The sequence below is a fragment of the Cupressus sempervirens genome, chromosome 1 (genome assembly GCF_028749045.1).
Source record: "Cupressus sempervirens isolate cs-2001-9-10 chromosome 1, ASM2874904v1, whole genome shotgun sequence".
Taxonomy (NCBI): Eukaryota; Viridiplantae; Streptophyta; class Pinopsida; order Cupressales; family Cupressaceae; genus Cupressus; species Cupressus sempervirens.
Genome location: NC_143118.1, coordinates 144,275,397 through 144,347,485, shown reverse-complemented (window position 1 = coordinate 144,347,485; position 72,089 = coordinate 144,275,397). Strand labels below are relative to the sequence as shown.

At 31.4% G+C, this 72,089-nt stretch overlaps 1 protein-coding gene and 2 pseudogenes across 1 annotated transcript; all 3 read right to left on the bottom strand.

Moving 5' to 3' along the window:
- Positions 1-30,854: 30,854 nt before the first annotated feature.
- LOC149576597 (germin-like protein 1-1 pseudogene) lies at positions 30,855-31,772 on the bottom strand (annotated as a pseudogene).
- Positions 31,773-47,055: 15,283 nt separating this feature from the next.
- LOC149576596 (germin-like protein 1-1 pseudogene) lies at positions 47,056-48,139 on the bottom strand (annotated as a pseudogene).
- A 17,964-nt stretch (positions 48,140-66,103) lies between these two features.
- On the bottom strand, positions 66,104-66,754 carry LOC149576595 (germin-like protein 1-1). Its single transcript, XM_089817148.1, has one exon. The coding sequence runs from the start codon at positions 66,752-66,754 to the stop codon at positions 66,104-66,106; it is 651 nt and encodes a 216-aa protein (XP_089673274.1).
- Between the last annotated feature and the right edge of the window lie 5,335 nt (positions 66,755-72,089).

The window sequence follows — 72,089 nt, the reverse complement described above, 5'->3', positions numbered from 1 at the left end:
TTTGAAATGGCTTTAGCAGACTAATGGTGATTGAGATTGTTTATACCTCATTAGGTTGCTATGCATGGAGATACTTCCACATTCTGAGCATGACTTTTCCCATATCAATGTGCCTTGGAAGGACCTCTTGGTTAGCAACCTACTCCATGCCCTCAACTTCCACATGACTTTCATTAGCAACCAAGCACTCATACAACCATGCCATGTCAACGATGACCTCCCACAATTTTCTGATTAGCGGGTTCTTTGGAAGCTTTAGCAATTTTTTTGATGCTTTTTGTAGTGGTTTGGTGGCATTAAAGGTTGTTTTCTAGTATGGAATTTTTATTGGCATTTAGAGGTGCTATTTTGGCCTTATTTAGAATTTTTTTTTTCCCAAACTCATGCACATGTTATTTTTGGAACTTTAAATTTGGCCACCAAATTTTTTTTTCGACATTGATTCTTTGTTTTGGCACTTGTATTTGGTGACATGATTTTTTTTTCTAATAGGTGTCATTTTTATGGCATTTTTCTTCTTCGATGACCATTTGATCATCAAAATTATGGTCGTCACTTGTTGACGTCAGCATTGCATCAATGTTCATGTCATTCCTTCATGCTCTATTTGGATCAACCTTCACATTTTTGCTCATATCTTAGGCATACAGAATCTATTTTCCATAAACAAGATATTGTAGAAAATATAGTTTTAAGCCCGTCATAGTGGTACAAGTAATTTTCAATTTTGATGCATTTTTAAGGCTTTTTCTACTATCAAAGTTAGGTGGTTCTTTTTTGCACTCTAGAGGACATATCTTGTGCATCTTATCTCTGATTTGGGCAGTCTTTATATCATTGGAAAGGTCTTTCAGAGCTCTTTCCAATGATGCTGCTTATTTTTCTAGATTCTAGTCTAGGCACATTTAATTTAGTCATTTTCATTTTTGCATTATGGTGGATATCTTGGCTATTTCATGTTTGGAGATTGATTTTATTGCTTTAGATGATTCATCAAGGGTTCTACTATCTATTATATCAGACTTATGAGTCTCTTTGAGTCTATTTAGACATCATTTGTATGCATTCTTGCAAATGCACTAAGATAAAGTGTCATATTCCATCTATATTTTTGTTTTAGTTATTTTTTCTTTTTTTGCATTCTAGTTCAAGTAGTGTCATATGAGGACACTCATATAGATTATTGTATTTAAGTAGTGTCAACCCAAAAGGTACCACTGTGAACTCATAATGCCCATAGCGCGTTCAAAAAGCAGTCTTGTGAATATCATCCTCCTTGATGTGAAGCTGGTGGTATCTTGACTTAAGGTCAATCTTGGAGAATATTGTAGCTCCCTTGATCTGATCAAATAAGTCATCAATCCTAGGCAGAGGATACCTATTCTTAATCATCACCTTATTCAACTATCTATTGTCGATAAAAAGGCATAAAGAACCATCTTTCTTCTTCACAAAGAGCACTAGAGCTCCCCATGGTGATACGCTAGGTCAAATGCTCCCTTTGGCTAGAAGTTCATCAAGCTGAAGATGTAGCTTACCCAATTCCTGTGTAGTCATGCGATAAGGAGCTTTAGAGATAGGCTTCGCTCTAAGAATTAGATCAATGCTAAAATCAATGTCCCTCTTTGGAGGCATGCCTGGAACCTCACTTGGAAAGACATCTGCGTACTCCTGTAAAATCGGGTGATCTAAAGTCTTCCTCATAGGATCTTCCTCATCAAGATCATTTACCATAACAGCAATTATCTAACATCCCTTACAGAAACTACACTTCAATTGCATAGAAAAAATTATCCACAGAGATATAGGCCTTGGTATCCCAACTATCTTCACTTCATTCCCTTGGTCATCTTGGCACATAATAGTCTTCTTCTTGCAATCTATACTGGCTCTATGAGATCCAAGCCAGTCCATGCCTAAAACCACATCATAGGAACCAAGGGGTATGACTCAAAGATCCACTGTAGTATCAAAGCTTCCTAAGCTAAGCCCGCACTTATGAACTATAGAATCTGTGGAGACCTTAATGCCTGAGGCTAGTTCCACTTGCCAACCATGATCTTGCTTCACCGCATCTAGCTTACACTTAGAAACTATAGCTGGTGAAATAAATGAATTTGGAGCTATGAAATCAAACAATACTGAAAGAGATATACCTCTAATAGCACCTGCGGTCTCAATCACTGTTCCCTGATGATCTGCCTGACGGTGATCAACTGCTACAAAAACTCTATGGGCTCTACCTGCATCACCAACTGTAGGCTCTGAAACTATAGGTCTATGTCTTGAAAACTGAGGTGCTCATTGTGGACACTGGGTTGCATAATGTTCAGTCTGACCACATGAAAAATATTTTGTGTTTCTGCTAGATCCTCTACCCATAGGTGGTACATTTGATTGCTAACGACTCTTCTTGCTAACAAAAGATTGGCTACTCTGAGCTGGCTGATTGGGCTCATTTTGTTTATTGCATTGAGCATTGTGGTTGTTCTTGGAATTAGAACCTTTGCCACCACCTTGAGTCTGAGAATTTGATCCCTTCTGTTGCTGTGTCTGCTGACACTGTTGTTTATACTGTTTCCCCTTAGAGAAAGAAAACTTCTTGTTAACACCTAAATTGTAGTTGCCTTTAGATCCTGATGCTGCTGGCGCTCCTACAAAACCTCCTTGACCAAGGTTGACACTTTTCTCAACAAGGATTGCTCGATGTACCGCATCCTTGAGGGTTTTTGGCTCAAATACCTTGACACCCCCAGTTATATGATTATTCAAACCCCTAATAAAATGTTGTATCAACTGAGTTGAATTTTCACTGAACCCTGAAAAAGACATGAGCTCATAAAACTTACACTCATACTCGGTCATTGACATAGTGTACTGTTTGAGGTTATGAAATTCATCTGCCCTTTGTTGTTTCCATTCCTCTGGTAGGAATCGTTCACGGATACTTTCCAAGAATAGTTCCCATGTAACACTGCTCATATCGATTCCCAGCTTCTTCTCCTCAATTGTCCATCAAGTGGCCCCAATATTCTCTAAATTAGTGAATGCAAATCTTGCCTTAACATTGCTTTCAAAATATTGCATGGAAAAAATCCTGTCAAGAGAAATAAGCCACTACTTAGCCACATAACCAGAACCTTGCCCATTGAAAGGCCTGACCTTGGATCTTGAAAGATCCTTCATCTGAGTGGACACAATGGACCTCTGACGATCCTTCTGAGGACTCCTAGACCTAGGTCTATGCTCTTGTTCTGTCTGATGCACTTTGGGCTATTCTTGAATAGGAGGTAGATGTTCCAGAATAGTTTGCATCATTTTTCTCAAACCAACCTCTTCAAACTCAGCTTGGTCCTCTCTACGGCTCTCTTCCTGCTGCCTACTAGTGTGCTCTTCCTTGCTCCCTACATGAGCCGATCCCTCATGGGCAGACTCTTGGACATTGATAGCTCTGCCACGACCATGGCCTCTACCACAACCTCTAACAGAAGACCTAGTCCTAGATACCATCCTACAGTAGTACAAATTTCTATTACAATCAAAGGCACATGTTTGCAATAGACTAAGTTCAATTTCTATGTTTAGGTCTAAGTAAAATTTTTAATTTATTCCAAAATACCCAGAGCTCCCAATATAGAAACTCAGGCTCTAATACCAAATGTAATGCCCCGCCAAGGGATCCAAACAATTAACTTAGAATTTCACTAAGTTTGGTAGCATTTTTTTTTTAACATGAAAGTAAATACCATATATAACTCATGCACCATAACGGAAGCAATAGTAATGTCCATCTAAAAGTAAATATAACATACACAACTGATTACATTCTTTAAAGATCCCTTAACATTGAATTACATCTAAACAACTAACATTAATGAATCCATCTAGTACAACATCCACATGAAATGATAATGATAAGTCCAATGTTCATACATTACATTTCCAAATTCTCAATCATCCACTGTACATGTCACAGGGTATGAAAAAGCTCAAAAGAATATACATATGTGAAATAAGATACATCATCATGTTCTAATCCATGTTACATCATCATATATACATCCATCATAAAGATCAAACATAATAAACTAAGTGCACAGTTCCTCCCAACCATTAATAGCATCATTAGACCATCGTGGGACTTAGCCATCCCTTCGTGCGTAACATTCCAAATTACCGAAGAGATCATCGATATTAACATAGTAGGAATATCACTCCTAACATATACTATATCATATGTAGGAAGTAAACTAACATGCAAATATAAGCATAAGATAACATCATCTAACATATGCTAATCATCAATGAAAGGATACATATCCACCATCATGAAAGATGCATCAGCCACAATGTCTCAATGAATCTCAAATGATAAGAGTGGAAAATACACTACCACCTGACCGCATGGTACCTAAGTGGTCCACTCCCACCGTGCTGAGGAGATAATCTCAAGTCCCAAACAGGCTATCCAAAACACATAACATAAATCTCTGCAAGTCCAGGAATCCTAAAAGTATACTAACTCAAATGTTCCAAGCACAAAAACCAACATCTAATCCTAGAGGCACACAAAGACATGTAGGAACCTACTATGCAAGTGGGAAAGTGTCATCGCATTTACCATGTACAAGTTACCCTAGCAATTAGCTAAACTCCATGGGTCCATACTAATCTCATGCGGCCACTACTATCCTCTGATACTGACGAGGCATACTATGGAATGCAAGGTCGCAACCATGCATTCTCACTACTCCCATCCTAGCTTGTACAAGCACTCAAGGCATGGGTGAGAACCAAAACACTTATCTTTTTAGGTTCATTCAATTAGTATTAGGTGTGAATGTTAGCACTTATTAATCCAACTTACAATGAGTTACCCTGGCAGCCTCTTAGAGCCCTAGCCCCCATTGCAAGCCACTTCCCGACATTACATACATATATCCTACCCTAAGCTCATGGAATCATAAATCTCAAAATCACAATAGATAATCCATAATGAAATCATCAAATCTCCATGAGAAAATATCCATAGAAAATCATGAACACAACAGCTCTCTATTGGCAACTGAAGTTTCACTGATAATCAAAAGTATCCAATTGTTCTCAATAACCAAAATATATCTCAATCATACTGATTGAAGACTCCAAAATGGTTGAGTCAAAAAATGTCACAACATGACATCATCAAGAATAAATCCATATTTCAGTCCCATCATGGCGACTAAAAAATAACCAAGGATAACTGATCGATGACAAAAAATGGTTAAGTCAAGTGTCTCATACATAAGAATCTCAACTATAACAATCAGTAATTACAACCAATACATAGAGCATTCCATCACATAACCATGGTTGGATTTATAAAGATCAAGATTAAAACATCATCATGACATCACAATCACATAACCCCCAAGCCTCTGGTAGACGTGCTATATTGGTCAACACTAGTCAACCCAAAACCCAAATAGCATAAAGAATACCCAATGCAAACACATGTTTTGGTTTTGTTCAATTTACAATCTTGAATTTAAATGTAGAGGTCTCAGTTTATGTTTCCAAGTTTAGAGAATAAATGGAGGAACATTTTATACATGTATTATTTTAGATGAATAAGAGTTTCCCTTAAAATCCATCTTTCAATTATAATCTTTGTTTGAAAACATCCCCCACCAAATTATTAATTAAATTGCATATTCTTTCTTTAATAATTTAGAACAATTAATTAAATCTTATAATTAAATTATAATATTATAAAATAACTCATTGTTATAAAAGATGAACCTTTAATATATATATCTTTATCAAATAATAATAATTTAAATTTATTAATTAACATATTTACATACTTACATATATACATACATACATATATACATACATACATACATACATACATATATATATATATATATATTTATATATATATATACATATATATAAATATATATAATTGTTGCATTTTATATTAAAAAAATGAAATATAAAATCGAATTACAAAATTTCGATTGATGTCATATTAAAACTTTAATCTCATACTACTATTTAATAACAATCATCGCCAGCTATAAAAGTCGTGCAGCCACCATGCCTGCTGTCGCAGGCCTGGGACAGCAGTCGTGGTACCTGCGACCGCAGGTATGATGTCGTTGCCTGACGTACAGGGTACAGGTCATATACCCACCCAAAGACATGTTTAATATTGTTTTTCAATAGCATTTTTAAAACACTTTTCTCAAAGATAAATTGCGATGCAATTTTTAAAACATTCGCTCGCTGTGAAAAATATGTCATTCGACTTTTAATTTTATATATATACATACATACATACATACAAAGTTTAATCAAATATCACAGCATATCTAGACACATATATATATATAATTGTATTTATATATATATGCATCTATGTATGCAGATTTAAAAAAATATAAACATTTATATACACAAAATATAAATTCCAATTCTCAAAATTTTCCTATAATCTTTGATCTCAAACTTTTTCCATTAATTAATCTAATGGGTTTGACTATGAATTTAAACCCTAGCCCTATGTTCTTTTCAGATCTATGCATATAAAAATCTCAAATAATTTTAACTACCCATATTGAGAATGCATACAATTAAAAATAAGAAAATCCTCAGAAGACATATGGAAGACATGAAGAAGACAAGGAATGCAAGATGCGGAAATAGCATAAGTAAAATCATAAGAATCTACTCGGATTCTGATGCTAATTCGCTCTTCCTCATAAAACCCGCAGAGCAAGCTCCTCCCTTCTTCAGAGTTCTCGAGTCCTCCAATGCTCCAATTGCTCTCCAACGCTATGTCTAAGCTTCTAGGAATGCCTGAATATAAAGAGCTCTTAGGAAACATCTAGAATTCTTCTAGAAATAGCTAGAAGGTGTCACCAACTAAGCATGGCTCTTTTCCAACCTTCTAGATGAGCCATAGGGTTGTAGACACCATGTGCTTAATTGATGCACTAACCCACGTGTTGTTGACATATAAGAAATGAAAATGTGCGTTAATTCCCATGCAAGCTTATAACTCCAATTTACTTTTTATTTAATTTCTATTTAAATATTTATAACTTTCATTTTAATTTTTAATAACTTTTATTATTATTATTTATTTATTATTTTATTATTATTATTAATTTTAATTTTTAACTTTTTTTAATTTAATTCTTTTTCCTCAATTAATTCACATTTAATTAATTATAATCAAAATATCAAAGATCATGATATTTTATATTAATTTTCTCAAATAATTAATTTATTAATCAAATCTATTTATTAAGACTTAATTAATAGAAAATTCACCATAGACCTCCATGATAAAATATGAAAACTCATCATAGAGCAATTCACACAAAATCAGTCTAAAGGGTTAAAAATCACAAATTATGTCATCCGACACATTCGGTGGGTAAAATATCCAGATACTTGTCCTACCTTACTAGGACAATTGGTTTAAGGGTTTGGGATTTGGACTTGAGAATTTATCTCCCTTCTCTTATCATTGAGATAGTATAATAGGGTACCCTCATCCTGGAAAATTCAGGGAAGTCGATACCCGGTACCTGCAACCTGCAGAAAAATTATGCATGTACATACAATATATATAATGCTAAGCTAAACAGACAATGGCAGGAAGTGGTGCATCGTGTAGATCCCGACTAAGCAGGTGACTACGACTCCCTTCCTTAACCATATCAGAAATGCCATACAATAAGAAAATAGGCACACCATACACATGCAAGTATGGGGTAAGTATCCATAATAAAGCACATGAAATAATAAACCATCTGACTAATCATCAACAATAACTAAAATCAATGTAATGGTCATCATGCATACATGAAATGTAAAGTCTAAATGATCTCATCATATATCCACTGAATCCATAACATAATGTCTAATAGTCTCAAAACAATACCACTAATCCATCAACATAAAACTAGTCTATCATAGTCTAATAATTACAACAACAATGTCTAGAAAAGATGTGAATGAGGATAGGCACTACATCCACCCCCCCTTGGATTAGGCTTACTCCTGGAAGGCTACAAACAAGTAGGGATATAACTCCCGTAATCTAGCTGCATCCTCCCAAGTAGCTGAAGAATCATCAGTAGGGTCCCATTGGACCCTTACCTGCTCAATGGTTTGACCCCTGAGGGTCAACTCCCGCTGCTCCAAAATACGAACTGGCTCCAAAGCCAGCTGCCTGTCCTCTACCTGCAACGCATTCCAAACAAGAACATGTACAATATCAAGAATATATTGCCAAAGCACTAAAATGTTGAAAACATCATGAATACGAGCTAGGTTGGGCGGTAGAGCAAGGTGGTAAGCAATTGGGCCAATCCTCTCCAAAATCTCGAATGGTCCCACAAAGTGAGGTGCTAGCTTAGAACCCTTTCCATATCGATTGGACTCTTTCACAGACGCACTCTCAAGAAAAACTTATCACCCACAGCAAACTGCTTATCAATCCTATGAGCATCAGCATACTTCTTCTGTCTATCCTGTGCCATAGTCAAGTGCTCACGGATATGCACTACCTGTTGCTCCATATCATGAAGCATCTCAGGACCCAAAAGGATGCGATCCTCAAGGCTGTCCCAACTCAATAGTGTATGACAAGGATCTCCATATAATGCCTAAAACATTGCCATGCCAATAGAGCTATGATACCCGTTGTTGTAAGCAAACTCCACTAGGTAGAGATAGTCCTCCCAATGTGTCTACCTATCCATCACATACATCCATAACATATCCTCCAAAACTTGATTCACACAATCTAACCCAGAAACCAGAACTCTTATGCATGGATTGTGGAAATCTCATTGATCTGATTGATTCACCCTCTCTGTCTAACCATCAATCTCCGGATGATATGCCAAACTAAAGTTTAATTGCGCTCCAAGCTCATGCTGCAGCGATGTCCAGAATGCGGATGTGAATACAAGATCCCTGTCAGAAATAATCTTTCTAGGAATACCATGTAATCTCAAAATGTCACGCATGAAGACATTAGCTACAGAAGCTACTATGTAGGAAGACCTAATCGATGAGAAATGTGCCACCTTAGTCAACCGATCAATAGTGACCATGATAGCATCATGACGACAAATAGTCATAGGTAATCCTACAATGAAATCCATGGAGATGATATCCCACTTCCAAGAAGGAATGAGATTTGGTTGCAAAAGTCCAGTCGGGTGCTGATGTTATGCATTAACTCTCTGACAGTCAAGGCACCTAGCCACAAAATCAGCAATGTCTCGGTTCATCCCCGACCAAATGAATAAACATCTCAAATCAGCATGCATCTTCTTTACACCTGGATGTGTTGAGTAAGGTGTACGATGGGCTTCTGCTAGAATCAAGGTGCAAAGCTCATCCAATAATGGCACATAAATCCTCCCTAAATGTCTTAAAAGACCATTTGTTTCTCAAACGTAACCTACAAACCTACCTTCCAAAGGTCTTCCTGAATCAATCTCTCTGCACACTTCCAGATACCAAGAATCCATAGGAAGTGCCTGAAGAATCTGACTCCTCAAATCCACACTAAGAGTCATAGATAATACCACATGTCTCCAGCAACTCAAAGCATCCACCACCACATTCTCCTTCCCTTGAATGTACTTAACCTCAAAATCATACTCACATAGAAATTCCATCCATCGCCTCCAGCAAGCATTCAAATTAGGCTGAGTGAAAATGTACTGAAGACTACGATGATCGCTATGTAGCTCAAATCTGTTCCCCAACAAGAAATGTCTCCACCTTGTCAAAGCATGAACTACTGCTGCTAACTCAAGATCATGCATAGGATAATTTAACTCATGATCCTTGAGCTTACGTGATTCATAAGCAATCACTCGTCCATTCTGCATCAACACTGCCCCAATCCCTTTAAGAGAAGCATCTGTACACACCATGAAATCACCTTCTGGATTAGGTACGGCTAAAATTGGTGCACTGGTCAAAAGCTCCTTGAGCTTTTGGAAAGCTTACTCACATTTCTCTATCCATACGAACTTCTTTCCTTTCCTCTAAAGAGAAGTGATAGGATGTGCTATCCTAGAGAAGTTCTAGACAAATCTACGATAATAACTAGCTAAACCCATGAAACTATGCATCTCTGACACATTAGTCAGTGTCGGCCAATCTATTATTTCCTGAATCTTTGCAAGATCCACTAAAATACCATCACCTAAAATGACATGCCCTAAATACTGAATCTCCGATTTGAAGAATTCGCACTTAGCTACATTGGAATAAAGCTGATTATCTCTCAAACACTGCAATACCAACCACAGGTGTTCCTCATGCTCCTTTTGAGTCTTAGAATATATCAATATGTCATCAAGAAACACAAGTACAAACTTGTCTAGATAAGATCGGAACACACCATTCATCAAACTCATGAAAACCGATGCAGCATTAGTCAACCCAAAAGGTACCACTGTGAACTCATAATGCCCATAATGCATTCGAAAAGCGATCTTGTGAATATCAGCCTCCTTGATGCGAAACTGGTGGTATCCTGACTTAAGGTCAATCTTACAGAATACTGTAGCTCCCTTGATTTGATCAAATAAGTAATCAATCCTAGGTAAAGGATACCTATTCTTAATCGTCACCTTATTGAACTGTCTATAGTCAATACAAAGGCATAAAGAACCATCTGTCTTCTTCACAAAGAGCACTGGAGCTCCTCATGGTGATATGCTAGGTCGAATGCTCCCTTTGGCCAGAAGTTCCTCAAGCTAAAGACGTAGCTCACCCAATTCCTATGTATTCATGCGATAAGGAGCTTTAGAGATAGGCTCCGCTCCAGGAATCAGATCAATGCTAAAATCAATGTCCCTCTTTGGAGGCATGCCTAGAACTTCACTTGCAAAGACATCTGTGTACTCCTATAAAATTGGGTGATCTAAAGTCTTCCTCACAGGATCTTCCTCATCAAGATCATTTACCATAACAGCAAATATCTAACATCCTTTACGAAAACTCTACTTCAATTGCATAGCAGAAATCATCCACAGAGATATAGGCCTTGGTATCCCAACTATCTTCACTTCATTCCCTTGGTCATCTTGGCACATAATAGTATTCTTCCTGCAATCTATACTGGCTCTATGAGATCCAAGCCAGTCCATGCCTAAAACCACATCATAGGAACCAAGGGGTATGACTCAAATATCCACTATAGTATCAAAGCTTCCTAAGCTAAGCCCACACTTATGAACTACAAAATCTGTGGAGACCTTAATGCCTGAGGCTAGTTCCACTTGCCAACCACGATCTTGCTTCACCACATCTAGCTTACACTTAGAAACTATAGATGGTGAAATAAATGAATCTGTAGCTCCAAAATCAAACAATACTAAAAGAGATATACCTCTAATAGCACCTGTGGTCTCAACCACTGTTCCTTGATGATCTGCCTGACGGTGATCAATTGCTGCAAAAAATCTATGGGCTCTACCTGCATCACCAACTATAGGCTCTGAAACTATAGGTCTAGGTCCTAAAAATTGAGGTGCTCATTGTGGACACTAAGTTGCATAATGTCCAATCTGACCACATGAAAAACATTATGTATTTTTGCTAGATCCTCTACTCATAGGTGGTACATTTGATTGCTGACGACTCTTCCTGCTAACAAAAGACTAGCTACTTTGAGCTGGCTGATTGGGCTGATTTTGTTTATTGCATTGAGCATTGTGGCTGTTCTTGGAATTAGAACCTTTGCCACCACCTTGAGTCTGAGAATTTGATCCCTTCTGTTGCTGTGTCTACTGAGACTATTGTTGATATTGTTTCCCCTTAGGGAAAGAAAACTTCTTGTTACCACCTGAATTGTAGTTGCCTTTAGATCCTGATGCTACTAGCGCTCCTACAAAACCTCCTTAACCAAGGTTGACGCTTTTCTCAACAAGGATTGCTTGATGTACCGCATCCTTGAGGGTTTTTGGCTCAAATACCTTGACACCCACAATTATATGATTATTCAAACCCCTAATAAAATGTTGTGTCAACTGAGTTGAATTTTCACTGAACCCTGAAAAAGACATGAGCTCATAAAACTTATGCTCATACTTGGTCATTGACATAGTGTACTATCTGAGGTTATAAAATTCATCTGACCTTTTTCGTTTCCATTCCTTCGGTAGGAATCGTTCATGGAAAATTTCCAAGAATAGTTCCCACGTAACACTGCTCATATCGATTGCCAACTTCTTCTCCTCAATTGTCCACCAAGTGGCCCCAAAATTTTCTAAATTAGTGATCGCAAATCTTGCCTTAACATTGCTGTCGAAATCTTGCATGGCAAAAATCTTGTCAATGGAAATAAGCCACTACTCGGCCACATACCCAGAACCTTTCCCATTGAAAGGCCTGACCTTGGATCTTGAAAGATCCTTCATCTGAGTGCACACAATGGACCTTTGATGATCCTTCCAAGGACTCCTAGACCTGGGTCAATGCTCTTGTCCTGTCTGATGCACTTTGGGTTGTTCTTGAATAGGAGGTAGACGTTCTAGAATATTTTTCATCATCTGTCTCAAACCAACCTCTTTAGACTCAACTTGGTCCTCTCTATGGCTCTCTTCCTGCTGCCTACTAGTGTGCTCTTCCCTGCTCTCTACATGAGCCGATCCCTCATGGGCAGACTCATGGACACTGATAGCTTTGCCACGACCATGGCCTCTACCATGGTCTCTAACAAAAGACCTAGTCCTAGATACCATCCTACAGTAGTACAAAGTTCTATTACAATCAAAGGTACATGTTTGCAATAGACTAAGTTTAATTTCTATGTTTAGGTTTAAGTAAAATTTTCAGTTTGTTCCAAAATACCCAAAGCTCCCAATATAGAAACTTGGGCTTTGATATCAAATGTAATGCCCTGCCAAGGGATCGAAAGAATTAACTTAGAATTTCATGAAGTTTGGTAGCATTTTTTTTTAAAATGAAAGTAAATACCATATATAACTCATGCACCATAACGGAAGCAATAGCAATGTCCATCTAAAAGTAAACATAACATACACAACTGATTACATTCTTTAAATGTCCCTTAACGTTGAATTACATCTAAACAAGTAACATTAATGAATCCATCTAGTACAATATCCACATGAAATGATAATGATAAGTCCAATGCTTATGCATTACATTTCCAAATACTCAATCATCCACTGTACATGTCACAGGGTATGAAAAAGCTCAAAAGAATATACATATGTGAAATAAGATACATCATCCTATTCTAATCCATGTTACATCATCATATATACATCCATCATAAAGATCAAACATAATAAACTAAGTGCATGATTCCTCCCAACTGTTAATAGCATCATTAGACCATCGTGGGCCCTAGCCATCCCTCCATGCGTAACATTCCAAATTACCGAAGAGATCATCGGTATTAACATACTAGGAATGTCACTCCTAACATTTACTATATCATATGTAGGAAGTAAACTAACATGCAAATATAAGCATAAGATAACATCATCTAACATATGCTAATCATCAATGAAAGGATGCATATCCACCATCATGAAAGATGCATCAACCACGATGTCTCAATGAATCTCAAATGATAAGAGTGGAACATTCACTACCACCCGACCGCGTGGTACCTAAGTGGTCCACTGCCACCGTGCTGAGGAGATAATCTCAAGTCCCAAATAGGCTATCCAAAACACATAACATAGATCTCTGCAAGTCCATGAATCCTAAAAGTATACTAACTCAAAGGTTCCAAGCACAAAAACTGACATCTAATCCCAGAGGCACACAAAGACATGTAGGAACCTACTATGCAAGTGGGAAAGTGTCATCGCATTTATCACGTACAAGTTTCTCTAGCAGTTAGCTAAACTCCACGGGTCCATATTGATCTCATGCGGCCACTAGTATCCTCTTATACTGATGAGGCATACTATGGAATGCAAGGTCGCAACCATGCATTCTCACTACTCCCATCCTAGCTTGTACAAGTACTCAAGGTATGGGCGAGAACCAAAACACTTATCTTTTTAGGTTCATTTAGTTAGTATTAGGTGTGAGTGTTATCACTTATTAATCCAACTTACAATGAGTTACCCTGGCAGCCTCTTAGGGCCCCGGCCCCCATTGCAAGCCAATTCCTAACACTACATACATATATCCTACCCTAAGCCCATGGAATCATAAATCTCAAAATCACAAAAGATAATCCATAATGAAATTATCAAATATGCATAAAAGCATCAAATCTCCATGAGCAAATATCCATAGAAAATAATGAACACAACAGCTCTCTATTGGCAACTAAAGTTTCACTGATAATCAAAAGTATCCAATGGTTCTCAATAACCAAAATATATCTCAATCATACTAATTGAAGACTCCAAAATGGTTGAGTCAAAACATGCCACAACATGACATCATCAAGAATAAATCCATATTTCAGTTCCATCATGGTGACTAGAAAATAACCAAGGATAACTGATCGATGACCAAAAATGGTTAATTCAAGTGTCTCATACATAAGAATCTCAACTATAACAATCAGTAATTACAACCAATACATAGAGCATTCCATCACATAACCATGGTTGGGTTTATAAAGATCGAGATTAAAACATCATCATGACATCACAATCACATAACCCCCAAGCCTCTGGTAGGCATCCTATACTAGTCAACACTAGTCAACCCAAAACCCAAAACAATAGCATAAAGAATACCCAATGCAAACACATGTTTTGGGTTTGCTAAATTTACAATCTTGAATTTAAATGTAGAGGTCTCAATTTATGTTTCCAAGTTTAGAGAATAAATGGAGGAACATTTTATACATGTATTATTTTAGATGAATAAAAGTTTCCCTTAAAATCCATCTTTCAATTATAATCTTTGTTTGAAAACGTCCCCCACCAAATTATTAATTAAATTGCATATTCTTTCTTTAATAATTTAGAACAATTAATTAAATCTTATAATTAAATTATAATATTATAAAATAACTTATCATTATAAAAGATGAACCTTTAATATATATATCTTTATCAAATAGTAATAATTTAAATTTATTAATTAACATATTTACATACTTATATATATATATATATATATATATATATATATATATATATATATATATATATATATATATATATATATATATATATATAATTGTTGCATTTTATATAAAAAAAATGAAATATAAAATCGAATTACAAAATTTCAATTGATGTCATATTAAAACTTTAATCTCATACTACTGTTTAATAACAGTCACCGCCGGCTATAAAAGCTGTGCGGCCACAATGCCTGCCGTCGTTGGCCTGCGACAGCAGTAGCAGTACCTATGACCGTAGGTATGATGTCACTACCTGATGTATAGGGTACGGGTCATATACCCACCCAAAGACATGTTTAATATTGTTTTTCAATAGCATTTTTAAAACGCTTTTCTCAGAGATGAATCGCGATGCGATTTTTAAAACATTCGCTCGTTGCGAAATATATGTCATTCGACTTTTAATTAAATATATATAAGTATATATATGTGTGTGTATGTGTGTGTATATATATACATACATACAAAGTTTAATCAAATATCACAGCATATAGACACACACACACACACACACACACACACACACACATATATATATGTATATATATGTATATATACATACATATATATATACATATATGTATATATACATACATACATATATATATAGATATATATACATACATATATATATACATATATATACATATACATATATATATATATACATATATATATATATATAGATATATATATGTATATATATATGTATATGTATATGTATGTATATATGTATATATATATGTATATATATATGTATATGTATATATATGTATATATATATATGTGTGTGTGTATGCAAATTTAGAAAATATAAACATTTATATACACAAAATATAAATTTCAATTCTCAAAATTTTCCTATAATCTTTGATCTCAAACTTTTTTCATTAATTAATCTAATGGGTTTGACTATGAATCTAAACCCTAGCCCCGTGTTCTTTTCAAATCTATGCATATAAAATTCTCAAATAAATTTAACTACCCATATTGAGAATGCATACAATTAAAAATAGGAAAATCCTCAGAAGACATATGGAAGACACGAAGAAGACATGGAATGCAAGATTCGAAAATAGCATAAGTAAAATCATAAGAATCTACCCAGATTCTGATGCTAATTCGCTCTTCCTTAGAAAACCCGTAGAGCAAGCTCCTCCCTTCTTCAGAGTTCTCGAGTCCTCCAATGCCCCAATTGCTCTCCAACGCTATGTCTAAGCTTTTAGGAATGCCTAAATATAAAGAGCTCTCAAGAAACATTTAGAATGCTTCTAGAAACATCTAGAAGGTGTCACCAACTAAGCATGGGTCTTTTCCAACCTTCTAGATGAGCCATAAGGTTGTAGACACCATGTGCTTAATTGATGCACTAACCCCCGTGTTGTTGACATATAAGAAATGAAAAGGTGCGTTAATTCCCATGCAAGCTTATAACTCCAATTTACTTTTTATTTAATTTCTATTTAAATATTTATAACTTTCATTTTAATTTTTAATAACTTTTATTATTATTATTTATTTATTATTTTATTATTATTATTAATTTTAATTTCTAATTTTTTTTATTTAATTATTTTTCCTCAATTAATTCACATTTAATTAATTATAATCAAAATATCAAAGATCATGATATTTTATATTAATTTTCTCAAATAATTAATTTATTAATTAAATATATTTATTAAGACTTGATTAATAGAAAATTCACCATAGACCTCCAAGATAAAATATGAAAACTCATCATAGAGCAATTCACACAAAATCAGTCTAAAGGGTTAAAAATCACAAATTATGTCATCTGACACATTCGGTGGGTAAAATATCCAAATACTTGTCCTACCTTACTAGGATAATTGGTTTAAGTGTTTGGGATTTGGACTTGATAATTTATCTCCCTTCTCTTATCATTGAGATAGTATAATAGGGTACGCTCATCCTTGCAAATTCAGGGAAGTCGATACCCGGTACTTGCAATGTGCAAAAAAACCATGCATGTACATACAATATATATAATGCTAAGCTAAACAGACAATGGTAGGAAGTGGTGCATCATGTAGATCCTGACTAAGCAGGTGACTACGACTCCCTTCCTTAACCATATCAAAAATGCCATACAATAAGAAAACACGCACACCATACACATGCAAGTATGGGGTAAGTATCCATAATAAAGCACATGAAATAATAAACCATCTGACTAATCATCAACAATAACTGAAAGAAATGTAATGGTCATCATGCGTACATGAAATGTAAAGTCTAAATGATCTCATCATATATCCACTGAATCCATAACATAATGTCTAATAGTCTCAAAATAATACCACTAATCCATCAACATAAAACTAGTCTATCATAGTCTAATAATAACAACAACAATGTCTAGAAAAAATTTGAACAAGGATAGGCACTACACAACTATTTAGAGTTTAGAAATAATTGTTGTAACACATATATAGCTCCATAATTCCAAATTTTCCTGCAATTTAGTAAATATTAAGTTAACTCCTCCATCTTAAATTACTTGCAAATGGATGAAAGTCCAAATTTATAATACAGAAAGAGGAGATTTTATATTTCTCAATTGAATTATGCTGATTTTGTCTTTCATCTAGGTTTCATATCATAGTAAGAAACTACATATTAAGAAGTTAATACAATAATAGGCCATCCAACATGCATGCCCAAGAATTTCTAGTCAAGGGATTAGATAAATAAGTCAAAGACCTTTGAAGGAAACTAATTCAATAAAAAGGTAGCCTATAGACATGCCCAAAAATCCCTAGTAAATGGGATAGTAATAAATACATTTGCATTTTGGTTATTAGCAGACCCCATATGCAATGTCTATAGTGAATTTCAATGGTGCAGAAAAAAGAAACCCAAGCTTAGGTTGACCAGGATCAGTCTTACATGAAGACATTGGGGCATAATAGCTTGTTACAAGAGAAATTTAAAATTTGAAACTAAAATCCAATAATAAGGCAGAGAATAAAGTAGAGATTCACATTTTCTCATGGTACAAAAATCAAGGAAAATGCTTTCATTTTTGAAAGTGATATCAAGGAATGTACATGTCTAGAAACTCTACAAAAGGGAAAGGAGATTTGTGTCTATATTACAGGTTATGCACAGAATGATTATCCAAAGGAAGCCTTCAATATTTTTCACCAAATGCAAATAGAAGAAATCAGGCCTGATCTAATTACCATGATTATTGTTCTTAGGGTGTGTGCCAGTCTGAGAAGCCTAAAATAGAAAAAAATGGCACATAGCTATGTAATTAAATCATGATATGATTTGGATGTTGTTGTGGCTACTGTTGCTATTACCATGTATGTTAAAGGAAAAAACATGGAGGATGCAAGTTACAATGTTAAATTATGTGTTAAACAAAAATATGACCAACATGATGTTAGTCATTGATCACATAAATAGTAGAGCAATTTTTTCAATTTAAATTTTATGAATAATAGATTAGAAAAAAATTAAATTCCCAAATTGGTGTTTGACTCATATTTATGACCAGTGATTTTGAATAATTATTTCAAACTATCATATGTATACAATTACAAGATGAAGTTTCGAACAACTACTAATTATCAAATACAAAGATAAAAGACAAGAGCTCTCAACAATTATTTCAAATGTAAGATTACTATTTCTTGTTTTCTTTCTAACTACAATATATTAAAATTAAATGACTTTATAGAGAATCTGTATTAACTTTTTTAACTATTCACTCTTTAAACTACAACATATTTCAACAAAGTTAGCTTTTGCATTAATAATTTCAAATCTAAATTTACACTTGATTGAAAGATTTGCAAATGGTGAGAAATTCCAAAAAAGTCTTCAGTACAAAGAAAACAAGTGTCATGTAGTGGCCAGTATTTGCCTAATAGTTAATCATAATTCTCATATTTAATAAAATTTAATTAGATATTAAATAATTTAATAAAATTATTAAAATATATTTATAAATTAATAATATTAATTAAAATAGTTATTTATAAATTAATTTTAATTTTTAATATATTTTTAATTTATAAAAATCTCATATTTTATAGTAGATTTTATATTAAGCTTAAAATAAATTTTAATAATATCTTTATATAATTTTAAATATTTAAAATAATTATGTAAGATACTAAAGAATGTATGTATTTGAATAGTTATTATATGTAAAATTATCTTTGTAATTTATATAACCAAATAAAAAGTTCAAATTTTATAATTTTCATGATTTTTTATTTCTTAATTCTATTTAAAATTTTATTAATTTAAATATAAATAAAAGTATAGATTACTTTCTTTAAGTTAAATGATATCAAATATAATAAATATTTTTAAATTTTTAAATCTTAAACAATTTTGTTAAAAGAAATAAATTTATTCTAAATTCTTAACTTAAAAATGTGTACATTAATTAAACTTGATAAAAGAATAGCTAGACTAAAAAATATGGTTGCTAGACTTTAAAAAAAAAAATCATAAAGTTTAAATTAAAAAAATATTAACCATAATATATAATTGAACTAAGCACCACCTATAATAAAATTAGTAGTTGCATGCTTTTGTGCTTGTAACAATAAGCTAATAAATGTTTTTGGTAGTCAAATTATTCTTTAAATATAAATTCATCTGAATAAATTAAATTATAGTCATTTGAAATACATCAAATAATATGAAAAAAAAACTAAGATAAAGATAGGAGGAAAATAATAGGTATAGAGGCAAAAAAAATATTGAAAAAAATATCATTTTTAATAAAATTGGTAAACGATCAAAACCTTGTATTATAACATAATAAATTAAAATAATTACATGGTTTTGTTGTTCAAAAAGGCATTGGTATGAAAGAACAGAGTAAGAAAACCTCCAGTCTTGCCCAAGACCAAAGTCCTATATTATACAGTTTAAAAGGGGCATACCCAAGTTTACATAATCTCTTTTAATTTTACATAAATGAGTCATAATCGAAGCATTTCCTTGAGAAGATAAGAATAAAGGCGAGCCTTATCCATAGCATTGAATATTCTTCCTAGATTGAGGGATTTAACTGTAATCTACATTAAAAAATGGCTAGTTGCCAAATAAGGTTAGATGTCAACTTCCAAGATCATATAAATAACAAACTCTGGAACAAAAGTAGGGGCTTCCAATACATAATCCATCCTCTCAATTACTTTACAAGTTAATGATAATATTGATCACAAAAGGGTATTCCCCTTTTTAGTTAATGATATATAGACTAATTAATTAAGTTTAATTATATCTTATTACCAGATCTTGCAATCTCCTCTTAAGTTTCAAGACTATTTGATGATTAGGAGGTAATCTAGAATTTAACATCTTCTAGACATACATACCTAGTAGACATTAAATATTTTAAAGATATCATACTTATTTACTATTTATAAATGTATCCTTTTGATTATACATTCTAGAATCTACTACCTTAATTTTTAGATGAGTCTACCTATTCTATAATGATTCTTAACTATTCATGATAATAGGATATGATCAAAACCAAAGGGGGAAGGTTAATAAAAAAGTTTGTCTTCCTTAGCTTGCAACAAGTCATCGCCTAATGGTACTAACATCACTAGACGTGGAAGGCTAATAATATGATAGCTAAAAAATTTGTTCTCTGGTTTTTTTGTTAATTTAGATACTTTATGTTTGATGGTCATGCTTAATAGTATAAAAGTCTACCCTGAAATAGTGAAAACCTTCTAACACCTAATTTATTAGTTAGTGTTTTTTCTTTAACATTTAGATGAAGCTGTATTTTGATTCCTAGTTTAATCCCTTTTTAGATTCATAATTTAACATTACTTGCACACCATCCTTTGTTTCAATATATTGCCATTTGAAGAAACTTAAATACATCGGATATATTTTAGCAAATATCTTCTAAAATGTAAAAATCGAGAGCAAAGGAGTACCAACATGAGAAGCAAGATAAGTAAGGAAAACCAAAAGCTACCATATTAAAAAAGTAAAACTTAATACAAAGATTATGTTATATTTATATATATACAACTTGCTCCATATGAGGAACATAACTATGATTACGAATTCAAGCTTAGAAAACCTCATAGGAGATAATAGCAAAAGCCTAGACACAAAAACCTAATAAGTCATAGGCTTATAGGAGATCCAACAAAAAGAAAAAAGAAAGAAAAAGAAAAAATACCATGTTACTAAAAACAATTGCGATTAGAAAAAAACATAAAATCTTATAATAAAATATATTTAATTTTTTTTAAAAAAAACTGTATATATTTTATGGGTATATATAATGATATCTATTATTAATACACTTTTCCTTGAATAGAAATATGTAAATGTACTATCAATAAAATAAATTTGATTTAAAATTAATAAATTTCATTATAAAGAAAACTTACAAAAATATAATATTCATCAAATATTATCAAATTTCACATTATCTTTAATGAAAGTAAACTATTTTTTTTAACTTTATAATTTTTTAAACTTTAGACTATCTAAATATTTTTTTAATATCCAATTAAATCTATAAATTATGAAATAGTTTTGATAATATATTTCAAAAATTAATATTAAAGTATCATTATAGATATCAATAATATAAAAAAATTATTAATTTAATAAAATTAATTTGACCAAATTAAATTTATATTGTGATTGTTAGTTCTCATAGGCTATGAAACTATAGACATCCATGAGCATCTATCTAGTGATTAAACGATATTGTTTAAATCAATCAAACTTTATCAACGTTTTTAACAATATTATATTTTGTGGTTTAATAAAGTTAAATGCAAAAGAATTAATTTTAAAAATTTTTATTAATTCATAAAATTAATTTTTGTCCATTTGGATTGGTTTAAAAAGCAAGGCTTGGAACTAAAGTTTAAATATTATATTTGAATCAAAATAATATTATTGTGTGGATCAATGATATCTCTTGTATTACTCTTAAATTTTAAATATATTGTAGTTAACATTGAATATTTATAAACGTAAAGTAACATAATTACTTTTATAAATTATAGTATTATTGAAGTTTAAAATTGTACATAAAAAATTGATGAGAATATTAAATTATAAATTTGAATTTTGAATTTAACATTTTAAAAACATATATTAATATTTTTTATTTATTTTTAATCAAAAAGTGACATAGCACTTATATAATATATTTATTAATAAACTAGTTCAAGGGCTCATCAGAGAAAGAACTGGAAAGAAAACTCTCAATCATTGCCGAAGTATAGAAGTGTTAAAAGCTGATATGTCATACCAGGCATACCTACAACAAAATACAATTTCTCTGCACTAAGCAAGAGTTCCCAAAATATGGTATATATCAATACTTAACAATGACCAGTGTCCAATTATGCCAACGAACCTCTCCTTCTGAAAGATATAACTAAAAACAAGAGAGTATTGAACCTCCTATCTAATTGGAGCATTTGTGAACCAAAAAATGCCATCCAAATCAAATTCTGGGAGATGAACCATGAAGGCCAACTTTGTACTTTCCATTTTCAGCAAAAAGATGAATTCTCATGCACAAAGCATGTGCAAACTAATAGCCATGACACGATCAATTATAGTACTAGTTTCTATTAAGCTTCATTCATCTTCTTTGTGTCCCAAATATGGCACTCTGCTAAGCATGAGAATTTTAGAAAAATAGCCTCTGAATGGAAAGATTCAAATATGGAGCCTTCACAACCAAGATTAGTTAGACAATCAACTAGTTTATTGCCCTCCCTCAAAGTATGAGAGAAACAAGTAGCTTGAAAAGAATCAATTAAATCCCAACATTGTTGAAGGATATAGGCTAGTTTCCAGGTATGAGAAGATCGTGAGAGACAAGAGTTTATAATTATTTGAGAATCACCTTCAATATGGATGGTGGAAACATTACATCTCTTTCCCAAAATTAGACCTGCCAATAGGGCTTGAGCTTTTGCAAGGTTGCTAGTACCAACTGGTAAAACATCTTCTTTGATTGCAACTACTTCACCTTGCCAATTTCTAATACAAGCACCCAATCCTGACTTACCAGGGTTCCCAGGAGAGCAACCATCAAAATTTAACTTTAGAAAATTTCTAGAGGGGGGAGACCATTTTACATGAAGTTGATCAGATTGATGATTAGAATTCCAGTTTGCAGAGAAACCTAGAGGTAACTTAATTTGTTTCCACTATTTTAGAAGATGATAATCCCAAGCAGATACTGAAATATTATTCATACAATTGAATATATTTGCATTTACTCTTTCTGAAATTGCATTCTCAATCCCATCTAGAACAGATTCTAGGTTTGATTTTTCATTACGAAAAATGGTCTTGTTACATTCCCACCAAATGGCCCACACCACAGTAGCTGGGATGCACTTCCAAATACTAGAAAGTAGAGATCTTGATAATAGAACTGGCCAAGATTGAAATAGGTCCCAAAGACTATTTGGTAGAGGCAAAGACATTTGAAGCTTGTTCAACACAAAAACCCAACACTGATAAGCAAAGGGACACTGGATAAGTAGCTGATATGTAGATTCTAGCTCCTTGCTACATAATTTGCAAATAAAAGATTCAACAATACCTAGCCTGGACAACGGTTCACTGGTGAGTATTCTCTTTCTAAGGGCTAGCCAAGCAAAACATCTAGCCTTGGGAAACACAATGGAGTTCCAACAAAAGGAAAAGTCTCTACACTTCCTGCTTGAATTATATGTTTGGCATAGACCATAATAACCTTCCTTGATAGAATAATCACCACCTTTGGTTGGGGCCCATATAACTACATCTTCCCTATTAGAAAGAGAAATAATTCTTTCAGCAAGAGAGTCCCTCAAGGAAAGGAGACTTGGCTGACTAAGAAGATGTGTTGGAGGTTCTTTCTAGAGAACCCTTCTTGAATGAATTTCAATAGCCAAAACATAGTCCCAAAAAGAGGAGCCCCACTCAGCTTTTAGGACTTGGCATGCTTCATCCAACTTTTCTAGTCTACATAGAGGGGGAAATCCATTCCATGAGTCTTCCCAAAACTTTACTTTCTCTCCACTATGAATTTCCCAAGAAACATAATTACAAACAATATCCTTTGAAGACATCATAAAATTCCATATGGTAGAACCTAAAGGAGGATTAGACACAGTAAAAATTCTAGTAGGACTTGGAGAATCTAAATATTTTTCTTGCATGATTGAACACCATTTTGCATGAGGTTTTGTATACATTTTCCACACAAGCTTGCCCCCAAAAGCCTTATTTCTAGTAGCAATATCATGCAACCACACACCCCCAGATGCCTTATCATGAGACATTTCAAGCAAAGAAACAAGAAGAAGCTTCTTTTTATCTAACAAATTTCCTTTCCATATAAAGTCTTTGATAATCTTTTGAATTTGCAATATTATAGAAGTGGGAGCATTAAGAATTGACAAGTAATAGTTTGGGATGGCTATTAGGACAACTTTAACTAGCAAAATACGACTTGACAAAGATAACCATCTAGCTTTCCAAGTAGAGATCCTAGCCCTAATTCTATCAATGATAGGAAGTCAAAAAGTTGTCTTGTTTGTTCCCATAACAAAAGGAATTCCAAGGTAAATAGATGGGAGATGATCCACCAGGAAACCCAAAGTTGAAGAAATCCTTTGAGCTACTGCATCATTAGTGTTGAAAATGAAAATTTTGGATTTGTTGGCATTGATTCTTTGACCAAAAACTTCTGAATATAGGTCCAAGACATATTTTATATGGTTAGCTTCCTTTAGATTTGACATACCAAAAAGAAGAGTATCATCAGCAAATATTAATATTTATTATTTTTAATAAATAAAACATTAGTATCTCTTTTAAATAAAAATAAATCATCTTAATAAATTTAAAGTTTCAATTTTCTTTTTATTAAATATATTATCTATTTGTATATTTAGATAGCCACTTTTTTAAGTTTCTAAACCAGAGTCACATTTCAAACATCTATTATTTTAAATTTTCTCTAAGTTTAATTTTTTTTAAATATATTAATATTTATTAGTTTTATATAAATAAAATATTATTGTCTCTTTTAAATAAAAATAAATCAGATATATTTTTTAATACATTTATATGTTCAAATTTCATTTTCTAAAATATAGTATCTATTTGTTTAAATTTACATAATATTGTGCTTGATTTTTTAAACCAAAGTCACATTTCAACCATCTATTATTTTACACTTTCAAACTCTAAATAAATTTCAAACTTACCTACCAATCTTTTGAAGAACTTAGTTGTTCCACAACCTTGTTTTTAAATCTTATACATATTTAAAAATGTAGTGAAGAATTTGTTCATGAGCATCGTGAGTCAAAATAAAATATTAATATTAAAATTTATTTTACACAACTTTAATTTAATAATTTTAATTTAATGTAAAATATAATTTCTTTTTGAAGATAATCTAGTTAAAGAATATATGTATAATTAAAAATTCAAATCAAACATTTTCAAAATATTGAAAAATGCATAGTGAAAGATACTAATTATTTTATCCAAATAATTGAACTCAACACATGATTATAATTAAAAAATTAATCAAATTATAAAATGAAATTGAAAACCATCACTTCTCATTAGTCAATAAAATTAGAAAGAATACTGAATAAAAAGACAAAACCCAAATAGGAACATGTGATCAAAATCCACCTACATTTCAACTTTATATACTTACTATTGTGGATTGCATCTTTTAATTTTTTTATTCTTACCTAGTCAATACCAAAACCTCATATCAAATCCTAGAAGAAAAAAAACAAAAAATATTGTTAGATAAATCTATATTATCCACTATCAAAAATAGATTTTGTGCAGATATATATATATATATATATATATATATATATATATATATATATATATATATATATATATATATATATATATATATATATATATATATATATATATATATATATATATATAACCTCTAGAAATGGCCTAAGAATTATAATAAATGGTATACTTTCATTTTGAAAAACTACATCAAACTTCTTTTCACTCATAGGATTATTGGCTTGTGCTAATTCATTTCCACTTTTTTAAATTTGTTACCATTCAAAATATCTATAATTCATGAGCTTAGATAACAATGATAAATCTATCACATAACAAATTTCTTCCTTTCTATTTGATTGCAAATGGTTGCAAAATAAATTCTTCATTGAAATAAATGCAAAAGTTTCCAAGCAATTTTAAAAAGTAAAGTTTCTAACTCACCCAAAAAATCTCAAAAATTTGTTCTATAATATAAAAATTGGCAAAGTTTCCAATTAATTTCAAAAAGACTCTAAAAGTTAAGTTTCCAACAAATCTCAAAATGATTAGAATTTGAAAAAATAGTAAGTTGCTATTTTTCATTGTCAAAAAAATCAACAAAGAGAGGCTAACAAGTTTCCCATGAAAATTATTATTATAGTTATCCAAATTTAAACTCTAAATTTTCATACATAACAATTTTTAACAATACAATAAAATTAATTAATTATTTAAATCAATTCACAATAACATTTTTACACATCTAATTCTATATTGTTTCACATTTCAATTCACTAGATCACAACATATTTTATATATTAGTTGACTTCATTGGGTTTAAACTCCAATATTTACCATGGATCTTTATCAAATAGCAGACAATAGAGAGTACATTGCAACTAGGACTTTTATGATATTTCATATGTACAACACAATGGACTAATAATATATATTCTGAGAGCAACACATTAATGCTACCAATGGTAGCACATATTTGTTGCATGAGAATTATTGCCAAATGTGAGAAAATAGACCAATAATAAGTACCTACTACCAACTAATTGCATCCAAAAATATTTTTATCTGTTAAATGAGCTCTACACATAACAATAATCACAATATTTTAAGGGTCAATCCAACCATAATGAATTTTTGAAAGCTCAAAAAATTAAATTTTGGGAATGTATACTTTTTAGATTGGAACTTCAACAATATTTTGCTTACCAAATAAAGACCACTATAGAAACACATTCTAGACAACATAATCATCAACTTTAAAGCATATTAATGTTTATAATATTAAACTCAAAAGATACATAACTATCACAACAAAATCAAAGCCTATATTATAATAGTGCTAGGAAGTGGTTACTATAAAGAGTTCTAAATATTCATTTATTGTAGATATCCATAGTACTTGGAAATCTTGGAGTCTATAATGTATTCTAAGTAAATTGGTTTCTTGTATCACTAATTATCTTGCATTTACTCAAAAAACATAATCCTTATATTTCTTTTAGGATAATCAATGAATAACACTATCATTTTAATCTTACGCTAGCAAATATCTACTCTATAAGAAATATCACTAGTATCTTCAAATATGTTGTTGATGTGATTTGCTTGTTTAGACTAATGTTTTGCAGTGTTTACCATTCCATTTACATAACTCTTGGATTGTGTTCTCAAAATGAGGAAACTCAAATATTAATTAATTAAAAAATTTGGCATGCAAAGTAAAGTTTCTAATTAATCCAAAAACTCTCAAAAATTTAGTATGCAATAAGGAAAGTTTCCAATTGATTTCAAAGAGATTGAAGAATTTAAGTTTCTAAAAAATCCCAAAACAATTAGAAATTTTTGAAGGAAAAAATAGTAGATTGATTTTTCATTGTGGGTAAAAAATTATCAGGGAAAGGGTTGACAATTTTCTAGTGATTTTTTGAAAAAACTTGGAGCAAAGCTCCCACATATAAGCCTATCAGCTTAATAAAATAAATAAAAGAATGAAGAATTTGGATTGGCTATAGCTAGAATCAACTCAACTTAACCTCTTCAAAATTAGAAATCTTAAAGAAAATCTATAATATATGCACATTAATCTTATTCATAAATCATTATATATATATATATATATATATATATATATATATATATATATATATATATATATATATATATATATATATATATATATATATAAACTAAGAGTAGTACTTTATAGTGGAAATTTGGTGTTAGCTCCTAAAAAGGGGGTCTTATAACACCTAAAGAGCTCAGCGAATCACTTGTCAAAGAAATAATTTGTTTAATATGTCAACAAATGAATATACAAATATAGTATGTGAAATAAAGTAAAAATATATATAAATAATATATTGAGTACTAGAATGAATTATTTTCTCAATAAAGATCACAATAAACATTAGAAAACTTAAAGGTTTTACTTGTGTCTTTTTACAATTAAGATTGAAAAAGGATGGCAATTTAAGTGACTTGTAAACTCCTTTTGTCTAAATATACAAGAAGCTTCTTCCTGCATTAGTTTCTAAAATAAAATGAAGTTTTATGAGATGATAAATGAAAATTTCTACTTTCTTAGTGTTGTTTATTTTCTCACTCTAACAAGTGATGCGCTCTTGTAATTATTTTATGTTGGAACAATGTTCTATTTGTTGGAATGTATAAATCTATCCCTAATATTATTATGTTAATAACTTAATCATCACTTTCAATTTTTTAAAATAAGGTGCATAATAAAGGTATATTATGGATGAACTAATATTTTTAATCCTTTTTTGACATTAGTTTGAAGTATATATTTGATTTAAACAATCTAGTTCAACTAACTCATACTGAAAAAATAGGTTCTTACTAATTACATTTATAATTGTATTAATATGGGTAGAATGTACAACTAAATGTGGCTCTTCCTACATAGATCTAGAATATTACAAATTATACTAACTCTTTTCAAAATAAATTAAAGTTTCTTTTTCATTTTTACCTTGTTGATAAGAGTTATAACACCTTTTTTCTTCTTTTAAATGGGACCATTATTTTCATGATAAATTAATGTATTAGTATTTGACAAGTGTTAATGTTGTAAGCTTTGAACATTGATTGTTATATTTTTAGCTATGTTTTGCCCTCAAATCAATTAACTAGGGAGTTTAGAAGGAAAACCCCATTCTATGGGGATTGGGAACTATAACCCTATAATTGGGGAATGAGGGAAGAGCTCATTTATAGTTTTCATAGTGGGGAACTTAGTAGAAGCTTTTTTGAACTTTTCCTAATTAACTATGATTTTTGGCATGCGAGCTGATTTTTTTGAATTACCTAAAAGGTTTGATAAAGATTCAATATTAATCCAATAAGACATTAGATTATATGTTTTTACGTGGATCTTGATTAGACTTGGAGGTTAATTTCTCCCTACTTTATTCAACATAGTTTCTCCTCAAATTATCCTACGAGTTTGGGCTCAGTGCCCCAAGATGGGGGAACAAGGGGCAACACCCCTTGCAGGGTCATAGGGTAGAGTGGAGTTCTATTGGATAACTTATTCTGGCCCTAATTTTGTAAGAAACAAAAATCTTATATAAAATGGCTTAGGATTAGCGATTGCATAATGTATGACAAGATTGTAGCTTCTTGCATTGGTATTGAGATATAAGGGATTGTGGATTGTGATAAGGTTGTAATCACTAGATAATAAGAATATTGGACTCATTGCTTAGCAGATGTAGCTTAGGGATTAGGTGATCCGTGTTAAATATTTGTGCCTTACATTCTCTTCTATTTATTTATTTATTTTCTAATATTGGATATATTTGTATGTAATTGTTATTTTCATCTCATTAATCTTAACATTATATTTTAATACTTACTAGACAATGAAAATAAAGTGGACACTTATTTCTTTATGAATGTAACCCACACTAGTAACTACATGAATTATGTTTTTAATTTTCTTTATTTTGATTCATATTATTTTTTACATTCTGTTTAATACTTGTGTGTTGCTCTAGTTTACTTCTTGTCAAATAATTAGCATAAAAACCATATATTTTAATCACTTTGTAGGGAATTTTAAAATTTAAGTGTAACATTATAGACAAAAATATTACATTCCATTATTCCATCAACCAAAATAATCACTTAGGGGTGATGCAAAATAAAGATCATATATATCAGAAATGACATTTCCTAATGTTCGATGGAAAGACAAGAAAGATTATAAATCAAAAAGATCCAAAATAAAACATTCTTAGAGAAATTTGTTATGAACAATATAGCTTTTTCTCGCTTTAAAATATCAAAGGAAACTAAAACAGCAAACCTGATGTTGTCATTGGATAAAATGTATGAAAACCACATAGCTTTTAACAAGGTATTTCTTGTGAACTAATATTAACTAACAATATGTTAGAAGGTAGTTCTATTGTTGATCATTTAAATGAGATTAATATAGCCAATTATCAATTAACTTGTGTGAATGGAACTTAACTTTGAAGGGACTACGCGATATTTCAAATAAAGAGCTCATCCTCATTTTACTTTTGAAAAATACAACCTAAGAAGATTACAATATTGATGACAAGAACAAAATCACCACAAGTCAACAATCACACCATATTAATATCAACTATGTAGAAATATTAATCAAATAAAATATTTTTAATTTATAAAAACTTAAGAATTGTAAAATAGGTATGAATATATTGAGTACTTATCATAAAGTAGAAAATGATAATACTCTTTTAAGGTTAATATAAATCATTTGAATGAAAAAAGCAAGATCAGACCATTTCCATTAAAGGAAATAAAATAGGAAAACCACAAGGTACGTACATAGATAATTGATAGACTTTAACAAATATTGAAAAAAGATTGGCACACTAAATTTTATTTGGAATAAAGCTTATAAATATTTTTCCATACATGTATGGAATTATTTGTGGAAGTGACCAGCAATGCGTAGTCAACAATGAAAAAATCCTAGCACTGTAAACTATAGGAATTGATAGCTAAGGATCATATGGAACCAAAACAAGAAAAACATGAGAATATCCTGGCTCAAAATCAATAATTCAGCTACCACCAAGCTTCTTTCTGATAGTCTCCACATCTTCAACATCGATCTGGAATGACTTTGCCAAAACACTGCTCGGAATTGCAGGAGTGGAAGCGAAAGTGGCCAAGGGAATGGTTTGAATACCAGGATTCTGACTGTTAAGAGCCGATATAAGAGAGACGGGGCCATTTCCTATGTTCTGAGCATAATGCACAAGCGCCTTGGGAAACACAAAAACATCTCCTGCCTTGATTTCTACAGAGAAAAGCTTGTTGTTGGTGTCAACAAACCCTACATTGAGTTTTCCCTCCAAAACGTAGACTATTTCAGTGGCTCGTGGGTGTGTGTGAGGAGGAAGTATTCCTTCCACTGCCAGATCTACTCGAGCCATTATTATCCCAAGTGTGTTTATGCCGGGGAGAACGTTTGCTGTTGTGGAAATCACACTCAATCCGAATATATTGGCTGACGTATTTCCCTCACTGCTCAAAATGGATGAAGTAAAGTGCTTTGCAGAAGCCTTGGTGGGATCTATACAAGGCAGACCATTCATAAAAACTGTAGAAGATGAAGTGTCTGCTACGCAGAAATCTTGCAATGGGTCTGGATCTGCACTTATTGTGGGGACTAGTAAAACTAAAAGTAGAGAAACGCAAAAGTATGCCATTGTGAATTTGAATAAGCAGAAAGTAAGTTATGACTAGATTAATGAGATTATTGCCTTGTGAGATCCTAAATTTATAGGAATTGCTTAATGGTTTTGCAATTACGTACACGTCTTCTCGTCCATTTGAAATATAATAGAGTGGATATTTTCAGCATAGAGAACAGAATAAAGATTATACGCGTCCCTTTCCATACACTTTAGCTCTTCCATTCGCACCGCCTTTTGTTATTTCCGTATTCAAACTTTCTAGTAGCTTAGTATTCAAAATGGTTGGGTTTTATTTTAGAATGATATCAAATTCAATATGTTAAGTCGTCTATGGGTTCAAATGTGGGCAGAAAAAGAATAACAACTACGTGATCTCTATGGATTAAATTGGTTGATTTACTTGAACTTCAATATTCAATGTATCATGATATTATATCTAAATGGCAAAAGTTGTGTGATCTCATGCAATTCATCTGATAAAATGGTTAAGTTTTTGCTTAGATTGCTATCCTATTGCCTAACTTATTTGACTCGAGAAAATTGTTGTGTTTTATTGTAAGCTGAGATCAAATTATGGTATAAATTAATTCAGTTGTATGGTTTTGACTCATTCATTTGAATGAACAAAAGGACTGCTTTGTTTTGAATTTGGAATTTGTTGAACAATTTATAATTATGTTATATTCTGATTCAGATCCATATGGCAATAACAAGTACAATTATGCATGACACATGTAATCTTGATTGACTCAGTTTGCTTTATGTTGAGATCATGTTCTATACAGTTCAATATAATATTAAATTCTTAGTCCAAATGCATGTGGTAAAAATTAATAAAACAATGTGACTTAAATAGCACGTTTCATGCAAAAAGAGGGGTAAAAATTTATTAAGATAGAAAGGAATACAACAAGGAGAGCTCAACAAGGAGCTCGATCCTGAGCAACAAGATCATCAAATTCTTGCACATCTCAAAGGACAGTTGTCCCCTATCCCTAATATTCCAACCCGGATCATGACTAGAAGCCCATTTGGCTAAACAATCAGCAGGTCTATTCCATTCTCGCGGAATATACTTGAACCTAATGAACTGAAAAGAGGAAGAGAAGAAAAGAATCTGCTTAACAACAGTGGCCAGCTGCCAACTAACATCCTCAAGCTCTTGCGAAGAAAGTATGTTCACCACAACCTGGGAATCAGACTCACAAATAATCTTACTCCATCCCCACAAGCAACACTGTTCCACAGCATATAAAATAGCCTGAGCTTCCATGAGATTGTTGGTATAATCACCCTTATGAATTGAGAAGAAAAATTTAACATTCCCAGAACTACAACGAGCCACTCCACCAATACCAGCCAGACCAGGATTCCCACGAGAAGAACCATCAGTGTTAATTTTCAGAACTCCACAGGGAGGAGGAGTCCAGTGCCCATCCCGGTTAACCCGACCCTTCCTCTGATGGTGAAGCTGCCTAGACATAGAAGGAAACCTATGAGTCGCAACCCCATCCTGCAGATGAAAATTGAGGCGATTACAGATAGCAAGATCAACCGGATCCATACCCCCATCAAGCTCACACTTCACAATAATAGTTTCCTGGAGAGAATGTGATATTTTCCACCAAAGATGCAAAACACCAAGCCGAACATCTTGGAATATGCGACGATTCCTCTCCAACCAGATATGCCAAAGCATGAAAGATGGGCCAGCAATCCAAGCAGCATGGAGAGAAGAAGACTTGGAGGGAGCACTACCCAAGTGAGCCCAGAACTCAGGCAAAGAGGAAGCATGTCGACAAGAGCAACCCCAAGTGCTCCACCAAAGGTGCCATATCTGAGTAGAATAGGAGCAATGGAAGAATAGATGGGAGACAGACTCCTCTCCATTACCACACAAAACACAATAAGAGGGGCCCTGAAATCCACATTTACAAAGATTATCCCAGGTAAGACAACAGTTGTGAGCCACTAGCCACATGAAAAAATTGCACTTGGACCAAGAAACTTTATTCCAGAATTGCTTCCACCAAGGGACCTCAGCATCCCCAAATAATTGTCTAGTTATCTCCTGATACCCAGTAGAGACATGATATTTACCAGACAAGGTACCGCCCCAAGCCAATACATCTAGACCAAGCAAAGAGGAACACTCTCTAGAGGCCAGAATTTGAGAAAGCTCCTGACGATCTATGTCTGTACCTCCAGGAGGCCAATCAGAGGAATGCTTCCATCTATAACCAACAATAGGTCCCAATTGATAAGGAGTCTTGTAATGAGCCACTTTATCCCATCCAGCAGCCAGAAAAGAGTCACAAAGAGGCTGAAGATGAGGGTATATGGATAAAATGGAAGGGAATCCATCCCAAGCATCAGACCAAAACAAAGCCTGAGAACCTCCTTTACATATCCAGAACAGACCCCTCTTCACCAACATCGCACCTGTCTTCAAAGTATGCCAAACCATTGAGCCACGACCTTCAAGAGGAAGTGCAGAAACAAAGCAAGGATCAGCACCATGAAAATATTTATGAGTGATAATATGAGCCCAAAGTTGATGCTGTCCAGAGCACCATCGCCAATAAAGTTTAGTAGCCAAAGCTTGTCTACTCAATAGAGCAGAACGAAGACCAAGACCGCCCTCCTTTTTAGGCCTACAAACAGTTGCCCAATTAACCAAGCTCCATTTAGTACTACGCAAATTACCACTCCAAAGGAATTTTTGAGAAAGAGCATCAAACTCCTTGAGAAAGTAAATAGGTGCAGCATGAACCATGCTTCTATAAGTAGGAAGAGCTTGGATAACAGCTTGAAGAAGAGTAACCCGGGCAGCAGTAGAAAGCCATCTATGAGTCCAATGATTTACCTTATCCTGAAGCTTGGTAATCAAATTTTGCCAGAAGAGACGTGGCTGCCTGGAAACAACAATAGGAATGCCAAGATAAGTCAAAGGAAGTGAACCTATCCGAAATCGTAGGATACCAACAATCCTGTGCTGAATAGAATCAGGAGTGTTAAAAAAGTAAATGAAAGATTTGTGCTCATTAACTTTCTGGCCTGAAGCTGCCAAATAAACGTCCAAAGCATGTCGAAAGGCTTCAGCTTCCTTGATCCTAGCAAGATCGGCAAGAGCAGAATCATCAACAAATTGACGATGGGAAAGAGAAGGTAAGCCATTACCCCACCGCCAGCCTTGAATAGAATTCTGGGACACTTGATGCTTAATGAATCTGCCCAAGCCTTCAACCATGATGATGAATAGATATGGGGAGAGAGGGTCACCCTAGCGGAGGCCTCTAGAAGCACCAAATAGTTGTAAAGGTTGACCATTAATAAGAATAGAAAAAGAGTCAGAAGTAACGCAACTCATAATCCAACTCACCCAGTCAGAGCTAAATCCAAAAGAAAGAAGAATACTCCTTAGGAAGCTCCATTTAACTCTATCATAGGCCTTAGCCATATCCAGCTTAACAAACATGGCTCTCTCCCTTGAAGTAGCCATAGAGTGAATAGCCTCAGTAGCAATAACCACCCCATCCAAAATTTGTCTTCCAGCAACAAAACCACCTTGTTCTTCTGAGATAATAATGGGAAGCCACCTTTTCAGTCTCTCAGCAATCAGCTTAGTAATAACTTTGTAGACCACATTACATAAGGCAATTGGTCTAAAAAACTCCAATTGATTAGCACCCTCTCTCTTAGGAATAAGAGTCAAGAATGTAGAGTTCGAAGCTCGAAGCATCTGCTTGCTAGCATAGGATTCTTTAACCACCTCCAAAAAATCATGATTAATGATGTCCCAAAATTCCTGAAAGAATTCAACTGGAAAACCATCAGGACCAGGAGCCTTCCCCTTAGGCATGCCAAAGACCACCGCCTCCAGCTCTTCCAAAGAGATAGGACGCATGAGATAATCATTCATTTCCTGAGTGATAAGGGAAGGAATACAGGACAAAATAATATTTTCTTCATTATCAGCAGGAGGAGAGTCCTCAAAGAAGAGGGTAGAGAAGTATGAAATAGCACGTTTCATGGACAAAATGGTTGCATTTCATTTTAGATTGAGATCAAATAAACTATGCAGTTTATTACAATACATTAGTCACTTTCTAAATTGTTTTAGTAAAAAATACTATAGTAATATAATTTTGCATAACTCAATGAAAGTGGCAAAATGGTTGTATTTTATTACATTAAAAGAAAAAACATTTTTCTTTTATTTTTAACATCTTTCTCTTCTGAAGGAAAAATTTAAAGGGCATTTCAATAAATGTGTCCATTGCCTTTCCAATTTTTTTCTATTGGAATATCTTCACATCTATCTAATTAAACTATCATAATGATCAAACTTTCATGTTTTTCATTATGTGTGCATGCCATAGATTAAAATGGTTTTCACTTATACATGTGGTGTTATTACCAAGACCAACTACCTTATACACTTACATATAAAAAGTTCATTGTGTATTTGTGACTTAGTAGATTAATTTATTTGTTTTATTAAATGTTCCTTTCTACTAGAATTATGTATTATTAATAGAGGTTCCTGTTCATATACACTAATTTTTCTAATATCAACTACCATTCCCAAATACTAATTTGTACATTTATACACATTATGATCTATTATATCTATAACTAATATCTTATCATTGAATATAATTCTTCCAATACTTAAACAGAAAATATAAATGCTTTAAACTCGTATTTATTTAATGTATTATAAATAGATATTATTTCATATTACTTTTCTAGCTTACTAATATCTTATTACAGAAGTTATTTATTTATTTATTTATTTTTATTATAATCAACCAAATAAACATCAATATACTTATTATCATATTTCTGTTATCTTCATTACTCAATATTCCTCATGCCATTAATTTTAACATTATTTAATATCTTCAATTTTTTGATGGAGTATGAAATAAAGAGAAGTAGTGAAAAATAATATGGTCCTAGGATTTCCTTTCCTTCTTAGCTCTTGTACCTTTAGGGTTGTTTCCATCCTTCTTTAAAGAAATTGAAGTTGATATGAGGATATATTATCCTGTACTTGTTTGAACCTTTCCTTAGTGTTCCCTCTGAGACGTAAACTTTTCCCTAGTTTGGGTCGAGGAGCATTATTGATTTGGTTTCTATTCCTCTTCCTCTAGTCTCTCTATGTTTCATTCTTCTACCTTGAATATATTGGAGAACATCAAGGGTTCTCTATATATAGTTATTTGGAGGTTTTCTTCCCTCATCGTCCTTTACTATTGATATCCCTTTATTAATGCTTTTGTGGATTTGAATTTTGGTAAGGCCTATTCCAATTACATGAAGAGATTATCCCTTCCTTGTTATTAAAAAGGATTTTGATAGTGATGGTTGGGTTCCTAGATGGGTGGGTGTGAAGGTTTTTTGTTAGAGTTTTCAAGGGGGGGTTGGGGTTTGGGACGTGGGTGTTTGGAAGCGTTGTTGGTGTTGTGCCTTGAGCTATTTTCATAATTAGCATAGTGTGTGTTGTTTGATGGTTCCTTTATCTATTTTTGTTTTTTGTTTTGTCAAGCCAATGTAGCATTGATGTTGAGCCTATTCTCTCTTTGTGATAAATTGGAATTTATTTGTGGTGGAAGTTTATGTGTTGTACTGATCTAGAAATTATTGGAGAAGGGTGGTTTATCACTCTAGAACTTGGTAGTAGGAGTCAAGGTTGTCTCCGTTAATCCTCATTTCTATAATTCTCCCCCTATATTAGAATGATTAGAATAACTAAGAATGGGGTGAATATATTATGCTCAGGTCTAGATGTACCAAATCAACATTTAACAACTTCAAACAACTTATTCAAACTCATAAAACCACTCTGCCAATATAGAAACTTATCAATAACTTAACTTATTCATCACATCACTAGCTTTCTATTAGTATATGTCAAATAAGATAAATAAAAAATGGTAAATAGTGTGCATAATGAATATAACATTCACACATGTATGACACTAGGATTTAATAAACCAATTTTGTGAATCTAATTCACTAATTATTGAGCCAATGCATGCCATAAAATGGATGCTCTTAATAGATAATTGGGTCAAGCATGTAATTTTAGTGGGCTTAATGTCTCTATAGCCTATGCATAGAACCTATATTTAATACATGTTTATCAAAGAAACAAATTATACCAACTAGAAAGTGATATATTCCCTAGTCTCTTTCAATCTAAAATCTTGGCATGCATATTTCTGTTCCTTAATTTCTTTGAATCCTCTATGATGGAGGATCAAATGTATTGCTCTCCTTGTCAGTGCCTAAATTTCTCTGCACAATATTGGGGATGCTAAAGTTCTACGAAAATGGTGATCCCAACCAAATCAATGCAACTTATAGTGGATATGTGGGTTCAATGAAATTTTCATAGACAAATAAAACTACAAATGGTTTCCATTTTAACTCTATAAAGTACTTGTACACTTCAATGTACCCATTGCATCCAAAGGTGCAATGGCTAGTTAATATTCTTTGGTGGACAATAGGACTCATTCGAACACCCTTCTCTACTTTATTTTGAAAGCATGCAATGTTTGAACCAAAGTTTACCAAGTCATTTGGACCAGAAGTTTTTAGCTATAGATAATTCATAAGATGATTGAACTCTAATCCTACACAAATTGGATTATGTTTTCATTAATAGTTTTAGAAATCTTTATGTACTCCTTCAAACAAGAGCTAACATTTATAACTAAAGATTCAAGGACAATCTAGTCAAGTTTTATTGTAGATGAATCTTTTATATATGTTCTTCTTAATTGTTGTGTTGATTCTCAATCATCTAGGTGCAACAAGCTGATTTGATTCTAGTAAATTTTATTTCTTAGCTCCTCTTATTTTCCTTGTTTCTCTAAGTGACAAAGATGATAAGAATGATATTAATTGGTAGGACATTTTTGTGGACTCTCTCAACTCTACTACTATATAATTATTATCATGTATTCACTTTGAAGATGTAACTATTTCCACCCACTATTTTATAAATGACCATGTAAATATTTATTTGTAAAAAAAAAAATTAAATGTATTGTTTGCATTCATGTTTGATTTTACTTTAGATTATATATTATTTTGTTTAAAATAAAATAATTAAATCATTTAATTTTAAAATAAATTTATATGTACTAAATAATAAATTTTTAATAAGGCAAAATTCTACAACACAATGGTAAAATTGTGAGCCTCTCATCTGGGAGGTCTTCAATTCAACTTTACTTGAACATAATAAATAATAATAATTAATCTTGACTTTAGCCTCTTACCAATCAAATAATAATAAATTTAATAAATATTTTAATGCTAAACCCCTCAAATTTTAATGTAATTTTTTTTAATATGAAAATTAAACATTTAAGTCAATATTCAATTTAATGATTTCTTTTCTTTTCATCTTCCAATTATAGACACATGTTATATATTTTATTTGTGTTATAAGTCATGCAGTTCAATATTTTACTTTAATGAAGCATACAAATGTAACTGATGTAGTCAATACATATCAGATTATTCTTTGTTACCATATTATTTTCTCTGAGTTTTTGAGTTTTTATATTATGTGGGTATAATTAGAAAAAAAAAATCAATAGGTAGATTAACACCTTTACATGATGTCAAATAGGAGATATTTTTAATTTGAAAAAAAAAAAAATTCTAAATATTTTTTATTAAGTGAAAGAAGGTTTTGAGGTGGGCCTGAAACCCTTTATAACAAGATAACTTAAATACTTAAATCATTAAGAAAAATAAAACAAAGCAACTACATGGAACTAGTTGAAAAAAAAAAAGTCATTCAAGAGACACAATCAACTGAAGAGACAACAAATAGGAAAAAAAAATGATAACAAACTACAAACAAACTAGTGATATATATATATATATATATATATATATATATATATATATATATATATATATATATATATATATATATATATATATATATATATATATATATATATATATATATATATATATATATATATATATATATATATATATATATATATATATAGTACTACATAGTTATTGTTGATATCATACCTTCTAGTTTACTAAATTTAAAGTAAAATGTGATTTTCACTTCAAAAAATAATAATCATGGAGGCTTAAAAAATAGATTAAGTAATTGAATAATAATGCATCAATATATTAGAGTGAAAAATAACATTTTCATGGAGTTAGAAATAGAACATATTTGAGTTCATAAATAATGTATGTACTTATTAGGAAACACATGGATACTGTAAACAAATTGGATCATTTATAGTGATATAATATTGTTGGCATATATTATTTGTACATTGATGTGTGCTAGAATCTTGTATTAAAGTAGATATAAATATTTGAATTGAACTTAAGGAGTTAGATCTCATAAATATAAATAAAATGAACTAAATAAGAGAATTAGAGAAACTTGATGTGAATTCCCAACATCAAGAGAAAACTGCAATATATGAAATACCCAAGTATTTCAATATGATAAATAGAATACACCCAATATATCTAGAACTATATCCAGTATGGAGAAAGCAATATCTAATATACTTCAATATGCTAAATACAGCCAAGCTAGCATATTTATACAAGAAAAATATGTCAAGAGATATGGAAAAATTTGCAACAAGTGTTTCAACTTGGAGGAACTATATTTTTTATGGAGCTCAACCACTTCCTCTGTAGAAGAGTAGAGTACAAATTAGACTCAATCATATCATGTGAGGAGGTGTATTCAAATTAATTCCCACTAATATCCTCTTAAAATAATACCCTTGAATAGATAAAATCATCCTAGTAAATATGTTCACCTAAGTAAATTTAAGTCAAGAGTGAAATGGAAAAATATCTATTTACTATAACAACAACCTTTACGTGTAACTTAGGGAGTATAATAATGTAATATGGGTCTGAACTATAAGGCCATGTTAGGTACACATGTATAACTATAATGGAACCTCTAATAACTAGAGGAAAGAGGGAAAATATCATGGGAAAATCTATCCCACAAAGTGGGACATGAATAAAACCAACATGCATAGATGGATGGAGTGATCAAGGCCTCCTCATTATGAAATATTATTAATAACAATTCATACCACACAATGAAAAGGGGGGGAGAGAATGATTTATTTGTGTTCAATACTTACAAACTTAAAACTTAATCAAATCATACACAAAGAATATAATAGTTCATAACAAGATAAATATCAACACCATAACTCAATTAATTTTACTTTCTAGGAAAACCTTGTTAAGGGAAAAGTCCTATTGGGAATGATATACACATGAGCATGTATTGATATAAAAAAATAAGTCTTATAGGAGTCTTGAACCTATTATGTTTTGATACAATACATTTAGTGCATGTATCCCTATGAAAGGACAAGTTACTATTAATGTATTGAATCCCTACTAAAATGTCTCCAAACCTATTAGGAATTGATGAGAAGATGATCACTACTAGAACACACTTCCTAAGGATAGATGGTTAAATACACTAAGGAATACTCAATATCTAAAATGAGAAGGTTAAGGCCTCATTCAAGGATTTAAGAAACCAAACAATAAACTAACTAATGACAAAACACCTATTTTAATAGTTTGAATGAAGCACACTTATTATATTAACAAATTCCACTTAAACCTCTTCCAAAATATCTAAAAATTCTTCATCTCTACTCTAATCTCCACAATCAATGTTTTCACATATAATCACCCAAAAATGGCTATCTAGACTATGAGCCCCCTCTCTACCATTTTTACTCAACTTATCTATTTCTTATTCTTGATCAAATCAACACTTTTCTATTTATTCGATTAAAACCTATCATTTGACCTCCTTATCCTAAGTCTCTTATTTAATTGAAATAATTTTCTACCTTTTAATTAAATAAAAATCCCCAAAATGTTAAGTGTGCACATGAAAAAAATTATTCCTATTTTAAATATAAGAAAAATTTGCTTTTGTCTCACATGAGGGGTACACTTTCAAAGGTGGGTGGAATATTTATTCTCCTCCACACATTTTTTTCCTCTTAAACTCCACCACTGATCTTTCTTTAGTGATATTCTTGTGCACATGGATCACTTAAGGCTCATTCTCCACCCTTGATTTTTCCTCTTAATCTCTACTCTCCATTTCTCTTTAAAAGGAGGCTCTCTCCTCACACTCTCATATCATTCTACTTTATGTTAATGTTATGCTATAGGTTTTCTTATACCTTTTGGTACATTTGGAGCATTGTTGCATTCTTAGATTAGTCTTCATTTTCCTTTCATCATGGCATACTTTTATTAGCTTAGTGTCATTTATGCTCTAGCTTAGATCACATAGCATAACTAGGAGGATCTTGTAACTCTCTTTGTTAGATCTTGCATTTGAATTGCACTTTATTGATTCTTGAACATTGGCATTCTTACCTCTACTCTTTGAATCTTCCATTCTATGGTGCACCTTGCAAGGGTTGCTTTAGCTAGGTTCATTTGAGAGCCACCATCTCATATCTCTTTCATTTCATAGATAGGAAGCTATATGAAACCTCTTGGGATGCTCTTCATCATGGATATTCTCATGAATACTGGTCTATAGAAGTGTGACACTTTTATGTGCACAAAACATACAACTTCATCCAATATCTTAAATCTAAGAAAATTGCTTTTCTTTATATAAGTTATAACTAATAAACTAGGTAGGCTTCTTAGGACTTCCCAAATGCACAAATAAATAAATTGACCATATTGAGATGCAGAAGACACCTTATACAATTAAGAAAAATTGCCATATCCATATTATACACCATGATCTATAATTAATCCCTACTACATAAAACAACATGCTACATCATCTTGTCAGCTCCGAAAAGAAATAATCCATATGCCATACACTAGAAATAGTCACAACATGAACCAAGTGACTCATAAATATTGAAGCATGCAATATTATGAGTCTTTTATCAAGCTCTATTATTGCAAACCTTAATTTCATCTCACTAACATGCTATATGCAAAATGCAATAACTCCCTCTAGCATTATTCTCCTTCATTGATCTCCAACTAGTGTTCACTCACTCAAAACATCACACTTAAAGGGTTGGCAACATAGACATAAGGTCTATACTCATCCTTCAACACATATGTAGCCTTAGATACTCAAGATTTTTTTTCATTGTTTGTACTATTTTGATCCATAGCTTAGAACACACAAAATCTAACTCTATCTAACTCCATTATGAAACTTTTGAACATATGTTGATATGAATGAAAAAAGTAAATGCAAGAAATAATTTCAAATCCATGTTATAAAAAAAATCCATCTAACTTTTAAAACACCCTCCTTTGGCATTGATGGAAAGATATGTATTAAAAATCATCAATCAAAAAGTAACATCTTAACATAACTTCCTAAATATCCTCAACAAAGATCTCCCTTAGACATACTCATTCTCCACTAGGAAATGCTTCCCATAGATGGATATTTTTCACATGGTCTCTCCCCTTTTGACATCAATGAAAAGAGGTTCCAAGTAATGTTAAATTTATTAAAAATACCTAAAATAATATTTCTACTTGTGCTATAGATCTATATAATTCCTCTAAACTAGGTAATATACCAACTACCAAAAGTAAAATAGTGCATCACAAAGAACTAGGAACAAAATCTGATCAAAAAATAACTCTCAAGATTATCTCTATATAATGTGATTACTCACTTGAAGAGTGACACCAAGCATCAAGTTCAGGTGTACAAATATGCTCTTTTAACTTCTAGACTAATGTATTCTTGTATAAATTTATTTTCACAAGGTGGAGCCTTTACCCCAAGGATATATCTAAAATATTCAAAGGCTTATTTACACAAAGGATTAGTAAAGATATATTCAATCTTAGAGCTTATTAATTTCAATATCATTTCCTTCTATGTCATTTTCTCTCTTAGGAAATGATACTTTATTTATATATTCTAATTCTTAAAATGTATCATTGGATTCTTCGATAAATTGATAATGTAGTATTAAATTGTAATGTATAACTATTGGTTCATCAAAAGTTATACCAATTTCCTTTGACATCTTCTTCTTCCCTATCAATTATTTATATTTTATTTTGCAATAGTTGCATTCCTTGCTTCAACAATAGACAAATATATAAATATTTCTTCTTTCTCAAAAAAGTAACCAATCTCTCACCAATGAAGAAGGCTCCTCTAGTAATACTTCTTCTATCATTAAGATTACCTACCCAATGTGCATCAGTGTAAGCATACAAGATGAAATCTGTAGATCCATCATACCATAGACCATAATCTAAAGTTCCCTGAAAATATCTGAAATTTCTTTTTATAGATGATAAGTGTTTTTCTTTGGCTCTTCTTCAAATCATGTAACACTTTTAACAACATTAGATATGTCTATCCTATGTGTGTTAGTTAATTTTAATTAGATGAATCATTAGTAGAAGTAAACTTACATCCTATCAACATAAGAGTACATACTTCTTTACATTTTCTCATTCCAAACTTTACCAACAAGTCCTTATGATACTTAGTTTGTAATATAAAGATTCCATTCTTATTATAATTTATTCATAAACAAAGAAAGAAATTTAATTCTCCTTCTATAAACATTTCAAATTCACTCTTTATCTCTTTAGCAAAAATGTTTAGAGGGAATTTGAATCATAATAGCATAATATTTGTAACCAAATGAAAATACAAATATAGTAGTTGAAAGCAAATAAAAAATATAAAAAATATATAGAGTACTAGAATGTATTATTTTCCCAATAAAGATCACAATAAATATTCAAAAATTTAAAGCCTTTGCTTGTGTCTTTACAATTAACATTGAAAAAGGACTCAAATTTAAGTGAGTTGCAAACTCCTTTTGTCTAAATGATACAAGAAGTTTCTTCCTACATTAGTTTCTAAAATAAAATGAAGTTTTATGAGATGATAAATGAAATTTTCCACTTTCTTAGTGTCGTAGTTTATTTTCTCACTCTAACAAGTGATGCGCTCTTGTAATTATTTTATGTTGGAAAATTGGTCTATTCCTCGGAACATAAATCTAGCCCTAATATTATTATGTTAATAACTTAGTCATGCAATTGTAAATTTGTTAAATAACGTAAATAATAAAGGTATATTTCAGATGAGCTAATATTTTTAATCCTTTTTTGACATTAATTTGAAGTATATAGTTGATTTAAACATTCTAGCTCAACTTATTCACACTAAGAAAAAGGTTCTTACTAATTAAATTTATAATGGTATTCATATGGGTATAATTTATAACTAAATATGACTCTTCTTACTTAGATCTAAAATATTACAAATTATTCTTTCTTACCTAGATCTACAATATTACAAATTATTCTAACTCTTTTGAAAAAAAATTAATGTTTCTTTTTCACTTTTACCTTTGTGATAAGGGTTATAAAACCTTTTTCCTCCTTTAAAATGGGATCATTAAGTTCATGAAAAGTTAAAGTGTTGGTATCTAGTGATTGTTGATGTTGTAAGCTTTAAACATTGATTGTAATTTTGCAAGTTATGTTTTACCCTCAAATCAATTAACTAAGGAGTTTGGAAGGAAAACCTCATTCTATGGGGATTGGGAACTATAACCCTTTAATTGGGGAATGAGGGAAGAGCTCATTTATGATTTTGAGAGTGGCACACTTAGTAGAAGCTTCTTGGAACATTGCTTGATTAACTATGATTTTGGCATGTAAACTAATTTTTTTGAATTACCTAAAAGGTTTGATAAAGAGTTAATATTTAATCCAACAAGACATTAGATTAAATGTATTTATGTGGATCCTAATCAGACTTGGAGGTTAAATTCTCCCTACTTCATTTAGCATGATTTCTCCTCATATTATTCTATGGCTTCAGGGGAACTGCCCCAAGACAAGGGATCAAGAGGCAGCACCCCTTATGGGGTCCTAGGAAAGAGTGGGATTCTATTGGATGACTTATTCTAGCCCTAATTTTGTAAGAGAAAAAAATCTTGTATAAAATGACTTAGGGTTAGGGTTTTCATAATGTATGATGAGATTGTAGCTTCTTGCAATAGTATTCAAATATAACACATTGCAGATTTTGATCGAGTTGTAATCACTAGATAATAAGAATATTGGACTCATTGTTTAGTGGATGTAGCTAAGGGATTGGGTGACCCATGTTAAAAAAATTCGTCTTACATGCTCTTCTATGTGTTTTATTATTTTTTGATATTGGATATATTTGTATGTAATTATTATTTCCATCTTGATAATCCTAACGTTATATTTTTATACTTGCTAGATAATGAAAATAAAGTGGACACTTGTTTCTTTATGAATGTAGCCTACATTAGTAACTACATGAATTATGTTTTCCATTTTCTAAATATTTTGATTTATATTATTTTTTACATTTTTTTAAATACATTTTTGTTGCTCTAGTCTACTTTTTGTCAAATAATTAGCATCAAAGCCATGTATTTTAATCACTTTGTAGGGAATTTTAAAATTGAAGTGTAACATTATAGACTAAAATCTTACATTCAATTATTCCATTAACCAAAATAATTACTTACATATGATGTAAAATAAAGATCATATATAATAGAAATGGCATTTCCTAATCTAGATGGAAAGACAAAGAATATTATAAATTGAAAAGATGTGAAATAAAACATATTTTATAGAATCTTTTTATGAATAATATAGCTTTTTTTTTTCTGGCTTTAAAATATCAAAGGAAACTAAAACAATAGACCTGATTTTGGCACTGGATAAAATGTATGAAAACTACATAGCTTTTAACAAGGTATTTATTGTGAATAAATATTAACTAATAGTATGCTAGAAGGTGGTTCTATTGTTGATCATTTAAATAAGATTAATATAGTCAATTATCAATTAACTGGTGTGAATGGAACTTAGCTTTAAAGGGGCAATGTTTATTATCTGACATTGTGAATAAATAATGTTACAAATAGAGAGTTCATCCTTATTTTATTTTCAAAAAATACAACTTAAGAAGATCACAATTTTGATGACAAGAACAAAATCACCACAAGTCAACAATCACACCATAATAATATCAACTATGTAGAAATATTAATCTAATAAAATATTTTTAATTTATTAAAAATTAAAAACTAGATATGAATATATTGAGTACTTATCATAAGTTAGACATAATAATACTCTTTTAAGGTTAATATAAACCATTTGAATGAAAAAAGCAAGAGCATACCATTTCCATTAAAGCAAATAAAATAGGAATACCACAGGGTACGTACATAGATAATTGATAGACTTTAACAAATATTGAAAAAAGATTGGCACACTAAATTTTATTGGGAATAAAGCTTATAAATGTTTTTGGATATATGTATAGAATTATTTGTGAAAGTGAACCAACAATTAGTGGTCAACAATAAAAATCCTAACAGTTTAAACTATAGGAATTGATAACTAAGAATCATACGAAACCAAAACAAGAACACCATGAGAATATCCTAACACAAAATCAATAATTCAGCTACCACCAAGCTTCTTTCTAATAGTCTCCACATCTTCAACGTCGATCTGGAATGACTTTGCCAAAACACTGCTTGGAATTGCAGGAGTGGAAGCGAAAGTGGCCAAGGGAATGGTTTGAATACCAGGATTCTGACTGTTAAGAGCCGATATAAGAGAGACGGGGCCATTTCCTATGTTCTGAGCATAATGCACAAGGGCCTTGGGAAACACAAAAACATCTCCTGCCTTGATTTCTACAGAGAAAAGCTTGTTGTTGGTGTCAACAAACCCTACATTGAGTTTTCCCTCCAAAACGTAGATTATTTCAGTGGCTCGTGGGTGTGTGTGAGGAGGAAGTATTCCTTCCACTGCCAGATCTACTCGAGCCATTATTATCCCAAGTGTGTTTATGCCGGGGAGAACGTTTGCTGTTGTGGAAATCACACTCAATCCGAATATATTGGCTGACGTATTTCCCTCACTGCTCAAAATGGATGAAGTAAAGTGCTTTGCAGAAGCCTTGGTGGGATCTATACAAGGCAGACCGTTCATAAAAATGGTAGAAGATGAAGTGTCTGCTACGCAGAAATCTTGCAATGGGTCTGGATCTGCCGTTATTGTGGGGACTAGTAAAACTAAAAGTAGAGAAGCACAAAAGTATGCCATTGTGAATTTGAATAAGCAGAGAGTAAGTTATGACAAGATTAATGAGATTATTGCCTTGTGGGATCCTACATTTATAGGAATTGCTTGATGATTTTGCAATTACGTACACGTCTTCTCGTCCATTTGAAATATCATAGAGTGGATATTGTCAGCATAGAGAACAGAATAAAGATTATACGCGTCCCTTTCCATACTGCACTTTAGCTTTCTTGCATGCGCCTCAATTCGCACCGCATCTTGTTATTTGCATATTCAAACTTGCTGGGTCTGTTTGGTTGCGGAATAGGAATAGCTATTATGGAATAAAAAATGGGTTATGTATTTCTGTTTTCTGTTTGGTTCAGCCAATATTTAATGGGGAATTTACTGATCTTAAAACTTATGTTTTTTAAAATAAATAAAAGTAGAATAGGAATACTTAGTCCAATAACACCTATTTGAATGGAATTGCAAAACCTCATTTTTGGACCAAAATTAGAATACGTATTCCTATTTTACTTCATATTCCAATTCCAATATGATGCATTCAAACGAAGAATTCAAAATTTTAAGAATTTATATATACCTATTCAAATTGTATTCCCATTGCCAAACGAACAGTATTCCCTGATCTTCACTGACTGATTTGAGATCAGACAAAATGGTTGGTTTTCATTCTCGAATGATCTCAAATTTGACATGTAAACTCGCATGGGTCCAAATGTAGGCAGGAAAAGTACAACAACTACGTGATGTTGATCGAATTATTTGGTGGATTAAATTGGTTGATTACTTCAAGTTCAACATTCCATGTATCGTGATATTAATTCATTTGACAAGACAAAATGGTTACGTTTTTGTTTAGATTGAAATCAAATTCAATGTCCAATTCAATTGTAATGTCATATTTATGGTCCAAATATATATACCAAAGCTTATACAAATGTGTAAGATTGCTAACTTATTGCCTAACTTATTTGACTGGAGAAAATTGTTGTGTTTTATTGTGAGCTGAGAACAAATTCAATTTTTATTATAACATTATTCTTATGTTATAAAATCATATGTTCAAAATTAATACAGCTGTATGGTTTTGACTCATTCATTTGAATGAACAAAATGGCTGTTTTGTTTTGAATTGGAAATCTGATCATGTTCAACATGCAATTTATAATAATATTATATTTGTAATTCATATCCATATCACAATAACTATTATAATTATGTATGATACATATAATCTCGATTGACTCATTTAATTTGACTAAATTGTTGTGTTTTCTTTTTATGTTTAGATCATGTTCTAAACACCTTAATAATATTATATTCTTAGTACAAATTGATATGACAAAAAACTAATTTAATAGTGCTGATATTAATATTCAACGTCCAAATGCATATGGCAAAAATCAATACAACAATATGGCCTAAGGAACACATTTGATGGACTAAATGGTTATGTTTTATTGTATTTGCTAGAGGCACATACTATTGCAATCGCTTGTGCATAACGAGTTATTATTTTTTTCTACTTCAACCAATGAAATGTAAGTATTTTTATAATTAATTTAATCTTTTGATTTTTTCTAATGTTTATATGTCAAATCTTAATTTCTAAAATAATTTAAAATATTTTATTTTAGTTAGATTGGTTCATATTATTTGAGTCTATATTTAAGGAAGAAATATATATAAAATATGAAACACATAAGACTTATATCAAACTCATAAAACTTATAAAATTATTTTTTGGCTATAATAGTTATATATTATAAATTAAAAAATATTTTTATGTTAGAAATATATATAGTTTGAATGATAATATTTTTTAGAAATTATTATTTTCAAATATTTAAATATGTTTGAAGATAGTTTTGCTCATAAATAAATATTGATTAAATTATATTAAATTAACATCATTACAATTGACTATTAAATTTTTATTCTTAAACTATTATAACTTACCTCAACTCATTATTTTTTAACTATTATATTTTTAATCTTAAACTATTACAACTTCCGGCAAGTGCAAGTCATTATGTGACACTTGTTTTAAATTGATGTTTTAAATTGAGATGAAATAACATATACATTATTCACATTCTAAATTTTTTTTTGTTAAAAAGATTATAATAATATGATTTTGACTAACTCAATGAAAGTGACAATATATTTGTATTTTATATTAGACAGGAGATCACATTGAATAAGAATCTTTTATAATATTATATCCATGGTCCAAATTTGTAACACAAAAAATAATACAAGTATAGTGAAAATAAAATAAAGATATTTTAAATATTTATCAATATTAAACATCAAATAATATAAATAATATTTTTGTCATGTCAAAGATCTTTACAGTTCACAATTACCTAACAACATTAATTTATCAAAATAATTGAAAAGAAAATAGCCAACCAACATTATATCAACTACATTGCATACAATCAAACTTGTATGGAATACACATTTCATACCAAACACTTTTAAAAAACTATGACTATAAATTTCTTCTTCATAAAATGTTATTAATATACATTAGATAATTAAAGAAATTTTGTAGAAAATAATATGAATATCTAGTAAGAATTTAATTTTTGAATCGGTCATTTTATCTTCCATAACACATAACCGTTAGAATTATATTGCTCATCATACTACATATATGAGCTAGCATCCACTACCTGTCATATGATTTTTTTATGGCTAAGTAACTTATTTTAATAGCTTTCATTTTATGTTAGAAAAAAATTAGCTATCAATTTTTTTACTTTAATTTTTTTTTTCAATTTTTTTTTAAATTTAAATATTTTATAAATTAGAAAACAATTAATATGAATTAGTAACATATAAAAAGTTTTTATGAACTTAGGAAAGAGAATCGATCTTGGGTTTAAGTCTATTCAAAATCAATATATAGCAATAATTAATTTCAATAAATAATAATAAATAAATAATACTCAAGGCTACCAAATTTATTTTTTTATGAACTTGTACCTTTAAATTAGTAATATTTAGAACATCTCAAATAAAATAATCAAATTTCTAAATTCATAAATTCAAATTAATATCAATATATAAAAAATAAAAAAGAATAAAAAAATATTGCATAATTATATTTGTAAAGGGCTAAAACTAAGTTTTTAAAATTTATTTTATTATATTTTAACAAGATAAATGTATAATAATCAAAATAGAAACACACATATATAAACATAGAAATAAGTTTTTATACAAACATATATAATATAAAATAAGATAGAATTGTGATATATATGATACATGTCATAAGATTATATATATATATATATATATATATATATATATATATATATATATATATAAACTAAAATCTTAGTGACGCTTTAGTAATAAATTTAAATGTCATATTGATAGTTTTGTAGTTAGCCTAACAATGCATATAGTCTAACAAATTTCTAGCATGTCATATATAGTCCAATATGACCATCAAATTCCAAGTCTGGGTAACATAGCTATGCACATACTAAGGTCTGGGTGGCATAGCTATGAACACACTAATTTTTTGAAGTATGACTAAAACTATACAAATGAGTAGATGAGATATTATTATTCATTGCTTCTGACTACATAAGAGCGGAGTCCAAAAAATAAAATAAAATATTAAACTATGCCAAATGGAATGAAACATAAAGCATATTTTAACCACCTTTAAGCTCAACAATTTTATAATAGTGGAATCAAATCATACATGTTCTAACAAATCAAATATGTAAAATTGTCAAATTAACAAACTAGTTAAAGGATTTGATTTCAAAGTAGTTCATGTTTGTGAGAATGTGAGGCTTTGCCCCGATCCATCGTAGCACATCTGATACATTTTTATTTTGATACATTATGTCTTGATATGCCAAGACATTATCTGATGGACTAGACATTATTATATTATTTTATGTCATGTGATGTTTTTCTTTAAAATTCTTAATCATGTTATTTGATATTTTATAAGCATGCATAATAATGGTGTAGTACAGTGAATAAATTTAGGATTAGAAATATGATTAATACTTTAATTGTGCAATTTTTCATGATCAAATATGTGCGTAGAAATGAGGAAAAAGTTATTTAATTGAAAGATTGATGTTTTGATTAATGTAATTATCTAGATTAATTTTAAATGTATACATGTCATTTTTCTTGAACTACTGATGTGTGAATTGAGTGTGCAAGATTATTAGCCAAGAAATCTAATGGAGAATCAGTAATCAACCCTATGTACAATTTGTGAAACCTATGGTTGAGTCTAATGGAAGATGCAAACCTCATTGTTTCATATTTTATTTGTATTATAATCTAAATGTGTGTATCATTCTGTAATCATAAAGTGTTTAATGTTATGTAATAGTGAATATTATGGTGTCAATTGATACTCATAATTTGGATATATGCATAATGTTAATCAGGGTTTCATTTTGGAATGATCTCAAATTTGATATGTTAAGTCATATGGGTCCATATGTTGGTAGGAAAAGTATAACAACTATATGATCTTGATCGAATTATTTGGTGGATTACATTGGTTGATTACTTCAAGTTCAACATTCCTTGTATCGTGATATTATATCTTCATGGAAAAAGTTGTGTGATCTTTAGTAATTCATTTGGCAAGACAAAATGGTTATGTTCTTGTTTAGATTGAAATCCAATTCAATTAAAACATCATATTTATGGTCCAAATTAATATAGCAAAGCTTATACAAGTGTGTAAGATTGCTAACTTATTGCCTTACTTGTTTGACTAGAGAATAAAATTAAAGTGTTTTATTGTGAGAAATATAGAAAAGTTTATACAAATGTGTAAGATTGTTAACTTATTCCCTAACTTATTTGAATGGCGAAGATTGTCAGGTTTTACTGTGACCTAAGATCAAATTTAATTTTTATTGTAATAGTATCTTAATGGTATAAATTCATATGTTCGAAATTAATATAGTTGTATGATTGAATGAACAAAATGATTGTGTTTTGTTTTGGATTGGGAATTTGATCAAGTTCAACATTAAAATTGTAATGAAATTGTATTTGTGATTCAAATCTATCTCACAATAACTATTACAACTATGTATGACACATGTAATCTCGATTGACTCATTTGGTTTGACTAAATTGTTGTGTTTTTTTACTGTTGTGATCATGTTGTAAATAACTCAATATATTTTTTTATTCTTAGTCCAAATTGATATGACAAAAAACTAATATAATAGTGTGATCTTGACTAACTCATGCAATGGGACAAAATGGTGTGTTTTGTTTTAAATTGAGATCAAATCAAATACACAACTCATGATAATATTATTCAAGGTCCAAATGCATATGGCAAAAATTAATACAACAACAAATTTTATGGACAAAATGGTTTTATTTCATTTTAGATTGTGATCAAATAAAATATGCAATTTATTACAATACATTAGTCACATTCTAAATTGTTTTGGTAAAAAATACTATAGTGATTAGATTTTAACTAATTCAATGAAAGTGGTAAAATGGTTGTATTTTATATTATATTGGAAATTTTTTTAATTCATTTTTCTTTTATTTTTAACAACTTCCTTTTCTGAAGGACAAATTTAAAGAGCATTTCAATGAATGTGTCTATTACCTTTCCACATTTTTCTATTGGAATATCTTCACATCTATCTAGTTAAAATATCATAATGATAATACTTTCATGTTTTTAATTATGTGTGCATGGCATAGGTTAAAATAGTTTTCACTTGTACATGTGGTGTTATTACCAAGACCAACTATCTTGTACACTTACATTAAAAAAGTTCATTATTTATTTGTGTCTTAGTAGATTAATTAATTAATTTTATTAAAGGTTCATTCATATACATTATTTTTTCTAATATCAACTACCATTCCCAAATACTAATTTGTACATTTATACACTTTATGGTCTATTATATTTATAACTAATGTCTTATCGTTGCATGCAATTATTCGAATACTTAACAAAAATTTAAAAATATTTAAACTCATATTTATTTAATGTATTATAAATAGATGTTAGGGTATGTGCAGGATCATGGTGTGCCAAAAAGTGGCAATCTAAAAAATATGTAGTTTTGAAATGCCTGAAAGCATGTCCTCAATCTACTTAATATCATATTTTTCTTATCTTCATTTCTCATTATTCCTCATGCCATCAATCCAACATTATTTATATCTTCAATTTTTTAATGGAGTATGAAATCAGGAGAACTAGTGAAAAATAATATGGTCCTAGGGTTTCCTTTCCTTCTCAGATCTTGTACCTTTAGGGATGTTTTCATCCTTGTTTGAAGGCATTTAAGTTGATATAAGGATATATTATCCCTACACTTGTTTGAACCTTTCCTTAGTGTTCCCTCTTAGATATAAATTTTCCCTAGTTTGGGTCAAGGGGCATCACTAATTTGGTTTCTATTTCTCTTCATATAGTCTCTTTGTGTTTCATTCTTCTACCTTGCATCTATTGAAGAACATCAAGGGTTCTCTATATATAGTTATTTGGAGGTACTCTTCCCTCAGCATCCTTTACTATTGGCATCCCTTTAATGATGTTTTTGTGGATTTGAATTTAAGTGACACATTTTCTAATTACATGAAGAGTTATCCCTTCCTTATTATTAAATAGGATTTTGATGGTGAAGGTTGGGTTCCTAGAGGGATGGGTGTGAAGGGTTTTTTTAGATTTTTCAAGAGCAGGCTGTTGGGACTTGCGTGTTTGGAATGGTTATTCATGTTCTGCCTTGATCTATTTTTTTAATTGGCATAATGTGTGTTTTTTCTTGATTCTTTTACCTATTTCAATTTTTTTCTTTGACCAAGTGGATGTTGCATCGATGCTGGGCCTATACTTCCTTTTTGATAAGTTGGAATTTATTTGTAGTGGAAGATTATGTCTTGTACTGATCTCTAGATATTATTAGAGAAGGGTGATTTATTACTCTAGAATTTGGTGGTAGCATTCAAGGTTATCTGCCCTAATCCTCCTTTTCTTTAATTCTCTGTCATACATTAGAATGATTAAAATAACTAAGAGGGGGGTGAATCTGTTATCCTCATGTCTGGATGTACCAATTAAACTTTTAACAACTTTAAACAACTTGTTCATACTTCTAAAACCATGCGGCCAATATTAACTTAACTCACTCATCACATCACTGACTCTTTGTTTATTATATGTTGAATAACATAAATAAACAATAGTAAATAACATGCATCATGGAAACAATATTCACACATGTATGAAACTAGGATTTAACGTCAAAACCCAATTTGGGAAAAATCACCAAGAAACATGCGACCACTTTTCACTCTTCTAAAGTGAGATCGGTTAAGAGCCAACCATGTTAAAGGTTACAAAATATACTATTAGGTGTGACAATATTAAAGGATTTAATCACCCTATTTGGTGAACCCACAATAGTGGGTTACACTTTTTTGCCTAAATTGACACTGAACTCTGAATTTTCAAGAAAACATTCACTTTCAAATGGAAATTCCCATTTAACGGTTAGGAATTTGAAGATGAAGTAAACTAGAGTCTTTTAGTATTTTGTGTCTAGATTCTAAATATATATTTTTAATTTTTTTTTTTAAATTGAATTTATTGAATTATTTTTTCTCCTACCAAAATTGGTATGATATCAAAAACTTGATTTTTAAAGAGTGACATTGTTTTTGACACACATAACTTTTTTTATACAATAGATATCAATGTGATTCTTTCGAATTTAGTTTATTAATGTATGCATACCTAAACCATAGAGTCGGTCTTATATCTTTATCGTTAGTATTTCATATTTTATTGTAGTCTAAAGTTGGCATAACACTAATTTAGACATACGTGGCTTTTGACACATGTAACTTATTATATATTTACCCAATTTTTAAAAAGGAAAATTTGATTGAAAGATTACTCAAATAGGAGACCGTACTTATTTTTCAAAATTTTTATTTTTATATTTACTATTTTTTCATGAGCATTGAATATCTCAGTTTATTTTTAATAATAAACCTGTATTTAATTCATGTTACAAAATATATACCTAAAAATTTCAAAAATAACCAAATTCATAGTCATTAGAAAGCTAGTTCAGAGTACTTCAATCATGTAAAATTTCAAGTCTTCAGTGCTCCATTTGAACCTGGTAATTCAGCTCCGAAGAAAAGAAATCATTGAAAAAACTTCAAACTATTCATGTGGGCTTCTATCTAGCTAGTTTCGATAGAAACTTAGTTTCTATCAAATTTTTTTTGCAAACTTTCAATAGAAACTAAATGTCCTAGTTTCTATCGAAACTATTCATGGTTTACACAAGCGGTTAGCAAACCGCTTTCATAGTTTCAATCAAAACTATCAAGGTAGTTTTGATTGAAACTATGAAAGTAGGATCATGCTGACTCCGGCCATAGGTGTGTTTCTCTAGTAGGCTCCTTAGGGTTTTTCCCTAGTCGGCTAATAAGGAGGTTTTTTTTCAAAAAAAAATTTGTATATAAATATGAATTTTATTTTTTACAATTTGCATTTATGTGAAATCAAGTTATTGGCTTTTGAATTGGGAAGAAAGAAATATTTGACAAACTTCAACCTATTTTCGAATTTTGGAGAAAGAATTTACGACATGGGCAATAAAGATAAAAGAGCAAGTAAATATGCACGAAGAAGAACTAAGGAACAAGAAGATGAAAATTGTTAAAAAATGCTAGCAAGATACTATCTTAGATCAGGTACACATCTACAATCTTTTTTCCAATGTATTTAATTAGTTTATTTAGTTAGGATTAGGGTTTAAATCCAATTAGGAATATGATATTTATCTTAAATTAGCATTACTAGATTAACTTAATATTAAGAGTTTATTTGAAATTATGTTCATATTTAGGCCATTAGGGTTTATTCAATTATGTCCATATTTAGTCCTTAGGGTAAATATTACATTATGAATAAATTTAAATTATGAATTTATTTAGCATGGGAATTACCTTGTTTATTCAATTATGTTAATAATTTATAGTCCATTAAGGTTTATTAGATTATGATTAAATTTAAATAAATGAATTTATTTAGGACGTAGTCAACTAGGAAAACCTATCAACATTGGAGAAGGTTCATCCCAAGTTCAAACAAGTACATGTGCATCTCTTGCAAGTATATAATATAGATCTCTCTAGATTTCTAGGTCTCTATCAAACTTTATATCTTTACTTTTTAAATTTAGTGAGCGATATTTCCCCTTATAAACTTACTTGATTTAATTTGTTATATCGTGCATGTGAAACTCTAGTAGATGATGAAAATGTTGGACATGAGGAAATTGAAGATGAAGCAATGGATATTGAAGAAGAACCATCTGAAGGTTAGAAAATTTAATCAAGTACATAATATTTCACTCAAGTTAAACATGTATATATGTATACATATATGTCCCCTAAAGAGATTGTATCTTAAGACTTTGTTTCATTTTTTCTTGTGCAACCCAAGATCAAACAACAAATGAGAATGTTAATTTAGCTTAAAGATTGAAGAGAAAAAATAATCATAGAAACATAGATCATTTAATTGAAATGGATGTGGAAAAATTGAGAGAATATGCTAATCAACCTACACATACTACGAAGAGGAAATTGAATAAAAAGTCTAAAGAAATAATTGCACAATTTGAGAATCTATAACCAATGGAGAAAACTCAACTATTATCAATTTCACTTCTTAAAGATGAATTAAAAGAGCCACTGAGACTATTGGGTATAGATACAAGTATAAAAAAGAGGAGGACTTCTAAACTAGAAAAAGATATTGTTGAAAGTGTTAAGGAAGGGTTACATTCCATTGGGAAAAAAGCTAGATCTGCAGATAAATCCATTGTATGAAGAGTGATACTAACATCTATTTTAAATAAGAAAACATCCCAAAATAGATAGATCTCTTCATTATCATCTCATTTTGGGTATAGTCGGAAGACAATACTACATTATCTAAAAAGGAGAAACAATTTGAATGATAGTACATTAGAAGGCAGTTGGGCACTAACGTGTAGAGCTCCTCAATCTAACATGATTGGGGAAACAGTTAAGGACTTAGTTATTCAATTTTGGATTGATAATACTCGTCCTTCACCAAATAGAAGAGATATCATCAAGCAGAGGATTGGGCCTAAGGAATATATTCAACATGCAAAACATTGGTTGGATGTCACTCAACATGAATTGTATCTCTCATTTTGTAGTTTAAATCCTAACATAAAGATTGGAAAAACAATGTTTGAAAGATTGAAGCCCTATTTTGTGAAGATAAATAAATCTTTTGAAACATTTTATTGTCGATATCATTCTGAATTTTATCTGTACTATGAAGGGTTTCAAAAGATGATAGAAGAAAGTGGTGGAACTTCTCAAAATACTTTTCCTAAACAACCAAGTCAATTCATAACATCAATCTTATGTGATTAACCAAATGATTGTTGAATAGGTGAAATAGATTGCATAAGAGGAACTTGTGAAACATGTGGTAACTTGACTAAATTTCATTTGAGAGAAGAAGATACTAATACGACAAGGATGGTAAAATGTAAGAGATATAAGTACATAAAGTTAAAAACAAAAGCTAGAAAAGAATCAACAAGGTTAGAATATGTAGAGGATGAGATATCAGCTGGAGAATTTATGTCAAATTTTTATAAATTGATTCAACCATATATACACCATTCATTTTTTGCTAAGTGGCAAGCAGAAAAATTTCAAACACTAAGAGAAACTTTCCCACTTGGAACAATTCTATCTATTGTTGACTTTGCAGAGAATTACTCTTTCATATCTCAAAAACAACTTCAAGCAGAATACTACTATACAGAGCAGGTTACTATTATGGTTCAAGTGTCTTATCAACATGCACAAATTGATCTGGATGGTGTGGAAAGTACAGATCAAGCATAAGTCATTAAAAAAGAGAATCACTTTTATATTAATGATGACAAAGAACATGAAACACATTTTGTGGAACATTGTTTTAAGACATTTTTTGAATATTTGAAAACCAAAAACATTAAAATAGAAAAATATTTTGTATGGTTGAATGGATGTGCAGCACAATTTAAATCTACTAGACCATTTTATGCATTATTTAGATATCATCGATACCTTAATATACCACACATTTGGAGTTTTTTTGAGAGTGGAAATGGAAAGGGTGAGCATGATGGTGCAAGAGCTTGTATCAAATGTGCTTTAAGAAAATATCAAATGGACTATAAAGGATATCACATTAATAATGCTCATGATGTGGTTGAGTGGTGCAAAACACATTTTTCGGTGCCAACAAATATAGATAACACATCATCACAAGAAGATCGAGTCATACCATTTAGAGTGTTTTGGGAGGTATCAGGTATATATAAATTAATTTTTTCATATTTTAAAATTGAATCTAAAATTTATATTTAATATGTTACCTTAGATGATCTCTAACTAAATTATGGACCTTGTGTACATTTAGGTGTTGATAGAAGATCAATGCATGCATGCAAGAGGGTAGAGAAGACACAATCTTTGCATTCAGTTATGAGTACAAATAGTAATGTGTCGTCATTGTACACAAGAGAATACTCATGTTTTTGTCCTAATTGTATTGATGAAGACTATGGTGGTTGCATTAATCAAGAATGTGGATATGTGGGTGAATGGACTTTGGTGCCACTAGATGTTATTGATACGAATGAGTTTGAGGAAAAAAACTATGATGATATTCTATTAGAAGTAACCTCATTAGAGGTCTTTAGATCAATCCAGTAGAATGTCACCTTATTTAAAGGATTTACAATATTACTATTAGGTCAAACTTGATTAAAGGATTTTACTGCTACAATGGCTAGAAAGTAATAGATAGGTTTAATTTAGTAAAGTAAAAATCACTTTACAAATTTAGATTTCCATTTGGCTCATTTCTAATTCACTAACTGGACTTCACCGTATACCCCATCTCTGATCTTCCTAACAACTCTTCAAGAAATCACACTTTACCAATTCCTCATTCTTCTCTTGCAACTCTATTCTTTATAGGTTCTCCATAAATTTTCTAATCAAAAAAAATTTAACATCTCTTGCACCTCCTTAAATAGGTAGCTTTGATCTTTTACCACTTAAACATCACCATAGATTTTAGGGTTAGAACAAATTCATTAAATTTGTCCATCATTTTGTTCATCTTCTCCTTTCCTGAAAATTTTGAAAACTTCTCATTAAATCCTTTCCTTAGATAGCTTAACAAGATCAATTTGTGCATTAAATATTGCCAAATCATCAATCCTTATCATTTATGCATTTTGACCAATTTGTAAATTTAACTCTATCAGCCTCAAAACTCAATTCTTTCACAAATTGTTGAGACACTAACACTCAGTCATCACTATTTTCTTTAAATTGGTCATAACTGTGTAGTTTGGTCTCCGTTGATTATGTCTCTCTTGATGTCTACTTCAATTTTCTTCTATATCTTGTTCGGCCCTAACTATCACTCAACTGTCTCTTAAGTTCCTTAGTCTTCTACTTGATTTATTCATTGACCTTGTAAACTAATACTTATTCAAGCTTGTGTTTTTATAAACAACTCTTCTACACTTCAACTCATCCAACTTCTCCATTTAATATAAAGACAAAAAAAATGCACTATCTTTTGAAAGACTAACTGCTTCATGTGCCCATCATAATTCCATCATAGTTACTCCTCTTTACTCAATAACTTTACTAGTTCAACTTGTTATCTCTTTTCAAATATTCTTCATCAATAAAAAAATATGACACTCTATATTGTTAGCAAATATCTTACTAGTAAGGTTTGGCATCAATGACAACATAATAATTTTTCCAATTTTAGTTTCCAAACCCCCTCATTCATTCTCGCTAGTGACCTATTTATGTCAGGTGGTGGATAATACTATATTGTTTTTAATTGGGGTTGATGTTTGTGCTAATGTTACTTATGATTTTTGTCTTTTATTTTCATTTTTATCTTTCTTTCTAGGAATTCATGGTTGGATTTTTCCTTCTTAGGTTATGGGAGATCTTTTCTACCTCTTTCTTTTTATGTGGGACACTTTTTCTACTTTGGCTTATATGATATTTTGTTAGAGGTTGTGTTAGGGGGCCTTACATTCTACATGGCTTGTGTGGATTTTTGTTGTTTGCTGCAAGGAAATTTATTTTATTGAAAAAACACCCATAGAGGTGACCAAGAGTGATATTTTGGTTGTTATTAGAAAGGGTAAATTAAATTAGCTACCTAGCCAACGAAGCATAGAATAGTCATTCATACTAGTTGTATAGCACAAACCAAATGAAGCTTCCACACACATTATTTAATTGCATTAATTTGTAGTCACCTTCCATCATTCACTATCATTCATCCATCATTAATACCAAGTAACCAAAATTGATTTGTAATTTCTATGTATTTAATATAAAATTATGTATAAATATAATAGATTCATCTTGTGTTCAACAAAGCTCATATTTGACCATCTACTCACTACCAATGTTTTCAACTAATATGATCTCTTCCTAGCTGAGCTTAGGTTTTTTTTTTTTTTTAGCCCCAAGATGCCAGGTCTACTAAGGTTTCTTTTTGGGTGGGAATATCTATCCATCATTAATACCAAGTAGCTAAAATTGATATGCAATTTCTATGCATTTAATATGAAGTCATGCATAGATATAATAGATTCATCTTCTTTTCAACAAAGCTCATTTTTTACTATCTACTCACCACCAATATTTTCAACTACTATGATCTCTTCTTAGTTGGGCTTAGGTTATTTTTATTTTTTCCCAAGTCACCAAGTCTACTAAGGTTTATTTTTGGCTAGGAGTAAACTTCCTTCATTCTTCTATCATGTCTATGTACATTGCTACTCATACTTACTCTAAATTTACAAGGTTTGGGTTTCCTTTAAAGAGTTTATAGTCATTTTTAGTATCAATGTTGACAATGGCTCTATAGAGGTTGTTGGTTCCTTGTTCACAAGGTTATTTAAAGATATAAGGTTTGGGGATACATGTCAAACCCTTTGAGATTTCCTAAGGGGATACATTCTCTTGTTACTTTTTCTATTAGGTGTGTTTTTTCTATGATTAGTGTGTCTATAGAGGTTGTTTAGGATGCCTTGTTTGTATTGGTTCTTTTTATGATGGACTTGGACACTCTTAAAGTTTTTCCCATTTCTATGATCATAATTGTTCATAGTGGCTTTTATTGCAAAATGTTGTGGGGATTTTTTCAAGACCTTTTGATTTTTTTAAAGAAGATGACTTGGGGTCCATTCTTAAATGCCTATATGTTATGTTTAGGAGATATTTTGATGTGTTCAGAAACTTTTCTACTCAATGGTTAGTGGCTCTAATCAGAAGCCTCTCTTTCAAAAAGAAAAATTCCTCCTTTCTTGGTCTTAGAAGCCTCACTTTTTTTTTGAGCTCCTCCTTCTTATCTACCTAGATGGCTAGGTATTGGGTTCTTTCTTGATCTATCTAATAAAAACATTCTTTTATAATTTCTTGAAATATTATCATATTATTTACAATTGTAACCAGAGTAATTAGTAAAATTATCTAATATAATCAAAATGCTATGTTTAGATGGTCATACAAAATAAACAACAAAAAATTTATTAGTTAAAGGTGATAAATGTCAAGGAGAAACAAAATCATCAAGACATTGAACTAATACAACTTATTTTATGCTTCAAATATTAAACATACATTATCCATAAAATAAAATATAGATGTAAATCACAAATGTACAACTTTTGAAGTAATTTATTATTATTTTTAAATGTGCTTCAAATTTAAATGATGCATTATACAAGAACATTTGTATGAATCTATAAGAAGGCGAAGAAAGTAAACTTACATAAAAACTCATTAACACAAAGAATTTTTTCATAAATATAGAGAACTCACATTTTTGAAACAAGTAACTTATCTTTATTATTTATCTTGCCATTTCATTTGGTGTAAAATTAAATGATTTGATTAATGTTAAAATTGTACTAATGAAAAGAAAGAAAGAAAAAGACAACGATTATGTATTTGTAAGTGTATATATATATAAGTGCTTGTATGTATATGCATGCATATTTTTAAAGTATATTTACATTTTTTTTTTTTAGTTAAGGGTAAATTGGTTGAAATAATATTAGAAATTTTTAGATTTCTTTAAGATGCTGATTTATTTATATGAACATAATAATGAAGTTAAAAATTTTTATTATTATAAGGGAAAAGTATAAATTGCACTATTCTAATTGTGAATTTTTCAATATCTAATTCATTTTTCTTTACAACTATCAAATGAATAAACATTTTTTTGATATTATATTCTATTTAAAATTATACACAAATCACATCAATGTTCTTTCATTCTTATAGATCCATTAAACTTAAATTAGAAGAAAATCTAGATCTAAGAAACCTTGACAACAAAATATTTAGATGTATTTTATATATAATTGTTGAAATATATATATATATATATATGAACTTTAAACTAGATTAATGGATTTTTATCTATGATTATCAAGCTTTAGGAAAAGATTAGTCATTGGACTCGTAGATATCTTTCTACTGTTGCTCGGGTTACTCTTGTTCAATCTATTATTCAAGCTCTTCCTACTTATAGAAGCATGGTTTAGGCTGCTCCTATTTAATTTCTCAAGGAGTTTGATGCTCTTTCTTGGAAATTCCTTTGAAGAGGTAATTTTTATCTAGAACTAAATGGAGTTTGATTAGCTAGGAGACTATTTACAAGCCTAAAAAGGAGGGTGGTCTTGGATTTTTATCAGCTCTCTTGAGTAATCAAGCATTGGCTACTAAGCTTTATTGGCGATGGTGCTCTAGATAACATCAACTTTGGACTCATATTATCACCCATAAATATTTTAGTGGTGCTGATCCTTGCTCTATTTTTGCACTTCCTCTTGAAGGTCATGACTCTATGGTCAGGCATACTCTGAAGATAGGTGCTCTGTTAGTCAAGAGAGGTATTTTCTAGATATGTAAGGAAGGCTCTAAGGAATTGTTTTGGTCTAATGCTTGGGATGGATTTCCATCCATATTATCCACGTAACCTCATCTTCAAACTCTCTATGATTCTTTTCATGCTATTGGATGGGATAAAGTGGCTCATTACAAGACTTCTTATCAATTGGGACCTATTGTTGGTTACAGATGGAATCACTCTTCTAATTGGCCTTCTAGAGGCATAGATGTGGATCGTCAGCAACTTTCTTTGGATTTTGGCCTCTAGGAAGTGTTTCTCTCTACTAGGACTAGATTTTTTGGCTTGGGGAGGTACCTTGTCTGGCAAATATCATGTCTCTGCTGGGTATCAAAAGATAACTAGACAATTATTCGGGGATGCTGAGGTCCCTTGGTGGAAGCAAGTTTGGAGTAAATTTTCTTGGTCCAAGTGCAATTTTTTCATGTGGCTAGTGGCTCACAACCACTATCTTACATGGGATAATCTTTATAGACATGGATTTCAGGGCCCATCTTATTGTATTTTGTGTGGTAATGGGGAGGAGTTTACCTCCCATGTTTTCTTCCATTGCTCCTTTTCTACTGAGTTATGGCACCTTTGGTGGAGTGCTTAGGGTTGCTCTTGTAGTCATGCTTCCTCTTTACTTGAGTTCTAGATCCGCTTGTGTAGTTCTCTCTCTAAGTCTTCTCCTCTACATGTTGCTTGGATTGCTGACTCATTGTTCATTCTTTGGCATATCTGGCTAGAGAGAAATCATCGAGTCTTCCAAGATGTTCAGATTCATGTTATGCATCTTTGGTGGAAGATCTCATATTCTCTTTAGGAAAATATTCAAGTAAAGTGTGCACTAGATGGGGGTATGGATCCGACTAATCTTGCTATATATAATCATCTCAATTTTCATCTTCAGGATGGGGTTACTACTCAATGGTATCAAAGAGTGCCCAAACATTGTTGGTAACAAGGGAAAGGATGGGTGAATTGGGAGGGGCATTGGAATCTTCCTCCTCACAGAGTTCTGAAAATTAACACCGATGGTTCTTCCCAAGGGAATCTAGGCCTTGCTGGTATTGGGGGAGTGACTCATTGCAATTATGGTGAAGTTCAATTCTTTTTCTCAATGCATAAGGGTGACCATACCAACAATCTCATGGAGGCTAAGGCAATTTTATATGTTGTGGAACAATTTTTATATGGGGATAGTGTGAGATTATCTATGAGTCTGGCTCCTAGGTGGTGGTGAACCTATTTTCCTCACAGGAGCTTGAGGATGTTAGTTGGTAGTTGGCCACTATTGTTAATCAAACTCTTCTCTTTTATAACTCACTCGAGTTCATTAGGTTTACTTACATTCTTTGTGAATGGAATAGAGTTGCTGATTGTTTAGCCAAATGGGCTTCTGGTCATGCTCCGGGCTAGAATATTATGAATATGGGGCAATTTCCCTAGGATCTATTACAAAAATTTAATGAACTTGTTGCTCAGGATAGAACTCCTTGTTGAGCTCCCCTTCTTGTAATCCTTTTTATTTTGATAAATTTTTACCCCTCTTTTTTTCCAAAATATCAACATTGTAAAAAGTAGATTTGAACGCAAGACCTCTCGAATGAGAGGCTCACAATTTATTGATGCTTGTAGACTCTCACCTTCAATAAGATAGATTATTGTTAAATAGAAAATACATTATAAAATTAAATTATGATACGACCATAAAAAATATTGCAATGAGAACTAAATGTACCCAATCATTCTTATAAAAGATAATAACATTGACTACTATTCATAAAAAATAAATCAATAAATTTAACTTAAAATAATTATATTATTAAATTTACATAATAATATTAAATAGATTATCATCAAGTTATCGACTAAATCTATCAATCAGATTTTCACAATCCTGATTGATGCGTATACTCGTTCTCAAATAGATTCAATAACATTTCAGATCAATGACCAATGAACAATTGCTGACTAGCAAGCGAAAAAAACAGATCACCACACGATCAAAGAACAAATGTTCATTAACAAACAAAAACATAGCACCAAGCTGCTGCCTGGGAGTAGTTTTTTGATAATTGAGAAAAAAAAGGTTTAAAAGGCAGGTTATTGAATGGGGTCAGAATTTCGCAATAGAAAATGAAAGACTTAGCTGCCACCAAGCTTTTTCCTGATAACATCCACATCCGTATCCTTAATCTGAAATGCCTTGGCCAAGACACTGGTTGGAATTGCAGGCTCTGAAGCAAAAGTGGACACGGGAATGGTTTGAATACCCGGATTCTGGCTGTTAAGAGCCGCAATGGCAGAGACGGAGGTCTTTCCAATGTTCTCTGCAAAATGCACAAGTGCCTTTGGAAACACAAAAACATCTCCTGTTTTGATCTCTGCAGAGAAAAGCTTGTTGTTGGTGTCAACAAACCCCACTCTAAGATCGCCTTCCAGAAGGAAATATATTTCAGTGGCTCGTGGGTGCGTGTGAGGAGGAAGTATTCCTCCCACCGAAAGATCTACTCGAGCCATGATAATCCCGAGTGTGTTTACGCCGGGGAGAGTTTGTGTGTTTGCCGCAGTCACACTTAGTCCAAATGGATTGCTCGATGCGTTTCCCTTTGTGTTCAAAACTGATGTAGTGAAGTGCTTTGGAGAAACTTTGGTGGGGTCGATACAAGGAAGGCCATTTGTGACAAGTGTGGAAGATGAAGTGTCTGCTACGCAGAAATCCTGCAATGGGTCTGGCTCTGCAATTATTGTGGGGATCAGGAAAAGCAAAAGTAGAGAAACCATAATGGATGCCATTGTACTTTTGGAGAAGAGCAGAGAGAGTAGATTGGAACAATATATTGATCTTGATCTTGATCTTCTTGGTGTGTGTATATATATGTTGGATATGTTGAGCTGCACCATCCATTAGACTGCAGATTATGGTGACCCAAACATAGAAGATTTTGCTTCTAATTTGAAGGCTTTTGCAACGGTTTTGAAGCTTTATTTGGTATCAGAGCCGTATTTGAAGGACCTTATAAAGAGCTAAACGGCATTCCTTTATTTTTGGACATTCAGTGGAAGGTCTTTAATCAGTCGATTTGTTAGTATAATATATTTTGATTTTGTTTTTATCTTTACATTGAGTGATTCAATAACTTAGTTCGTTTGGTTGTGGGAATATAAATATGCAAATAGAAATACTTATTTTCGAATAGAAAATGGGGGTATGTATTTCTATTCTTGTTTGATTCAGCCAAAATTTGATTGGGAATTCACGGACCTGAAAATTTATATTTTCTAAAATAAATAAAATTGGAATAGGAATACGTATTCCTATTCCACCTATTTAGGTAGAATAGAAAATGCTCATTTTTCAGTCAAAATTGGAATACATATTCCAATTTTATTCCTATTCCAATTCTGATTTGGTACATCCAAACAGAATTCAAAATTTTAAGAGTTTACATATGCTTGTTCCATTTGTATTCTCGTTGCCAAACAGACCCCCTTATTTGGATTAGGACAATGGAAGATAGGGGAAGTGTGTAATTATAGATAACAAATCATAGAATCTTACATAGAATCTTAATGGCCAAACCTAGGATTGTACATGGCATTTGATTTTTAGTTGTAATTTAATTGTTTTGTTGTAGGCATTTTATTTTAATTTTAAAATATTTTTCTTAAATTAACTTAATACATTCTTCTAGTTTATTTGAATATTATGAGAAATGGGATTGGGCTCAAATAAGCTCAACATCTTATTTTTGTTTTCATTATAGAAAAAATAGCACACTTGCATTCTGATTTAATGAAGTAAAATGTTGTTGGATACAATTATTAATTGTGTATTGTCTTTGATGTTACACAAATGTCATATCAGCCATTAGATAGATTCTATCGAACTCAGATGGTTAGCACAGCAATTTATAGTGACTACCGAGCGTTCCTGAACATTACACAGTAAGTTAGCTCTTACCGAGCTCACTCGGGCATCAAAAGATTTTGTAGCAGAAAGTTAATGTTAACCGAGCTTCCAAGGTTAACAAAGGGAAAGTCAATATCTACCGAGTTCACTCGGTCATTGAAGAGAAAGTTAGCTTTTACCGAGCTCACTTGGTAAGTGAAAGAATGTTAGTGTTTACCGAGTTAACTCGATCTTCGAAGGAAGTTGCAAGGTTTGCTGTGTTTACCAAGCTTCACTTGGTTAACACTGGGGAAACCATTCTAGAGCAACAGTCACTGAGCTGGGTCGAGCAGCGAAGAATTTTATTATTCTAAAGAATTAAGTTTAATTGTTTTGTGCAATGTTTGTAGCCGACTGATTTAATATTTTCAGTTGTTGTAACTTGTAATTGAGCCGACTTGACAATTTGCAAGGTATATATGAAAGGTCAAGTTGTGAATTCAAAAAAATGTAAGAGTGTGGATGCATAAGAGTGCAAATGTATGAATGTAAATGGAATAAGCGAATATTGAAGATATGAGCAAATGTTGTGAAAGTATTAGATATCCTTAAGGAGCTGCAAAGTTGTATTCAATCAGTGAGGATATAGTGAAGCAGAACAGAGATCTATATTCAGCAAAGATAAGTTGCATATATTTCAGATCACTTCATTGTTGCTTTCTAATCATTGTAACAGTGATTCAAATCTTTTAACAGAGTTAGTTTAACAGCCATTTTGTAAATCCTCTAACAAGGTGACAATTCAGTTGAATTGTTCTTAAGACCTCCAACAAGGCCACTCTTTACAAGGTGATTAAATCCTCTAACAGGGTCACACCTAACAGTTTGTTTTGTAACCTTTAATAGGGTTGGCTCCTAATAGGGCTCACTTCAGAAGAGTACAAATTGGTAACTAGTTAGTTGGTAGTTTTTTCCAAATTAAGTTTCCACGTTAAATCTGGTGTCTCTTGTGTTCATGTTATTTCCTTTATGCATGCATGTTAATCACTTTAAATGCTTAATAAGTTAATAGAACATCTATCAAGTTTCAGCATTTATTTGTATGGTTACTGAGTATCAGCAGCAACTATATTTTAAGACATCTAAGGATCTGTGGATTTATTTTTGTGGTAACTAATTCACCCCTCCCCTCTCAGTTACTCCATCTTTATTTCCAACAATTGGTATCAGAGCTTTTGGTGCTTGCAAGATAAGATTTCAAGGATCTAGATTAAAGATTGGGATGTCTTATAAGAGGGAAACTTCAAGACTTAACAGGGACAACTTCTCAGCATGGAAAGGGTTGATGAGACTTCATCTAGCTTCTATTGGAGATACAGGACTAAAATACCTTGATGAAAAATATGCGAAACCAGCTAGTACACTATCTGTCAATGATATTGTTGAAAAGAAGACCCACAACATTATGATGATAGATATAGCATTTGCTATGAGTTATGAAGAATTTGATGATATCAAAGACTGCAAATCTGCTTTTGAAATGTGGGAAAAGCTGAAAGAGATCTATGGAGGAGATGGTAATGTTAGAAGAGCCAAAGCAGAAATTCTGAGAGGACAATTTGATCACATGAGGATGAGAGAGGATGAAAACATTGCAAAATATGTTGAAAGAGTCAAAGCATGTGTCAGTGCAATCAAAGCATCTGGAGGAAATATCAAGGAAGAGACAGTTATAAGTAAAGTTCTCAGAACTCTACTTCCCATTTATGCAATTAGAGTTTTTGCAATTCAAGAAAGAAGATGTGAAGCAAATCATGAGATAAATCTAGAGGCTATAGTTGGAAGATTGACTGCATTTGAACTAGACAACTTTGATAACTATGTTCTAGCTTCCAAGAACATTGAATCAGCATTTGAAGCCAAGCTTTCACTCAAGGAGAAAGGAAAACGGAAAAAGGAATCTCAGTCAGATAGTGAAGATGAATCAGACCAAAGTTCAGACAGTGATCTTGAAGTAATAGAAGCCCTTCTAGCAAGGAAATACTCTAGAGGCAGAGGAAAATACAAAGGTAAAGTACTTCTAATCTATTTTTCATGTGAAGAAGTTGGTCATATTGCTGCTAGGTGTCCAAACAAGCAGAATAAAGATGAGAAGAAAGGATACAAGTTCAATGGCAAGAAAGACTTCAGATCATTCAAGGATAAAGGTAAGAAAACATGTTTTATGGCTAAAGATTCTAATGATTCTAATGATGAAGAAGAAGATGAAATTGTCTACATTGCTGTGAAAGATGAATCTGATAATGATGAGGAAATGACACTCATTTCTTATATGAACAAAAATGATACATGGATCATAGATAGTAGTTGTTCTCATCACATGACTGGTGACAAAACTAAGTTTGAATACTTTGAAGACTATGATGGTGGCAGTGTAAGATTTGGTAACAATGAACCTTGTTATATAAAATGAAGAGGGAGAATCTCTCTAACTAAAGAACTTATATGTGATAATGCCTATTGAGTAGAAGGCCTAAAGCATAATTCTTTAAGTGTAGCACAACTACTCAATAATGGATTCCAAGTAGAATTAAAGCATGGTAAAGCAAGACTGCTGGATGGCAAAGGAAAGCTGATTGGATCAAGTACTCAAACTAAAGATAACTTGTTCTATCTTGAACTAGATGAATGTTCATGTTTCATTGCTCAAGTTGAAGAAAGTTGGTTATGGCATAAAAGGTTGTGTCATGTAAATTTTGATAATTTGGTAAACATAAGAAAATTCAAGAAAGTAAGAGGCATTCCTAACATAAAGAAACCTCAGGTCAGTCTATGCAAAAATTGTCAGATTGGTAAAATGGGAAAAACTAGTTTTAAAAGTAAAAACTATCAGTCTGAAGATATATTAGAAATTGTGCATACTGATTTATGTGGACCCATGTTATACTGGAGAAAAGTTCTTCATTCTTTTTGTTGATGATTACTCAAGAATGATGACAGTCATGTATCTAAGAAACAAATCAGAAGCATTTGAAAAGTTTAAATGGTATTTGACCAGAGTAGAAAAGGAAATAGGGAAAAGATTAAAATGCTTGAGGTCAGACAGAGGTGGAGAATTCATTTCACATGAGTTTAATAACTTTTCCATTGAAAGAGGAATCAAAAGACAGGTATCAGCCCCTGGAATGCCCCAACAAAATGGAATAGCTGAAAGAAGGAATAGATCCATCATGGATTGTGCAAGAACTTTAATGATTGAAAAGAGCATTGCTATCAAATACTGGAAGGAAGCTATCAACACTATAGTTCATACCCTGAACCGAGTACAGCTGAAGAAAGACTCATTCAAAACACTCTACGAGTTATGGTATGGCTATAAACCTAATGTAAGTTACCTTAAAGTATTTGGAAGTAAATGTTACATTTTGAAAGAATCTAGAAAAGGTAAATTTGATGTGAAAGGTGATGAAGGTATATTCTTTGGATACTCATGCAAAAGTAAGGCATATAGATGTTTGAACTTGTCTACTCACAAAGTCATAGAAAGTGCACATGTGAAAGTTGATGAGTTTGTAGAAAGGACTGAAAAAAAAAGCAAAAGGGAACCAGAAGATTATAAAAGGTTTGTCTTCATTGAACTTGATACAATACTAGTTACATCAAAGAATCAGGAATCTTCTACTCTTGAGTCATCTGTAACTGAGTTACAGGAAGTTCAAACCGAGCCATAGCAAACCGAGTTAAATTCAGTGTCTACCAAGTTTGAAGGACCCGAGCCAACATCTACCGAGCAAATATCTACCGAGCCAGAACAGATAGAACCTGAAGTTGAAATGCAAGAGGATAATAATGAAATTCATTCAAAAGGCAAGGAACCTGTATTAGCTAAGTATGTTAGGAGACATCATTCAGCAGATCAGATCATTGGAGATAAATCTAAAGGAACCATGACAAGAAATAAGTTGAAAGGTACTTGTTTACTTGCTGATTTTGAACTTAGAAATATCAAAGATGCATGGGGAAATGATAGTTGGATTGAGGCTATGAATGAAGAAATAGCACAAATAGAAAAAAACAAGACATGGACTCTTGTACCTAGACCTAAAGACAAAAATGTGATTGGAACTAAGTGGGTATTCAGAAACAAGTTGGATGAAGATGGTAAGGTATCAAGAAAAAAAGCTAGACTAGTATGCAAAGGATATGCTCAAGAAGAAAGAATAGACTATGGAGAAAATT

Bases quoted from the DNA above. Each gene is read 5' to 3' on its own strand.
- LOC149576595 (XM_089817148.1), bottom strand. From the start codon at position 66,754: ATGGCATCCATTATGGTTTCTCTACTTTTGCTTTTCCTGATCCCCACA.